This window comes from Camellia sinensis, chromosome 15, assembly GCF_055761805.1.
Source record: "Camellia sinensis isolate YWXY chromosome 15, ASM5576180v1, whole genome shotgun sequence".
Classification (NCBI taxonomy): Eukaryota; Viridiplantae; Streptophyta; class Magnoliopsida; order Ericales; family Theaceae; genus Camellia; species Camellia sinensis.
The window spans coordinates 34,101,427-34,173,265 of NC_138975.1; the positions used below are offsets into that span (position 1 = coordinate 34,101,427).

General features: G+C 36.3%; 2 long non-coding RNA genes and 1 pseudogene across 4 annotated transcripts; all 3 read right to left on the reverse strand.

Moving 5' to 3' along the window:
- Positions 1-46,139: 46,139 nt before the first annotated feature.
- LOC145788728 (glucan endo-1,3-beta-glucosidase-like) lies at positions 46,140-47,955 on the reverse strand (annotated as a pseudogene).
- A 291-nt stretch (positions 47,956-48,246) lies between these two features.
- On the reverse strand, positions 48,247-52,559 carry LOC114298549 (uncharacterized). 2 transcript variants are annotated; one of them, XR_014356435.1, is made up of 4 exons: positions 52,433-52,559; positions 51,702-51,775; positions 49,129-49,180; positions 48,247-49,042 (listed from the first exon to the last, which is right to left on the reverse strand). It is a non-coding gene; the product is annotated as an uncharacterized LOC114298549 (long non-coding RNA). The 2 variants fall into 2 exon arrangements; XR_014356434.1 differs by lacking the exon at positions 52,433-52,559 and having other exon boundaries at positions 51,702-51,839.
- Positions 52,560-53,072: 513 nt separating this feature from the next.
- Positions 53,073-56,477, reverse strand: LOC114298547 (uncharacterized). Of its 2 annotated transcripts, none has more exons than XR_014356432.1 (6): positions 56,404-56,477; positions 55,037-56,271; positions 54,238-54,333; positions 53,976-54,044; positions 53,707-53,820; positions 53,073-53,210 (listed from the first exon to the last, which is right to left on the reverse strand). It is a non-coding gene; the product is annotated as an uncharacterized LOC114298547 (long non-coding RNA). The 2 variants fall into 2 exon arrangements; XR_014356433.1 differs by having other exon boundaries at positions 55,037-56,243; positions 56,404-56,472.
- Positions 56,478-71,839: the final 15,362 nt, after the last annotated feature.

Sequence of the window (71,839 nt, forward strand, 5' to 3'; positions counted from 1 at the left end):
GACAAATCAACACAACGATTTTAACGTGGAAAAAATCACAATTGGACACCTCCAACTATGATTAAAAAAACCACGGACAACAGCCACAAAACAATCCACTAAGAAGATTTAAAGGAATTACACAGGTATACTCTCAATTACCTAGGGAATCCACGCCTAATTGAACCAACCTCTATGTGCCTCTTCCAACCCATCTTCACCTCGGAATTGTCTTTACGATGAGCCACCCCGGAATCCACCAAAGCTTCAGGCTCGAATTCTTCAGAATCCACCGAAGAACAACTCTCTCTTTTGTAGAACAAACAAGACCTTTGATGTATACTCTTTAAAACATGAGTTGAATACTCAATCAAAACATCAAAGAAAACTAACAAAATATCCCCAGATATAAACCGTAAGAACCAAAAAGAAGATCTGGAGGACTTCCATAGTTTTGGGAGAAAACCAACTATTTATAGAAAATCCAAAAGTAATCCTAGTTTTGGAAGAAATCCAATTACTTATAGAAATCCAAAAGTAATCCTAGTTTTGGAAGAAAATCAACTTCTTAAAGAAATTCTTGTCAAACGGGATTGCCAATAATAAAACCTAACAGGATGTGACAACTTTTAGCCTGAAACTAAAAAGTATATATATATATATAAATATATTTTTGTAACTAAAATAGCCCCAATCTCACCCAAACGCATATGCCAAACGGGCACATAATCTATAGGATAGAATTTCATATGTATATATTAGTTCGTAAGAAAGCTTTTAAAATTTTAAAATTGCTTTTCTAATTTGTATCAACTCAATTTACATACATTTAAAATGTTTCATATTTATTACACTTGTTTTTCATTTTCTCGCATTTTGTTTAATGTTTATATATATTTTTGAATCGCCCGTATATATTCAAAACATAACAAATTATTTGGCCAATACTTAGGAAAACTTTTAGAAAAAAAAGTTCTAAAATCACTTTTCTTTCAACTATACATCAATCAATCATTTTTTTTCTCTCTCCTCTCTTTCTCAATCACTTTTTCTCTCACAATTATCTATTCAACTACCAAAAAAATAAATTAAATTAAATCATCCCAAACTCCAAAACGATTTTTAAAATATGCAATCAAACAGATTTTTAAATTTTTTAAACTCTCTCCAAAAAAATTATTTTTGAAATAATATCTCAAAACACAAACCAAACAAGGTCAAATTTAAAATTTGTTTGGTTACGAATTTTGAAAAATGTTTGAAAATTTAAAATTTGTTTGGTTATAAGTTTTGAAAAGAGTTTTCAAAATGGTTGAGTTAAATATAGGTTTGAAAACCCAAAACTAAATAAATATTTGGGTTTTGAGCTGTCAAATTGTGATTTGAAAAGTAAACCAAATGGAGTCAAATTTTAGGTGCATCTAAAAATTTAAATTTTTTGACTATAATATGAAAATTTTTATTAAATATAAAAAATAAAAAAAAATTATTTTTAAAAAACTTTAAAATTGTATTTTAAATTAAAAATCAAACATTTTACTTTAATTTTTATCAAAATTAAGAAAGATTCAAATGTTTACTTATAATTTTTTAAATTAAGGCACTCAGATGAAAATCCAATATTAATTTTTCATTGCCAAAAGGTCTAAGCGCTAGTTTATTATGTCCATAATGATAAGCAATCGCAAAATGACTAAAATGCCCCTTCACCACCTCCGCCTCTCTTAGGTTTTTATTTCTCAAACTCTCTCTCTCTTCTCTTCCATCTCTAGGGTTTTCAAAATGCTAATTACCATCGAGCATATCCGAGGTTTCAAATAACCATCGGAGCATTGCTCAATACTCACTCAGAAGTCCTTGCTAAGGTCCGCCGTGAGGTGGCAGCCATCTGGTCGCTGGAATTAAAACTCTGATCTCCGCCAATCTGTTGAGAGAAATGAAAGTAGTGGCGTGATCAGTCTACGAGTCTTTTTTCTCTTTATTCTATTGTCCCCCACCACCACTACCACTACTACCACAGGTGTCACGCCTCGAAAATTAACACAACAAAGATTCACCAACTTCCATTGTTTAATGTAAACACAAGTAAGTCTCAATATTAACATCATTCTCAAATCTTCAACATTTGTATTCATAACCATCAAGAGATTTACAAAAGAATGTTCCACATGTGATTATGCATTCAACATCCCTAGTATATGAATCTATAACATGTGGCATAACAAGTCAAGTGAAAATAAATGCCCTCAAGGGCTACAATTCTAAGGCTTAAGCCTAGTTACACAAAAGTGGCTTCGAGCCCAAACATATAAAGCCCTTGGCTTGTCAAAAATAATTACAACAAAGAAAATAGCATTATGCTCTCAAAACATATTCCACACCTCTAACTTGACAGGATCACCACATCCTTTCCTGCACAAAATCCCATAGGATGAGCACAAAGCTTAGTAGAAAAAATCTTAACAAAGTATATACATTTTATACAATCTCATAGGATGAATGCATATGGCATGCCATGTTCAAAAGCACATATCTTTATCTTTTGAAACCTTTGTGCACAATGCAATCGTGAAAATTTAACAATTCAATAATTTTAATGTAGTTCAAAGGGGTGGTAAATATAACTCAGGTAATCCCTAAGTTGGTGTTTGCAAGTAGACATAACAAGCACTACAAATCCCCAGTTTACTAGTAGCTAACCGGAAGGCACATGGTACCTCCTCCACGCGTGTTTCCGGTCTTTCACCATGTACACTCAAGCCAACTTAAACAATACCAACTACACCCTCTATCCAAACTTACCAACGTATTTACCAAGAAAAAAAAAATCAATATGATCTTGTTTCACAATATCATTTCCTTTCTCAAAACAATACCTTTTTCCGATGCAATATTCAAAATCCATTACACTAATGACAAAATGGAATGGCGATACAAATGTCCAATGCAATAATAAAGTTTCACTTAAACATCTCAACAATACCAATTCGAAAGGTGATAATAATTAAATCAAGTGCCAATGCAATATATTTATATTTATATTTATATATCAATGCCTTAAAATTTCTCAATTCATTTACACAATCCTCCATTGTAATCAAATCCTACATTTCTTATCAATGTAACATCACAGTATATTTTTCCAAGAGACAATATAACAATATCAATATTCATGTATTCTTCACATGTTAAACATCATTTTTAGCATTTGGTCTTTCCAAAATAACACCAATAAGCTACTATTCAAGCTTTCCAATTCTACAATTTCTCATGAAATCTCTTCATTTGATTCAACTATAGAATATCCTCCATCATTTACTCACATAGTAAATTATCAAGTATCAATTTCATAATATCACAACCTTTTCTCAAAATTCCCAAATTTTAGGGTTTTCATCAAAACAAGGTTTTTGTTCCTTTTTTTTTTTTTTGAAAAGATTTTTCCAAAAACAACACCCACACCTTAGAACATGCTCATATTCTCAAAAGCTTTAGGAAAAGTAGATGAAATCAACCTCTAACATCATCTAGGGTTCAACAATCCAAAATCATATCTCAAAACATGATGAAATACTCAAAACATGTATAAACTTGCATATATATATATATATATATATATATAACTCAAAGATTATCTCTACCTCAAGCTTGAGAGGTGAAGAGAAAGAAAATCCTAGAAATTAACATTGGCGAAAACACGATTCAATCGGTTATAAACGTAGGTCTCGTTGCCCTTTTCGATTTGGTGTGAGAAGCCCTCTCAAACTCTTAAAGATTGGAGCTTAATCTTAGAGAAAAGTTGGATTTTAGTGCGTTTTTAGAGAGAATGAAGAGAATAGATAGATATATATATATATATATATATAGAGAGAGAGAGAGAGAGAGAGAGAGAGAGAGAGAATTTTGTGCAAAAAACACTTTTGGCATTAGTTTTTAGGAAAAGAGCACGAATTTCGAGATGGATGCACCGAAATCTGCCCGAGCGGTTTCAATTCCACACGAGCGGAATTCCCAATCCGCATGAGCGGAAATTTTTGCCTTAAGGGTGGATTGCTCTAGAGAGCTGCCTATAAAATTACTCAAAATCCACTCGAGCAGGACCCAAAATCTGCTCGAGCGATTTTCTGCCCAGAAAACTCTGAAAATTTTGGAAAACTCGGTGAGGATCTACTCGAGTGGTTTTTAATTTTGCACGAGTGGTTTTGCCCAGAACTCAGAGAATGATTTTGCAAACCAAGGCAAGTTCCAATGCCTAAAACTCAAAATTTTCAACCAAGAAATGTTAAGAGAGGTTAAGTAGGAGTAGAAAATGAGTCTCAACGACCTTATACGATAAACAAAACACCGAAAGAAAAGCATACAACTCAAGCCCAAAACCCCGGGACATCATAACCGACCACCCATTGCACTCCTCCAATTTCTCTTTCAAGAAGTCCTCTTTCTCTCTCATTCCTTAGATCTCAAATCTTAGATCTCTCTCTCTCTTCAAATCTTCTCTGATCAAAGATGATGCTGATAATGAACGTAGAATAGTAATGCCTCATATCTAAAAGATCTGGAACCTCTCCAATGCTGGCTCGACACCATCATCTTCGACGAGATTGTCCTCCAAAGCCATAGATAGAGGAAGCTTAGTCAGTCAGATCAAACGCCGGAACACTAATTCAAGGATCAAGGTCGATCAAGCTTTTCTGGCAGATCAACCGATGGTTATGGAAGAGTAAGACTCTACATTCTCCTCTCTGTCTACATTCTCCTTTCTATGTCTGTCTCTGTCTCTGTCTATATATATATATATATATTACAACATAATATTGTATTAGAAAATCTTGCCTGTTGTCAAAATTGTATGTTTCAAAAATTTTCATGAAATTTTCTCTCATTTTCAATAGATAAATAAAATAAAATAAAAAATTGAACAAATAATAAGTTTGGATAGCTATTTGAACAGATAAGAGAAAAAAATTGAACAAATAGTCAAAAATTTAAGTAGATAGTCAAAAAAAAATTAAACAGATAAATTAAGAGGTAAAATTGATAACAAAATGTCATTCAAAACAAACAAAATGATTTTTTACCAAATTATTTTATAAAGAGTGATCTCTCACCAATAAAAAAATATTCACTAAATCTGATGTTTTATACCCTCTCTAAGTTGGATTTTTTTTAATAATTTTCTCTTAAAATTAATTTGCGAATCTCAAGTTAGCCACTAATTTAAATTTATGCCTAAATATGAATTTATCTGATGTTAAATAAAACTTTTACTTAAATTTGAATAAATTTTTTAGCAAGTGCCAGAGATTACCTAATAGCAATTACGATCAATCGACATGGAAACCACCTATTTTGGGTTGTAGTTTGGTTTTGGAAAAATAACAAATCAATATTAATTTAAAAAAATAATTATAAATTTATGATAAATTTTATACACTTTATTGATTAAAGTTGTAAATTCTCCTATAAATATGTAATAATTTTAGATGTACCACTGATATATAAATTTCCCTTTGATTTTTTAACTAAATAAAAAAATAATTACTAGTTGATTGGGTATAATAAAATCTTCTAAACTATTAAGAAATATTATTTTGATCCCGTAAACTATAAAATCGTACAAATAGATCCTTTAAACAATTGAATAGTATCTCACTTTGCCTGCTAAATTATAAAAGTGTATAAATGTTTTTAAATTATAAAAACGTACAAATGTGACCGTTAATGAAAAAAGTCAAAGTAAAATACATCAATAGTCTAGAGGGTTTATGTGTATGTTTTTATAGTTTACGGAAATAATGCAATACTTCTCAATAATTTAGAAGGATCATTTGTACGCTTTTAAAATTTAGAAAGTTAAAGTGATATATCTTAATAATTTAAGAAATCTTTGTATAAATAACCCTAAATAAAAATCAATTCTGAAAAAAAAAACACAATTGTGTTTTCTACTACATTCCTCAAAATTTCTCGTGTCTAGATCCTCTAGAGTGGAGTCAGGGCCGGCTTGAGATTTAGGAGGCCTAAGGTGAATTTCGGAAATGGGGGCCCTCTTATATTGAAAAAAAAAATTATGGATAAAACGATAAGTTGCAACTTTTTTATTTATTTGTAGCCACAAAAAAATTTACTTGCACATATAATCATTAAAATTATAAACAAAACAATTTAATGAAACAAAATTAGGGCAAAAAAATTTGGAAAAAATTATTCAATTAAAATTGATAAAGATTTAGGTAAAAAAATTGGGACAAAATTATTTATTCCAGTAAAATCTAATAGATAAAGAACGTTAAAAAAAATAATTAGGGCCCATATATGTATTGTTCTTCTTGTGCCCAAACACTTTTTTTTTTTAATACATATTTTCATTTCAATAAATATGGGCCAAACTACACTTATAAATAAATATTGGCTAAACCATACATGGACCTAATAAAATATTTTGGGGCTCTTTAAATTGATCCTAAAAAAAAAAAAAAAAAAAAAAAAAAAAAAAAAAAAAAAACACATTGAACCTATAACATTTTATTAAATTTGGGGCCCTATTTTTGGGTCAAAATTTTGGACCCTAAGGCACAGGTCTTACTGGCCTTAAGCTAGGGCCGGCCTTGAGTGGAGTGGGCTTCCATGGAGAGTCTTCTCGCATCGATTTTTTGGTTAAAAAAATTCATTATATATTTAAATAAATAATTATTAATCAATGAGAAATTTTATAAATATAATAATTATTTGGGATGATTTAAATAAATATATTTTTTTAACTTTTTATAAAAGTATGTATTAAAAAAATAAAAAGGTGATGTGAGCTAAATAAATATATTTCTCTAAATAAGTGTACTTATTTAGTTTATGTCAAATTTCAAAATTTATTTAAAGTTAATTTCCTAAAAGTCTTATTTACAAATGTTATGATAGCTTAGGTTCTATTTAAGAATTTTTAAACCAATAAGTACTATTTAGTAAAACTGAGAATATTATCAGTTATTTCCAATTTTTAAAACTAAAAACATTATCAATTTTGCATACTAATGTTTCAAATAATTGTTTCACTAACTGATAAAAAAATAGAACATGAGATTATATGTTTTTGCCATTCTACTTATTAGTTTGATTCAACTATCTAATAAAATCGAGAACATTAATAGTTTTTTTTTTCAGTTTTAAAACTGAGAACATTATCAATTTTTTCATTTTTAATTTTTTTTTTTTAAGTTTTGCACATCAATATTCCATCATCATGTTCCTTTATAAACACAAAATTTTTAATTTTACAAAAAAAAAATTAGTTTTTTTTTTTTTGCACATAATTTTTTTTTTTCAATTTGAAAGTTGATATTTTAAAGTTTTGAAAATCAAAATAAATGTCAAATCATCATGTTCTTTTGTAGATAATCATAAATGATAAACAATCATTGTTTGAAGAATAATTCCAACTATTAAAAATTTAATGGGACTTGAAAATCTAAAAAATCTTAATTAGAATTTAATGGAATATAAGTTCATAAATTAGAACTCGTGTAAATGTCTCATTTTTTTTATTAGCGTTCGACATTGGTGTAGATATTTATTTGAGGTCAACTACCAAAGTGTTGGTTTGGATGTGAGTTGATTTTTTAACAATTTTAACTTGAGGTTAAAAAGCATGGAATAGATTTTTTTTTGATTTTTTTAACTTTTGGTAAAAAAACATAAAATTGTTATAAATTAAATGTGACATTTTATTTTATTAAACTAAAATAATCAATTTTATTTTATATACCTATTTTAATCCAAACTAGTATCCCAAACATAGCAAAAGTCTAGTCTTTGCAGTGTTGTGGAGGCAAGAATAATCCAAATCCTGGGACGGGACCCAACCATAATTATCAACCATAGATCCATAGGATGCTTGCCATCTGTACAATCCAATCCAATTCAATCCAATCCAATCCAATCCAAGTACGTTAGATAAGGATACATAGCAAAAGTCTAGTCTTTGCAGTGTTGCGGAGGTAAGAATAGTCCAAATCCTGGGACAAGACCCAACCATAATTATCAGCCATAGATCAATGGGATGCTTGCCATCTGTACAATCCAATCCAATCCAATCCAAGTACGTTAGATCAGGATACATAGCAAAAGTCTAGACTTTGCAGTGTTGTGGAGGCAAGAATAGTCCAAATCCTGGGACGAGACCCAACCATAACTATCAGCCATAGATCCACGGGATGCTTGCCATCTGTACAATCTAATCCAATCCAAGGGCATTATATCAGGATACATAGCAAAAGTCTAGTCTTTGCAGTGTTGTGGAGGCAAGAATAGTCCAAATTGTAGGATGAGACCCAACCATAATTATCAGCCATAGATCCATGGGATGCTTGCCATCTGTACAATCTAATCCAATCCAATCCAATCCAAGTACGTTATATTAGGATACATAGCAAAAGTCTAGTCTTTGCAGTGTTGTGGAGGCAAGAATAGTCCAAATTCTGGGATGAGACCCAACCATAATTATCAGCCATAGATCCATGGGATGCTTGCCATCTGTACAATCCAATCCAATTCAACCAAGTATGTTAGATCAAGATACATAGCAAAAGTCTAGTCTTTGCAGTGTTGTGGAGGCAAGAGTAGTCCAAGTCCTGGGGACGAGACCCAACCATAATTATCAGCCATAGATCCACGGGATGCTTGCCATCTGTACAATCCAATCCAATTCAACCAAGTATGTTAGATTAGGATTTGGGTGGGTTGTTATGTGGGGTGCGCAGCAGTAACTGTTATACAGTTAAATGGACTCATTTCATGGTCCATTTCGATAATCCGAATCGTTCACATTTTAAAATATATCAAGTAGAATATATCTGTAAAAAATTAAGTTAATTAGATATCATTTACCCTTTCATCTACTGACATTTGTATTCATTTTAATACTTTAAATGACAATTGTTATTTATTTTTGTAAATACAAATGTGAGTGGATGAATGGGTAAACGATATCCGATTAATTTGACTTTTTACAGACATGTTCTACTTGATGTATTCTAAAATATGAACTGTTCAAATTATCAAAATGAGCCCCAAAATTGACTCATTTAATTGCATAATAGTGGCTATTGTGCACCACGCACATCAACCACCTCAAATCTGTTAGGATCAAGCTTTGCTTATGCACTGCATAGATTGTTATTAAAGGTTGTTTGAGAAGTAATTTAAAAAATGATTTTTTGATTTTTTTTAATTTTTTAAAATATATATATATAAATTAAAAAATGATATAACTTAAAAAAATTAAAAATTAAAAACAAAACCAAAATAGTCCAAGTTGCCAAAATGGGCCTATATATACACAAAAGAACTATGTTGGTTACATTCATATAGTTTTTGCATAAATGGGGTGGGTTTCAATAGGTATTATTTCTACTTAAGATTAGCTTTGTTTTTGTAAATTTAGGGTTTATGATATTTAATTTGGACAAAATATAATTTGAGATTATTTTTGTGATTATAAATACTTTTTATGCTCATTATGAAAATTTTGTCATGGTTGTTAATTGGAACATTGATATTATTACAAAAACTTGACAATTGCCCGATAATATTAGTGTGAGTTTCGCTGTGAAAAATTTGTTGAATAACAAGAACATGTATTTTTAATTAACTTTAATGTTCCATTGAACACTCTTTATGTATATAATGTACCTATTTACACGCGCGCGCGCACACACACACACACACATATATATATATATATATAGAAAATGGTATGTTTGACACCATTGAAAATGAGGTTATCCAAAAAATGGCACCTCGTCGAATATAATTGTAGAAGTTTATGTATTTTTCTATTTTGTTAAGACAATAATATTATTGACCCCCCCCCCCCCAAAAAAAAAAAAGAGACTAATATTTTATTAAAAGTTTATTTTACTTAAAGTTTGAGAAGTTTAAATTTTAATTATTTTAATTTTTTTTTTCTCATAAAATTTGTGAAACTTGAGTTTTTGGAGTGATCACATCCTTATAAATTTCTGGAGTTGTCACTGTATATAATACAAATACCTTAAAATTTTGAAATAAAGAGTAAATTTTGGAATAAATAGTAGATTGTATACTTGTAGGACTGTTAAAATTTAAGAAGGTAAAGTGATATATCTTAATGTAGGGCAAATCACAATAACAGTCCCCATAGTTTGGGTTTTGGATCACTTTGGTCTTTGACTTTTCAATTGTGACACATTTGACCCTGAATTTTGAATATTGTTTCCAATAAGGACAATTGAAGATATCATTACTTAATTTCAAGGGTAAAATTGTCAATTTGATAAAATATAAACTAATTTGACAAAAATAAATGTCAAAAAAATATTTTTAAATTTTAAAAAATTATTTCTAATAGCCAAAGATAAAATTATGTAAAATTGATAAATCTTTTAGATATTTATTTAATTATTTATTTATTTATTAAATTAATTTTTATTTTGTGTTTGGATGATGATCATGTAATGAGTGGTTGTTAGGATTTTAATGTGTAATCAATATATTTAATATATGAATTATTTTTAGTTTTGAATGTTTTGATTTAATGGATTGATTTAATAATGATATTAAAGTTGACGTCATATTTGATTTTTGAAAAAATAAAAAACTAATTTAATAAAAATAAAACAACCACCCATTACATGATCATCATCTAAACACATAATAAAAATTAATTTAGTAAAAAAATAAATAAATGTCAATTTTACATAATTTTATCTTTAGTAGGGAGAAATAATTTTTAAAAATTCAAAAATATTTTTTTGACATTTATTTTTGTCAAATTAGTTTATATTTTATCAAATTGACGATTTTGTCCTTGAAATTAAGCAATGATATCTTCAATTGTTTTTATTTGAAACAAGATTTAAAATTCAAGATCAAATATATCACAATTAAAAAATTAGAAACCAAAATGACACAAGCTCCAAACCGTAAGGACCATTTGTGTAATTTGCTCCTTAGTGTAAATAACTCTAAATAAAAATCAATTCTGAAAAGAACAAATAAAACAAATGTGCTTTCTACTACATTCCTCAAAAATTTGTGTCTGGATACTGTGGAGTGGAGTGGGCTTCCATGGAGTCTTCTTGCATTGATTTTTTTTATTAAAAAAAAAAAAGTTTCAATATATATTTTAAAAAATAATTATTAATTGATGAAAAAATTTATAAATATTAATAATTAAATTTTAAATTTAAAATTTTTTTATTAACTTCGTAGAAATATTATTGGATGATAATTTTTTCAAAGTCTAGTCTTTGCAGTGTAAAAACATAAGTAATCAGTTTTATTTTTATTTTTTTTAAATCTTATTATATCTTGATTTACACATTTCAAAAGGAAAGTTAATTAATCTATTTATAAATTTAAATTTAGAAATTTGAAAAAGAAAGTTAAATAAACAGTTTTAAAATTATTAAAATTATCTTTTAACTTTTGTAGAATCATTTAAAAAAAAATCTTATTACACCTTGTTTTACACATTTCAAAAGGAAAGTTAATTAATTTATTTATAATTTAAATTTAGAAAATTGGAAAAAGGAAAGTTAATTAACCAATTTAAAATTTTTTAAAACAATCTTATAGCTTTTATTGAATCATTTACAAAAAAAAACTTATTATGTCTTGATTTACACATTTCAAAAAGAAATTTAATTAATCCATTTAAAATTTTAAATTTAGAAATTAGAAAAGGATTAGTTTCAAAATTTAAATTTTTGTATCACTAAAATATAGGAATCAATTTACATCTTCCATAGTTTATTTTTCTTGATGTTTAATTTTTTAAATATTAAAAAAAAATATTGGCTACCTTTTATTCCCTTATAATGCGATTGATGATCCATTTCAAGAACTTGCGTCTCCCAATAAATATTATATAGTTTTTTTCATATAGTGTATATCAATATAATACAGGATCCAAAACTCCTTTCAAACATTGATGATATGTTTGGCTCATGGCTTTTGGTAGAAATTTTGAAAGGGAAAATGAAAAGGCTTATGAAATTAGGTAAAATGTAATTATATTTCATTCATATTTCACCTATTTTTTTTCCTTTCTCATTTCAAATTTCTACCCAAATCCATGAATCAAACATAACATAAAGTTGGGTACATATTTTTCATATTGAAAATTTTGAATTAATATTACTTTTTAAAATTATATATTACAAACTCTTATCACACATGTATCTCAATATAATAATAATTGAAATTTATTTTAGTTGCTATCTCAAAAATTAGTTATAGAGTCAAACAAAATGTGTAGGTCTTAAAGTTTTAGGGTAAAAATTTTATGTTAGAATTTGTTCGAACTTAATTCTCTTAACATTTATAATTTTTTTTATTGATTGGTAAAAAGTACCGTAAACATTAAGATGTTTTTTACGGTATTGACTTATTAAAATATAATGTATTATAGCGTAAACCAAGAATTATTGAAAGAAAAAAAAATCAACTCGAACTAGATGTTTTAGGCTAATTTTTAATATTTAATCCAATATTAGAACTCCCAAACTAGCTCATACCAGTCATGAACCGATAAAAACAATTTTTAATGATTAGGTAAAGGTCGCATTAGCATAAATATTGAGTCGAGTAGCTTCTATGTCACTCCTAATGTTCAGTCTAACATCACAAGTCAATCATAATCTATTTTCACGTAAGAGTTATAACATACGACAATTTACAATTTTGAGTAAAAAAATTTTAGGCTTTGTGAAATAAGAAAAAATTAATATATTACGAAACTTATAAAACGAAATGTATTTATATTTTATTATAAATATAATTTTTGAAATTTATTCTTTAATTTTTACCAATTAAATTATGACATGCAATTTTTTATTAAGAACTTAGAACACACAATTAATGATTTTTGGGTGGATAACACACAATTAATGATATTAGAATAAAAATGAATAAAATTGAATTGATTATAAATCATTTTTACTACATAATTTAAATGAATTTTATATTATTATTGTAATTTAAAAACTAATTTTTGATTATTTATTTATACCTATACATAGCACAGATAATATATTAGTATTTAATTTATATCAATTGCATGGTAAACTTTACACAATATTTTAATACTAGTATATGACCGTGGCTAAATGCATGGTGCAATTAATGATGAGATCAAAATATAATTGAATATAAAATTATTGAGTTGAAATGTAATTTATTAAATTTGTTGTTAAAAATTTGAAGTCAAAATATAAACACAGGTCCAGTTAGTTTCAACTTTCAAATAAATTTTTTAAAATTACCCGAGCATAAATGCACCCCAATAAAATTAAAGTAAAAACAAAAAAAGGTAATTTATTGTAAGAATTTAAGCATTCCATTTATATTAGTGTTTGAGTTATGTCTCGTGAGCTTTGTCACTAAGGTGGGTAACAAACTTTTGTTAAAAAAAAAAAAAAACTCTTATTTTCAGTCCTTAAACAAATCAAACCACCCCTATTATCTCTCTTTTCTCTCTCTCACTTGCCTTGTGAAAAGATTCCATAGTAGTAAAACATAAACTATTTTTATCACCATTTTTTTTTAAACAGAACCTAATTGAAAAAAAAAAAAAAACATTTTTCACATAAATATTTTTTAACAGAATCACTTTTATTTTTATTTTTTTTATTTTAATGATGTTGCATTTCTTAATAAATGTAAACATAAACATTTCTAATGATGTTACATCTCTTAATAACCAAGCTAATTGATTTTTTTCATTTTTTTATTATTTAAATTTTGAGTTCAACTTTGTTAGCCAAAAAAAAAAACTTTCAAGAACACCATGCTCAAAAGCAGCGAAGGATGGATTCCGGTGGTGAAGCAAAGAGGGAAGCAAGAAGCAAGGAAATCAGTGGGCAGTGCAGTAGTCTTCATGGTGTTTGTGGATAATCTACTTAACTCAATGAATACCAAAGGCTTGTTTAACCTGTTTGGGAAGTTTGGAGTTGTAAAAGATATTTTCATTCCGCAAAAGCGTCGCAGAAATACCAATACTAGATTTGGTTTTGTAAGATATAGCTGTGAGGTAGCTGCAAACGTTGCTGTGCAGAAGGCGGATGGTCTATGGGTGGATGATAAGAAGTTATTCGTGAAACTTGCAGCTTTCGAACGAAGCAGAGAACAGGGGAAGCACCATGCTCAAAAACCACCGCAGTTACATTTCAGAGAGGAATTCCGGAGAGGCTTACATCACTTCACCAACAACAAAACGTTCGCAGACGTGGTAAGAGGTATTCAGATACAGGACAGAGACTTTATTACAGTTCAGGCCGAGGAGTATGGTAATGGGTGGCTTTACGACAGTGTCTTAGTCCGGCTAAAAGTCAGATGTGTAAACATTAGTTTGAAGTTCGAGCTTAATGCTAGAGGAATAGATGGGTTTGAAGCCAGACAAGGAGGTGGTCGTGATGTGGTGTTATCTTTCAAGTCCAAGGAGGAAATGGTAACAAAGATGAAGTATATCAAAAAAATTATCCATGAATGGTGTGATGACATCATCCAATGGAGGCTAGAGCTTGCTCTGGCACAGGAGAGACTTGTATGGCTTACCTACTATGGCATTCCCTTACATTTATGGAATAGGTCGAATCTTGTTAAGATTGGTAGCATATGGGGTGAAGTTATTGATGGTGCCGAAGGCTTGCCTCAGTCCTTCGTATGTGGTAAGCTTAGGATCCTTACCAAGTGCATGGAACCTGTTAATAGTGTTATCAACCTGGTGACTAAACACTCCTCTCATCCAGTGAGAGTCTTGGAAGTTCAGGTCCTTGAAGCAAAAACCATAAATCAGTGCTGCAGCTGTTTGAATCATCTAGATAAGATGAAGGAACTCAGTTCAGAGGAGGAAGGTGAGGATCATGGTTCCAATTGGGTTGGTAAGCCACTACAGAACCTCAGAGATGAGTCAACTCAATCCAGAGAAGGTGGGTCAGCTCAGGGTTCTGAGCAATTCAAAAATGAGGCCACTCGAGTGTTGACACGTGGGGATGGCAGTATAATAGAGGCAAAATGGAAGAGTGATACGAAAGTGGCTGAGTCTAGTAGCATAGTAGGCAAGGAGCTCGAGGTTGAAGCATGCAAGGAAATGGTGGCAGGTAGCAGTGCAATTAATGCCTCAAAACCAGCTGAACAAGGTAATGATGGGCATGTCTTCTCGCCTGGGTGTATGAGAAGATTGAGTGGTTCTAGTCTAAATGTACATGGGTTGAACTTCGAAGTGAAGTTGGGCCAAAAAAATTTAAACCAAGAGGACTTGGGCCATAATATTTTAAACCATGGGTTGTGTGGGCCGACTGATTTGGGAAAGGCAGCTTTTTCTGAAAATGTCTGCCTAGTTGAGGAAGTCAGCAATTCTGATGATGAGATTAGCAGCAGTGAAGATGAAGGTGTAGTGGCCCAACCTGTTGTAGCTGCTTGGGCCAATAATGTTAAGACCCAAGGGAAGGAAATTAGTAGGCCAAGATCAGAGAAGGAGATGTCTATCAATGTTGGTCCTCAAGGTAGATTCTGGAAAAGTAAAGGAAAATCAGGGGCTCTCTTAAGAAAATCTCGACAGTGCTATGATCAGGTGTACACGCCTGGGTATATGAGAAGTTTAAGTGAGTCTAGCATGCTTAAGCCTGGGTTGAATTTGGAAGTGGTGTTGGGCTGTAATATGGGGTCTACTGATCAGGTTATCCAAACAGAAGTAGGCCCATCAACCCTGTTGAACAAGGGACTGAACAAGTCAGTAAACGTGAAGAAGGAAGGTAATAACAATCGGAACTGTAAAGGGAAAGCATCAGCAAAGGATGAACATGGAGAGCAGCAGAGAGATTCTATTAATCATGGAGAAAAAGCCCAACCAAAGGCTACTATTGAAGCTATAGTCGACCCAGGAGTGGAGCAGCTTGTTCGTATTGGATCAGACATAGGGAAGAAGAATCCTCAGAGTCATGTTCCCTCAGTTCCTGCGCAATCACCAGCAAATGGAAGAGACAAAGGAAAGAAAGTGGCTATGGCTTTTGTTAGGTCAACTGGGGATCAATTATTGTTGGAAAATAGAGCAAGAGTGCAGGAGTGTGGTCAAGTTTCGGGTAGTAAAATAAAGGGGCAAAGACAAAGAATAATGAGGAAATTGCGTTCTACTCAGCAATTCTGCCAAGGATTTCATAGAGGAGCTATATTCAGAGCTGCGGCAGCTGTGATGTCTTCATCTCTATCAATGAGTAGTGGTGCTTATAAACAGATTTTAAGCTGAAATGAAGCTCAAGAAACCGTGAAGGTAGGGAAAGTTTTGGGTATTGAATTTGGGGCTAATGAAGAGAGTGTTATCCAGAAAATTTCGGAGATGGACAGGCAAGATGAGGAAAGACTAACCAAAAAAGGGGTGAATGGTGGTGCTTAAGTCTGCACCTGCAGGAGATTTTGCAGTCAAAGTTTGTTCCATAATGAAAGTTCTTTCATGGAATGTTAGAGGCTTGGGTAAGCCTGAGAAAATGAGGAGGATCAGAAATTTCATAAAGTCAAAAGGGGTGGATATGGTGTTGATTCAAGAAACTAAAAAGTCAAGTATTGATGAGAGATTTGTCAGATCTCTATGGGCAGAAGATGAACTGGGGTATATGGAGGTGGGTGTAGAAGGGAGTGCAGGGGCTTTGTTATGTCTATGGAAACCTCATGTGTTGTAGGAAAATGATAGGGATTGGAGTCCCAAACCATTCAAATTCTTAAATGCTTGGGTGCTACATCCCAGCTTTCTTAAAGAAGTTGAAAAGGTTTGGGTTGGTACACAAGTGGAAGGGTGGGCTGGTTTCAGAATTATGGTCAAATTGAGAACACTTAAACAAGCACTGAAGATTTGGAATGTGGAGGTATTCAGTCAAGTGGAGTCCAAGCTCAAAGCTGCTGAGGCTGAGTTATATTCGTAGGATCTAACAGCTGAAGAGAGAGATCTTATAGAAGATGAAGTTAGACAAAAAATTGAGATCAGAAATGAAGTGTGGAAGCTTAGAAAAAGGCTAGAGTGGATATGGTTGCAGAAATCCAGACTGAACTGGACCTTAAAAGGGGACAAAAACACCAGGTATTTCCATATTATGGTATCAAGAAGGCATAGTAAGAACGTCCTTGATTCACTGAAGATTAATCATACTCTATATGAGGATCCTGCGGAGTTGAAACATGTAGTGGCAGCTCACTTTAAAATTTTGTTCCCTGAAGTTTGGAAGATTAGACCAAGGCTAGGGGGCGAGTTTAGAAGAATTGATCAAAATCAGATTCAATCTTGTTTGGTGAAGGAGTTTTCAAGAGCAGAGGTTTGAGCAGCAATCGAGGAATGCGATGGCAATAAGGCCCCGGGGCCTGATGGATTTAATCTCACTTGCTTCCACAAGGGACGGAAATTTATGAAGGATGATATCATGAAATTCATGCAAGAGTTTCATGATAATGGTGTATTGGGTAATGGAATTAATTGTTCTTTTGTGACCCCTGTTCCCAAAATAGTTAGTCCAGAATCAATTACAGACTTTAGACCTATCAGCCTTATTAGTTCAGTCTATAAAGTGGTGGCTAAAGTTCTGGCCAACAGGATGAAATTAGTGTTGCCAAAAATTATTGATAGAGTCCAATCAGCATTCCTAAGTGGTAGGAATATTATGGATGGTGTTCTTGTTGCAAATGAGATTGTGGATTGATGGAAGAAGACTAACAGAAAGGGGCTAATCATTAAGTTGGATTTTGAAAAAGCCTACGACACTGTTAACTGGAATTTCCTCATCCAAATGTTAGAGAATTTTGGTTTTGGAACTACCTGGACCAAATGGATAAAGGAATGCATTTCTTCTTCAAGAGTATCAGTTCTTGTTAATGGGTCACCATCACCAGAGTTTTGCCCTCAAAAAGGTTTAAGGCAAGGTGATCCTTTACCCCCTTTCTTGTTTAATGTTGTAGCTGAGGGTCTGAATATGCTCATATCAAGAGCTAAAGATATGGGTCTGTTTAGAGGTATATTTGTAGGTGCTAATGGGTTGAATATATCTCACTTACAATTTGCCGATGACACAGTGCTGTTTTGTGAGGCTGAAGGGTCACAAATTTTGGCTATAAAAAGAATCCTTAGGTGTTTTGAAGTAATTTCAGGTCTAAGGATCAATTTTTCTAAAAGTGTTGTGTGTGGGGTGGGTGTGGCAGATGTGGAGGTTGATGAGTATGTTGGGAAATTGAATTGCCTAAGCAAGAAATTACCATTGAAGTATCTAGCATTACCACTGGGAGCCAGCCCTAGCAGGAGTTTGACTTGGAGGCCAGTTGTAGAGAATTTCAAGAAAAAGTTATCTGGGTGGAAGAGAAGAGTGTTATCTTTTGCTGGTAGAGTCACACTCATTAAGTCTGTGTTGTCTGCTTTACTTGTGTATTACATGTCTCTTTTTAAAATACCTGAGTGTGTTGCAAAAGAGATGGATAGGATTCAAGCATCATTTTTATGGGGTGATTCTGAACGTAGTAGGAAGTTGCATCTAGTTAGGTGGAATAAAGTGTGCATGAGTTTGAAACAAGGAGGGTTGGGGATCAAAAACATCAGGTTAGCCAATGATAGTTTTCTTTTAAAATGGTGGTGGAGATATGGGCAAGAGGATAAGGCACTGTGGAAGATGGTTATTTGCGAAAAGTATGGTTCAGTTGGGGGTAGATGGTTCCCCGATAAGGATGTTCACGGTCCTATATCTCAGACTTGGAAAGACATCTTATCAGTGGCCCAAAGGAATGGCAGTATTCTCCAATTTTGTAAGGATAATGTGGAAATCTTAATAGGTAATGGGCAAAGAATTAGTTTCTGGAGAGATAATTGGTTGGGTTCAACAAATCTTTTATGCCAATTTCCTAGATTATTCCAATTGGTTAATGATAAAGAGATTTCCTTGAATGTTCAAGTAGCCAGAAGAGATAGTCAATCTGGGTGGTTTTTCAATTTCAAAAGACCACTTCGGGCTTGGGAAGAAAGCGAGTTGGTCAGATTAACCATTGCTCTGGGGTCAGGCCCTCTTTTAAGAAGTGATGTAGCTGATAGTTTGGGTTGGAAGGCTGCTCAGCCAGGTATTTTTAAGGTTAATGTTGTTTATGCTTGGGGTATGCTCAATGATGGTCCCATTCATAGATCAGTTGATCTTATCTGGAATAATTTTTCCCCACCTAAAGCAAATTTTTTTTCTTGGTTAGCTTGGAGAGGAAGACTGAAAACTAAAGATTTGCTACAAAGGTTTGGAATTCTAGAGGGGGAAGATGTCCTTAATTGTATATTTTGTCATGAGGCTAGAGAATCTCTTGACCATGTTATGCTTCATTGTTCTTTTACTTGGAAAATTTGGTCTGCTATTATCGATTGGTGGGGTATTCAGTGGGTTATTCCCAGATCCATAGATGGTCTTTTACTCTGGTGGATGGGTTGGAAGTTTAGGAAGAAAGTTAATCTGGTGTGGAAGGCCCTTCCAGCAGCAGTGTTGTGGTCTGTGTGGAGTTATAGAAATGAGTGTGTGTTTAAGGCAGTCCAGCCCAATTTTTAGGTTCTGTGTGAATGTATCAAGGTGAGGTTAGCAATTTGGATGAGATCTCAGTTCAGGGATGCTTCATTTTCAGTCAATGATGTCGTGTTTAATTTTTCACAAGTCAGGTGTTGTCTAGGATTTCAGTTGGTGAATTCTGTTATGTTATGTTGCTACTAGCCTGGCTCAGCTGTGAGTTTTTTGGGTGTTTCTCGTTACTGTTAGTGGTTATTGTCTACTAGTTAGGCTGCTATTGTGTTGTTGTATTGTGAGTTTTTTGAGTGCTTTTTGTTGCTGCTAGGGATTTCAGTCCATCAGAGCAGCCACCAATTTGAAGTAAGGGCATGATGTGGTTGGGTTGATTAAAGAGTGATTCTGTGATGCATTGCTGGTCTGGTGGTGGATAAATAGTTAGCTGTGGTAGCTGTCTGCCTTTCTTTCTTTGCTCTGGCTGCAGGCTTGGGGAGTTGCTGCTATCTGTGATTTGTGCTAGATGAATGGTTTACTCTAGAGGAATAGCTATCTGCGAGTGTTTTTCCTTTTTTTGTTTCCGTTCTGTACATTGGTTACTCACCAACTTGGAACGTGGAGTTGGTGCTAGCAAATAATTTGGTGTGCATCTAGGTGCCAAACTAGTTGGGATCTTAATGTTTCACTTTGATGCTTTTTGCACCCTCCTATTTATTGATGTACGTTATCATACTTTGTATGTTTTCTTCATCAATAAATTTTCTTTTCACTGATAAAAAAAAAAAAAAAACTTTCCATAAACATTTTTTTAGCATAACCACATTCACAATTCTATTTTTAAGATGCTTTACTTCTCTACACTTTTTTTTCTCCCCCAGACATAAAACATTGGACATTGTCTTACCAAACTATTTAATAGTATTTTTTAAAAAAAATTCTTCTCTCTACTTATTTTTTTGTGTTCAAAAAATATTTTTCTAGCAAGGTAGATAAACTGGAACATCACTGGCATGCTCTCATCAACTTTGTATGATAATGATTTTTTTTATATATCAAAGTGGAACAATTTATGAAACTTTTAACAAAAAAAAAAAAAAAACACTATTTTGTAGGAATAGACAATTTGTGTTCACAAAAGGAAAATGATATACAAGTTGTAAATCAAAGTATAAAAAATGCAGCGGATAAAATATTTAGATCATACCTTTAGATGATAGAACCTCGTGGGTAAATCACGTGCTTCCAAAATCTGATAAACCAACCCAGCAGTGAAGTGATATTACAGAATGAATATCACCCACACAAATCACAGTGCAAATGACTTGATCGTTGTTTTTGGGAGAGAGTCAGTATATGGGTAAAACTCAGATCATACGTTGTTTCTCTCTTAATCACCCATAACCCATATACCAGATATATAATATGTTATTATTATCTATCCATATCAGTTAATGGAGATAATATCTGTATCCTGAGTGGTTATCCTAAATAGGTTTGAATTCAATTTCAAAACCTATTTGGATAAGGTTCAAATTTAAATTCAAATGGTCATGCCACATGGGCGCCCATTACTAACATCTCCCACTCGCACATGAGTTGGCATGACACTGCCACATCTCTATCTCAATCTCCCCAAAAATGAACAATCTCATACTAGCCAATGCACCGTGCGACCGCTGAGAACACCTGCATATGGGAGCTCTATACTAGAAACTCAATATGAGTCAGTATAGAGACCTCAACGCAAAAAGAACAGAGATTGTGTCTCATATACCCCAGACTCATCTAATTACACCAGTCCAACGTGCTTCCAGAATCTGATAAACCAACCCAGCAGTGAAGTGATATTACAGAATGAATATCACCCACACAAATCACAGTGCAAATGACTTGATCGTTGTTTTTGGAAGAGAGTCAGTATATGGGTAAAACTCAGATCATACGTTGTTTCTCTCTTAATCACCCATAACCCATATACCATATATATAATATGTTATTATTATCTATCCATATCAGTTAATGGAGATAATATCTGTATCCTGAGTGGTTATCCTAAATAGGTTTGAATTCAATTTCAAAACCTATTTGGATAAGGTTCAAATTCAAATGGTCATGCCACAAGGGCGCCCATTACTAACATCTCCCACTCGCACATGAGTTGGCATGACACTGCCACATCTCTATCTCAATCTCCCCAAAAATGAACAATCTCATACTAGCCAATGCACCGTGCGACCGCTGAGAACACCTGCATGTGGGAGCTCTATACTAGAAACTCAATATGAGTCAGCATAGAGACATCAACTGTTTCTGTTTATCAGTTTCTGGATTTTTTATTTCTAATTTTATGTATGTTTATTAGTTATTTAAAATTCCAGAAAATTTTAAAAAATTCCAGAAAATTTCAAAAATGATGTACACTTTAATTATGGCATAATCTGAATATTGAATACAACATATTTTTTGGGTTTTCAATATGTTGCAATTAAAGAAGCATGATTATTTATTTATTTATTTATTTGAATTCCATCATTAAATAAATATAGCATGAGTTGTTTGTAAATTTACATTGAGATGCTATTGTATGGAATTTATCATGCTTTGTATATGCCATAAGTAGTGGGAGATTGTTTGATTGTTTTTTGCGCAAGGAATGAAATTAAATTTTGATAATTATCACTAGAGGCGCACCTAGTAGCTTAGTAGAGAATGAGGAAATAATTCCTCAAGCTCCTAGGGACAGTGGGAGCGGTCTACCTACCCATGAATTAGATCCAATGGATGAGGATTCTTAGGATTCTCAACTACGTAGAAGCAAACGTAGAGCTATACCCCGTCGTCATTTTGAGATTGAAGGGGAAGCATTGTAACGCCCTCAAAATAATAACAATAAACCCATCAGATAAGACATACATTTACATTTAAACTAACCACATTCCTTTCATTCATTAGAATTCCAAGACATAAGTATTACATGTTAACCTCATAATAAAATGCCCTACGGGCTTACAGCTTTCCAAGTTAACACTTGGTTACAACAAAGAGTTCTAACTCGTTTACACATTAAGCCCTTGGCTTGAAATTACATGTAATACATCAAAAGTAAAACGACAAAACTATGCCCGCCACTAGCCTCCCAACTATGTCCTTGGAGGTGGCATGCTTCCTGTACCTGAAAATGATATTCCCATATAGGGTGAGCCACAGCCCAGTAGAAATACACTAAACCAACCATGGACAATGACTAAAACATTAGCAATTGATAGTTGGTCACCACAGATACAATCACATAAATTACATATTTATGTCAACGACTTACAAGTCCCAATTACTTTTCATTTTCCCTTTTTCAACAGATAAGCATGCTAGCACTATCATCATTTCCACAGATATGTATAAAAACTATATCTCACATTCAGATAAGCATAAAAGCTATATCCACATTCTCAACAGATATGTATATCAACAATATCCACAGATAAGCATACAAGCTGTATCCACACTTCACTTCACAAAGATAAGCATATGAGCTCTATCTTCACTTCTCTAGACAAGCATATGAGCTCTGTCTACGGAGTACATCCCCTATCTCCTCCAAATACCTATCTGGTTTAGAGGTACATCCCCTATCTTCCCCTAAACCGCGGAGTACATCCCCTATCTCCTCCTCTACACATAACGTATATAAACACATTGGTTCTATATACAATCACACAATACATACAATTAATGTATTCTATCAACCGTCAAGTTCCATGACACATTCCATTGATTAGTTTCCGTTTACCTAATCATTATGCATTGTCTACAACAATCTCGACTATCCTCCACCGATAGCCCAAAGCAGTTATTTCTAAAACAGAAAATAAATGCACAAATGGATATTCGATCAACATTTCATTTCCTCTTTTCTCACCAATTAATTATCCCAATTAATTAAACAATGTAATTAGGTCAATTCCCATAATTAACATTTCAACTCTTAGGTCCCATTTTCATCAATGATTCAACAATCATTCCATTTTTCTATGCCAAACATGCATCTAGGTTTATTATGAATAAAACCCCCAACCTTTGTAAAATTACACAAAAGCCCCAAACTTTCACAAATTTACCAAACCAAGCCCAACATCTCAAAATACCAAAATTTAAAGACAAAACCCATAGAGAGGAGTAGGTTATCCCTACCTCAAATTCGGAGTCCCAAAGGAGATGAAGACCAAAACCAAAATGCTCCAAACCTCAAAATTTTCAGATCAAAAGGAAGCTCTCGACGATCAACACAACTTTTGTGAAGGCAAAAGGTGAGTAAACGATCCTTACTAGATCAAAACTAAGAGAGAAGGTAGAGTCTAGAGTGAGAGGCTCAACAATGGTGATTTTGGAAAAGTAAGAGAGAGAAGAGAAAGTGAAAAAGTGATTTAAAGAGTCACAAATTCGGGACTTTAAACCCAGTCTTCCGCTCGAGCGTAAAACACCCCGCTCGAGCGGCCACTCACAGACTTCCGCTCGAGCGGCCAACCTCCCGCTCGAGCGCAGAATGCACTCGCCCAGCACTTTTGCAGAACCAGGCCTCCGCTCGAGCTCCCAACCCTACGCTCGAGCTCACAACACTGCACAACAAGATACTGGATGGATGTAATCTACGCTCGAGCGCCAACACCTCCGCTCGAGCGTACAGGCCAAAAATCTGGGCAACTAGTTTTGGTTTCTAAACTCAACCAACCTGTAACAAACCCGCTCAACACATCCTATAACTCAAATACAAAGTAAGAAAGGATGTAAACAAGATAATAATCAACTACCAACATCCACGGACACATGTCCGGATCACTATACAACAAGGGTAAACCCGAGATCGCTATAACCTCCCCCCCTTAAAGAATTTCGTCCCCGAAATTAAACACAAGTTTTCAAAAACAAGTTCTCCTCCATTTTAAACAATGTTACATTATAACATTCAACAATTCGACCCATTACCGGTCATCCCATCCCTTAAACAAGAGACATATCACAATATGTAAACAACATATGTACTTTCAACATGCATCAACATTATGCACTATCCTTCCAATTTCAACAATATATTCAACAGATATAATGTTACATTCAACTTCCATATGAGGCAAGTTCCAAAACATACTACCAATAATCAAAACATTCTCAATGTTTCACAACTTAAGACATATATCCAAGCTCTTAAGTTCAACAAAATGTAAAATTTAAATATAAGATTACATAACAACAAACAAGTCCGGATATTTCTCTCGGACTTCCAACTCACGTTCCCAAGTGGCTTCCTCCACTCCGTGATGTTTCCACAAGACTTTCACCAAAGGAATGGTCTTGCCACGCAGGACCTGATCCCGCCTATCCAAGACCCGAACCGGTCTCTCCGCATACGAGGCATCCTCATCTACCTCTAAATCAGTCCAATCCAACACATGTGATGGATCTGGCTCATACTTCCGAAGCATACTCACATGAAACACGTCATGCACTCCGGATAACTGTGGCGGTAAGGCTAACCGATAAGCAACCTCGCCTATCTTCTCAAGGATCTCAAAAGGACCAAGAAACCGAGGGGATAACTTCCCACTCTTCCCAAACCTCATCAGGCCTCGCCTAGGTGATATCTTCAGAAAGACATGATCACCTACCTCAAACGCCAAAGGCCTCCTCCTACGGTCGGCATAACTCTTTTGTCGACTCTGGGCTGTAACAAGCCTCCTACGGATAAGCTCAACTTTCTCCGTCGTCTCCCTAACCAACTCCGGACCCAACAAAGGTGCATCACCCACCTCGGCCCAACAAACTGGAGACCTACACGGTCGGCCATACAAGGCCTCAAACGGTGCCATACCGATGCTAGACTGAAAACTGTTGTTGTAGGCAAACTCTACCAATGGCAAGTGCCTCTCCCACGTCCCACTGAAGTCCAGGACACAACCCCGAAGCATATCCTCGAGGATCTGAATAGTACGCTCGGACTGCCCGTCAGTCTGAGGATGATAGGCCGTACTAAAGGTCAACTTAGTGCCCAAGGCACTCTGCAAACTCTGCCACAACCTGGCAGTAAAACGAGGATCTCTATCTGAGACGATCGTCACTGGGACCCCGTGCAATCTCACTACGTCCCGAATATACAAGTCGGCAAGATGATCTACCGAATCTCTCACGCGCATAGGAATAAAGTGCGCCGACTTGGTCAACCGGTCTACAACCACCCAAATAGCATCACTACCCCGTTGAGTCTTCGGAAGACCTACAACGAAGTCCATAGTGACATGTTCCCACTTCCACTCGGCAATAGGCAAGGGTTGCAACAAACCCGCTGGCCTCTGATGCTCGGCCTTCACCTGCTGGCAAGTAAGGCACTTCGATACGAAAACAGCCACATCTCTTTTCATACCCCGCCACCAAAACTGGCGACCTAAATCCTGATACATCTTAGTACCTCCCGGATGCACCGCAAGGCGCGAATGATGAAACTCTCGGAGTACTTCCTCTCGGCAAGACTCCGGTACAAGCAAACGGTCTCGGTATCTCACACTCAGGTCGGGATATACCGTCAAACCTTTCTCAACTTTCCCACTGGAAATCTTCTCTCGGAGGGATTCTACCTCAAGGTCACCTCTCTGTGCCTCTAACACTCTAATCACAAGTGTAGGCTGCGCAACAACAGAAAACAAGGCCGCAGCCTTGACAGATTCGCCCAGTAGCAAATCAAACTCGCCAAGTGCTCCCAACATCACCCATTCCCGGATGGCTATACAAGCTACATCACTAATGGTTTTCCTACTAAGGGCATCGGCCACAACATTGGCCCTTCCCGGATGATAATGCAACTCAAAATCATAATCCTCGATGAACTCCATCCATCTCCTCTGCCTCAGATTCAAGTCTCTCTGTGTAAACAGATACTTCAAACTCTTGTGATCTGAGAATACCTCGAACCTCTCACCATAAAGGTAGTGTCTCCAGATTTTCAAGGCAAAGATCACAGCTGCTAACTCTAGGTCGTGTGTGGGGTAATTCTTCTCGTGTATTTTCAACTGACGTGAGCCATAAGCTACCACTTTTCCCTCTTGCATCAACACACAACCCAAACCCTCTCGTGAAGCATCACAATAAACCGCATAACCCAACCCTCTCTCCGGAATAATCAATACCGGAGCGGTGGTCATTCTAACTTTCAACTCTTGGAACGACTTTTCACAAGCCTCGCTCCACACAAACTTGACTCCCTTCCGAGTCAGTCTAGTTAACGGTGACGCTAACCTGGAGAAATCTTTCACAAACCGACGGTAATACCCAGCTAATCCCAGAAAACTGCGGATCTCAAACACACTCTTAGGCTGTGCCCAATCTTGCACTGCCTCAACCTTGGATGTATCAACAGACACCCCTTCCCCGGATACCACGTGGCCTAAGAATTTGACTTCCCTCAGCCAGAACTCACACTTCCCAAACTTGGCATACAGCCTATGGGCTCTAAGTAACTCAAGCACCACTCTCAAGTGTGCCTCGTGCTCCTCCTCAGAAGACGAATAGATAAGGATATCGTCCACAAAAACAACCACAAAGCGGTCTAAGAACTCCCGGAAAATCCGGTTCATCAAGTCCATAAAGACTGCCGGTGCATTGGTAAGCCCGAATGGCATCACTAGAAACTCGTAATGGCCATACCGCGTACGGAATGCCGTCTTAGGAATATCTTCCTCCCTGACCCTCAACTGATGGTAACCCGATCTCAAGTCTATCTTAGAGAAACAACGGGAACCCTTCAATTGGTCAAACAAATCATCTATACGGGGCATAGGATACTTATTCTTAACCGTAGCCCGATTCAACTTCCGATAGTCAATACACAATCTTAAGGCACCATCTTTCTTTTTAACAAAGAGTGCCGGTGCTCCCCACGGTGAAACACTAGGGCGAACAAAGCCCTTATCTAGCAATTCCTGGAGCTGAACTTTCAACTCAACCAACTCTGCTGGAGCAAAACGGTAAGGTGCCATAGAAATCGGCGCCGTACCAGGCACTAAATCAATAGAGAACTCTATCTCTCGGTGAGGTGGCAAACTAACAAGATCTTCGGGAAAGACATCCGAATACTCACAAACCACCCTCGGTAACACAACCTGGGTCTCAACACTCTCACCACCCTCAAAGCTAGCAAGTAAACCACTAAGCTCACTTCGCCCTCGCGAATCATACCCCGGTGGCAAAACACTACCAACCCGGTCTCCCAAGAAATGGAACCACTCCCCGCTCAAGGTACATAACGTGACCCTCTGGCGGTAGCAATCAATAACAGCCCGGTATGACGATAACCAGTCCATACCCAAAATAACATCAAAACCCTTCATGGGCATGACAACAAACGGAAAAGGAAGCCTATAGTCGGCGACCTCAATATCACATCCTCTAACACCCTGTTTCAGGATCAACTCACCGCCCAAAGGCGATACCACACAAATAGGAGATGCTAACTGTGCTAACTCCAATTCCAAAACAGATGCAAATGCAGCAGATACAAAAGAATGAGATGCACCCGTGTCTATCAACACATTAGCAACCGAGTTGCAAAATAGAAAAGTACCTCTCACTACTGATGGAGCCGGTACTAAATCCTGCGCGGTAACAGCATACACGCGCCCCGTAGGCCCCTGGTCTACCTGCTCACCTCTCGGAGCAAAAGACTGCTGCACAGACTGGGATGACGAAGCTCCCGGATTGGCCCTCGAGGCCTGCACAGACTGAGCTGGCTGGAAACCCTGCGTCTGCCTAGAACCAGACGCTCCCGAAGTGGCACTCAACTGTGGGCAAAACCTCTTCATGTGCCCAGGTTGTCCACACTGATAACAAGTCAAGAGCTGCCCCCTGCCCAAACTCTGACTCTGCGGTCTAGCTGAAGAAGAAGCAGCTTTCTGACCCCCACCCTTCTGCGGGCAAACAGATACCTTGTGACCCAGCTGGCCACACTTGTAACAGGTGAAATCCCCCTGACCACCTCTCCCGGAGCCTGCACTCGGCACTGGGAAGGTCGATCTAGCAACACCACCCTGCGACTGCTGAGGGTTAGAACCCCTCTGCCTCCTGCCATCACTCTGACTATCCTGGCTCCTCTTGGAACCTCTCTGACTCTCATCCTCCTCCTGCATCATAAGCTCCATATGAGCTGCAGCGTCCACTAGGTGTCTATACTCTCGAATATAAGACCCACCAATTCTCAACTTGAGGCCCCGCCTCAACTTCCGCTCAAACTCATAGCAACGGCGTTCCTCAGACGCCACCAGTTCAGGTGCAAACCTAGACAGACTGGTAAAAGTAGCCTCAAACTCGGCCACTGACAAGCCCTGCTGATTAAGCCGGCTAAACTGATCCCTCAGCTTCTCCCTAGCTGCTGCTGATAAAAACCTCTCCTGAAAAGCATTCACAAACGCCTCCCAAGTACCACCGACACGAGCTTTCTCGTACTTCCACCATTGACCCGCATCTCCCTTCAGTTGAAGGATGCCAAGGTCACTTTCAGTGCTCCGTCCTCGATGCCAAGCATCTCAAACGTCTTCGTTGTCTGTTCGAGCCATTCATCTGCCTTAAGCGGCTCTTTAGGATCCCCGATAAACTCGTCCGGATTACACCGAAAGAACTCCCTCTTCAAGAAGGAAGGCCCTGTCTCAACTGCCTGATTCCCAGCTCTAAGAATACCTAAAGCTCCTGCTATCTCTCTGGCCAAGGCACCCATAGCCTGCTGACCTACTGGCTCGGCCACATTGGCCTGCCCAACTCCCTCCTGCACTGCCGGAATCTCACCCTGTAACGGTACTTCCTGCCTCGCAGGTCTACCACGCCTAGCACCTCTTCCTCGTCCTGACATCCTAATAAAGGCAACACAGAACATTAGCACATTCACGAATGTGCCGAAACTAAACACTCACGTCCTAATGCATGGACAACTGTAATTCACTCCACATAAGCACATAAACACATAAGCACTTACGAATTTCATTTCCGGATAATGATAGTCCCGAGACGTTACTAGAGTTCCGGTTAGAAACAGCATTGATCAAGTGCTTTTCCAACAAGACTCCCAGAAACTCAAGGATCCAATCAACATCCTAGAAATTAAATCCCATACCCACATAGTCACATAAGCATATTATCAAATAAACACATAGCATATTGTACTACATTTACGTCTCTATCAAGCGAGACAAACCCATTGTGATCCTAATCACTTCCCACGTACCCAAAGTATTCGAACCCGGTACGCTCTGATACCAAGTTGTAACGCCCTCAAAATAATAACAATAAACCCATCAGATAAGACATACATTTACATTTAAACTAACCACATTCCTTTCATTCATTAGAATTCCAAGACATAAGTATTACATGTTAACCTCATAATAAAATGCCCTACGGGCTTACAGCTTTCCAAGTTAACACTTGGTTACAACAAAGAGTTCTAACTCGTTTACACATTAAGCCCTTGGCTTGAAATTACATGTAATACATCAAAAGTAAAACGACAAAACTATGCCCGCCACTAGCCTCCCAACTATGTCCTTGGAGGTGGCATGCTTCCTGTACCTGAAAATGATATTCCCATATAGGGTGAGCCACAGCCCAGTAGAAATACACTAAACCAACCATGGACAATGACTAAAACATTAGCAATTGATAGTTGGTCACCACAGATACAATCACATAAATTACATATTTATGTCAACGACTTACAAGTCCCAATTACTTTTCATTTTCCCTTTTTCAACAGATAAGCATGCTAGCACTATCATCATTTCCACAGATATGTATAAAAACTATATCTCACATTCAGATAAGCATAAAAGCTATATCCACATTCTCAACAGATATGTATATCAACAATATCCACAGATAAGCATACAAGCTGTATCCACACTTCACTTCACAAAGATAAGCATATGAGCTCTATCTTCACTTCTCTAGACAAGCATATGAGCTCTGTCTACGGAGTACATCCCCTATCTCCTCCAAATACCTATCCGGTTTAGAGGTACATCCCCTATCTTCCCCTAAACCGCGGAGTACATCCCCTATCTCCTCCTCTACACATAACGTATATAAACACATTGGTTCTATATACAATCACACAATACATACAATTAATGTATTCTATCAACCGTCAAGTTCCATGACACATTCCATTGATTAGTTTCCGTTTACCTAATCATTATGCATTGTCTACAACAATCTCGACTATCCTCCACCGATAGCCCAAAGCAGTTATTTCTAAAACAGAAAATAAATGCACAAATGGATATTCGATCAACATTTCATTTCCTCTTTTCTCACCAATTAATTATCCCAATTAATTAAACAATGTAATTAGGTCAATTCCCATAATTAACATTTCAACTCTTAGGTCCCATTTTCATCAATGATTCAACAATCATTCCATTTTTCTATGCCAAACATGCATCTAGGTTTATTATGAATAAAACCCCCAACCTTTGTAAAATTACACAAAAGCCCCAAACTTTCACAAATTTACCAAACCAAGCCCAACATCTCAAAATACCAAAATTTAAAGACAAAACCCATAGAGAGGAGTAGGTTATCCCTACCTCAAATTCGGAGTCCCAAAGGAGATGAAGACCAAAACCAAAATGCTCCAAACCTCAAAATTTTCAGATCAAAAGGAAGCTCTCGACGATCAACACAACTTTTGTGAAGGCAAAAGGTGAGTAAACGATCCTTACTAGATCAAAACTAAGAGAGAAGGTAGAGTCTAGAGTGAGAGGCTCAACAATGGTGATTTTGGAAAAGTAAGAGAGAGAAGAGAAAGTGAAAAAGTGATTTAAAGAGTCACAAATTCGGGACTTTAAACCCAGTCTTCCGCTCGAGCGTAAAACACCCCGCTCGAGCGGCCACTCACAGACTTCCGCTCGAGCGGCCAACCTCCCGCTCGAGCGCAGAATGCACTCGCCCAGCACTTTTGCAGAACCAGGCCTCCGCTCGAGCTCCCAACCCTACGCTCGAGCTCACAACACTGCACAACAAGATACTGGATGGATGTAATCTACGCTCGAGCGCCAACACCTCCGCTCGAGCGTACAGGCCAAAAATCTGGGCAACTAGTTTTGGTTTCTAAACTCAACCAACCTGTAACAAACCCGCTCAACACATCCTATAACTCAAATACAAAGTAAGAAAGGATGTAAACAAGATAATAATCAACTACCAACATCCACGGACACATGTCCGGATCACTATACAACAAGGGTAAACCCGAGATCGCTATAAGCATTCATGATTGCTCCGAGTGATGAGATGGAGCCTAAGAATCTCAAAGAGGCTCTCCCATCCCCTGCTAGTAAAGAATGGAGTACTGCAATGGATGAAGAAATAGAGTCTATGAGGAAAAATCATGTCTGGGACTTGGTTGATTTGCCACTAGGGTGCAAGACTATTGGGAACAAATGGGTTCTCAAAATCAAGCGCAAGGCGGATGGTTCCATAGAAAGGTATAAGGCTCGCCTAGTGGTGAAAGGTTACACCCAACGAGAGGGTGTGGACTATGAGGAAACTTTTTCACCAGTTGTAAGGTTTGCCTCTATTCGCCTAATCCTGGCCATAGTAGCTCAGTTGGACTTAGAGCTATATCAGATGGACATTAAAACTGTATTTCTCAATGGAGAATTGGATGAAGAGACCTATATGGATCAACCAGAAGGCTTTGTGGCAGTAGGTCAGGAGCGCAAAGTTTGCAAGCTTCAACGATCTATTTATGGCTTAAAGCAATCATCCAGACAGTGGAATCTGAGATTTCATCGAGCCATTGTTTCTAATGGGTTTACGATGATTGATGAAGATCACTGTGTGTACGTTAAGCGGTCCAAGGACATTTTTCTGATATTGTCATTATATGTAGATGACATATTATTGGCTGGAAATGACAAGGAGATGATTGTCGCCACTTAAATGTGGTTGTTCTCTACATTTGAAATGAAGGACATGGGTGAGGCGAGCTATGTGCTCGGTGTTAAGATCCTTAGGGATCGCTCTAGGAGACTTCTTGGTTTGTCTCAAGAGACTTACATTAAGACTATTCTAGAGCGGTTCCAGATGCAGAGCTGCAAACCCATTGACACTCCTATTGCAAAAGGCGAGAGCCTAAGCCTTGATATGGGTCCTAAGACTCAAGAAGAAAATGAAAAGATGGCCCGTGTTCCTTATGCAAATGCTGTTGGAAGCTTGATGTATGCTATGATGTGTACACGTCCTGACATTTGTTATGCAGTCGGATTGGTGAGTCATTACCAATCCAACCCAGGACCAGCTCATTGGAAAGCAGTTAAGAGGATATTACGATATCTTAGAGGGACTGCAGATTACACACTTTACTACCAGAGTTCAGATCTACATCTAGTTGGCTATTGTGATGCTGACTGGGGAAGAGACCTAGATGAGCGTAAGTCTACTTCAGGATATGCTTTCATGCTTAGCGATGGTGCTATTTCTTGGAGCAGTAAGAAGCAATCTTGTATCGCCTTATCGACTATGGAGGCTGAGTTTGTGGCTTGTTCATCTGCCGTTCAGGAAGCCGTGTGGTTGAGGAGATTCCTTCAGTATTTGGATGTTGTCACACACACTTCAGACCCTGTGACTATCCATTATGACAGCATGGCTGCACTTGCTTACGCTAAGGATCCTAAATACCATGGCAGAACCAAACACATTGATGTGAGGTTCAACTTTATCAGAGACATTTTGGCGCAGAAAGAAGTGATCCTGGTACAAGTCGCATGGTTGTGGACCCTTTGACTAAGCCAATTGCTAGAGATGTTTATCTTACTCATGTTAGGGCTTTAGAACTACGTAGGTGGTGATATTTTTTATGTGTATTCAGTTGGACTCATTTTTTGGGGATATTTATGCCATTAGTATTCATACTTGTTTCTATTACACATTTATGTTTACTACTTTTAGTAATGGTCTGCAAATTAGCATACACAAAATAATTAAATTGATGTTAACAGGCAAGATTGGCTCACTCACACGAGCAATCGCCCTTGGCGCTTGGGAGCGAGCAAGGATGAGACTGGTGGTTTATTTTTATTTGGAGCCAAGAGAGGCTTAAATCATCCACTATGTATGTCGCCTTGGTTATAACCAAGATGAGGTCGTGTTAAGGACCAAACATGGATGTTAGTACCCACTTTCCATGTTGTGCCTGTTATGATTAGCCAGATGCAAGATCTCATTTGGTGCCTAGAAGGCGAGCAAATAGAGAATTCGGGTTAAGCGCTAGAAAGCAACTAGACTAATATCTGTACGGTGTATCGAGTATGACGTCACTCTTTATGGAAGAGTTACTCCACCGTAGCATGTATTCATACTATATGTGCTTAGCGACCGAGTAATGAGGTGAGAGAATGGATCCCTGCTTCCTTACCGTGTGAGTCTTAATGTAAACAATGTATAACGCAGCGGAATAAACAATTATGGTCATACCTTACAAATAGAGTCTGAATTGAAGGATCTCGTGGGTAAATCACGTGCTTCCTGAATCTGGTCAATCAACCCAGCAATTGGGTGATATTACAATAGTGAATATCACCCACACAAACCACAGTGCAAATGGCTTTGATCGTTATTTTTAGGAGAGAGTCAGTATATAGGAAAAAACTCAAACATACGTTATTTTTCCACTTAATCACTCATATCCCACATATCAAATATATAATCTATTTATCTCATTTATCCATATTTGTTAAATGAGATAATAACTGATATCTATATCATCTATTCATATCATGATATGATAGATATATATCCTGAGTGGCTATCCAAATAGGTTTGAATTCAAATTCAAAATCCATTTGGATAAGGTTCAAAAGGTTCTAAGGGTCATGCCACATGGGCGCCCAATTTCTAACATCTCCCACTCGGACATGAGTTGGCATGACACTGCCACGTCTCTATCTCAATCTCCCCAAAAAATAAACAATCTCATACTAGCCACTGCACCGTGCGACTGTTGAGAACACCTGCATGTGGGAGCTCTATACTAGAAACTCAAAATGAGCCAGCATAGAGACATCAACCCAAAAAGAAAAGAAATAGTGTCTCATATACCCCAGACCCATCTAATTACACCGGTCCAAAAAATATCTCTAATCCCTCAAAAAGAGCATGTTTGACCCTCTCAATTCTTGCAATATATTCACACTCAATTCGCCTCTCATACAGAGCGATGTGAGTTGCTGACAGTGAATATACAACAGTGGTATAATACTAGATGATCTTCCCTTTGCACTCATGCCATTTAGTTTAGGATTGACCGCTTTCCCAGTGATGTCCCTTAAGGCCGAATCATGCATGACCGCAGGCAACATACCAAAGTAGCAAAACATCAACCCCTTACCTTATGACATAGTCAAAAGTCACAAAAGGGTACATAAATGAAAGTCATATCAATAATGACACGTAAGACTCACACGGTGAGGAAGCAGGGATCCATTCTCTCACCTCATTACTCGGTCGCCAAGCACATATAGTATGAATACATGCTACAGTGGAGTAACTCTTCCATAAAGAGTGACGTCATACTCGTTACACCGTACAGATATTAGTCTAGTCGCTTTCTAGCGCCTAACCCGAATTCTCTATTTGCTCGCCTTCTAGGCGCCAAATGAGATCTCGCATCTGGCTAATCATAACAGGCATAACACGGAAAGTGGGTACTAACATCCATGTTTGGGTACTAACATTCATGATTAATTGTTATTTGTTTGAATTCCATTATATTCATTTAATAATGGAATTCAAACAAATAACAATTAATCATGCTATTCTCATTACAACATATTAGAAAATCTAGGCAAAAAAAAATAATATGCTGTATTTAATATTCAAATTATGCCATAACAGAAACTATATCACTTCTGAAATTTTCTGGAATTTTTCTGAAATTTTCTGGAATTTTAAATAACTAATAAACACACATAAAATTAGAAATAAAAAATCCAAAAACTGATAAACTGAAAAAATTATTCCAGTAAATAGAAAAACATTTCAGAAGTCTACAAAAACAATTTCAACCCTAGAAAATTATTTATGCAACACCAGATGCATTTTAAACTAGAAAAAATGAATTATTATTTCAGGAAAAATATTTTTTATTTTCATAAAATTTTCAAAATTTTACAGAAGATAAAAAATTTAATTCTGAGTCTAACGGTACCAACCATGTTTAAAACAAAGCTATAACGAATTAATTATGGCAATTTAACGCGATTTAGAATTAAAAAACAAAACAAACAGTGCCTAATACATTAGTAGCCAAGCCAGCCGAGCCGGCGGAGGAAAACGGCGCGGTTCAGCGAGCCCGGCTCAACGAGTGGCTCGGCGCGGCTCAGCTTGCAGCTCGGTACGCGGCTCAACCCGCGGCTCAAAGCACGGCGCGCGTGGATGGCACGGAGGGCGCGCGTGATGGCGCGTGCAGGCGCGTCAGTAGGGCATCTGGCGCGTGGGAGCGCGTGGAAAATGGCTCACGGTGTCAGGTGGCGCGTGGTCTGCACGCGTCGCCTTCCAGGGTGTTTTCTGGTCCGATTTTTGTACTGCCGGACTCCTTTTTTCAAAATAAAACCATTTATGGTATGAAAAAAAAACATTAATGAACATAAAAAATATATTTATGCTCATAATCTGATAAAAGTAGATTTTTTTGTGCGACCGCTGAGAACACCTGCATGTGGGAGCTCTATACTAGAAACTGAATATGAGTCAGTATAGAGACATCAACCCAAAAAGAACAGAGATTGTGTCTCATATACCCCAGACTCATCTAATTACACCGGCCCAAAAAACATCTCTAATCCCTCAAAAGAGCATGTTTGACCCTCTCAATTCTTGCAATATATTCACACTCAATTCGCTTTTCATACAGAGTGATGTGAGTTGCCAGCAGTGAATATACAACGGTGGTGTAATACTAGATGATCTTCCCTTTGCCCTCATGCCATTTAGTTTAGGATTGACCGCTTTCCCAGTGATGTCTCTTAAGGCCGAATCATACATGACCGCAGGCAACATACCAAAGTAGCAGAACATCAACCCCTTACCTTATGACATAGTCAAAAGTCACAAAAGGGTACATAGTGAAGTCATATCAATAATGACACGTAAGACTCACACGGTGAGGAAGCAGGGATCCATTCTCTCATCTCATTACTCGGTCGCTAAGCACATATAGTATGAATACATGCTACGGTGGAGTAACTCTTCCATAAAGAGTGATGTCATACTCGATACACCGTACAGATATTAATCTAGTCGCTTTCTAGCGCCTAACCCGAATTCTCTATTTGCTCGCCTTCTAGGCACCAAATGAGATCTCGCATCTGGCTAATCATAACAGGCACAACATGGAAAGTGGGTACCAACATCCATGTTTGGTCCTTAACACGACCCCATCTTGGTTATAACCAAGGCGACATACATAGTAGATGATTTAAGCCTCTCTTGGCTCCAAATAAAAATAAACCACCAGTCTCATCCTTGCTCGCTCCCAAGTGCCAAGGGCGATTGCTTATGTGAGTGAGCCAATCTTGCCTGCTGACATCATCATCTGCTAATCATTATGACACAAACCATAATAGTGTCAACATCCCATCATCTCAAAATAAGTGATCGATTTTAAAAAAAATTGACCACAGCTTGCGCAATTATAGATTCCAAACATAAGCCTTATCAGCACCTCTTGCGATAAGTATATACAACGGAATCCACCATGTGCACCTCATAAGAAGTAATTTAAGATCACTACCTCTTGCGCAATAACCTCTCTAAAGATATTTTGGTGACCAATTTGCGTTCATTCTTAGTGTGCCCAACTAGCACAGATGCGCCCAACTAGCGCATTGAATCTTACAATGAGCAAATTAATATACTACTAGTAAAGCATTTTATCCACAGTCTAATGAGCAAGGTCAATGTCTAAACAACTCAGTTGACCATTTACCAAAGATAACACTTATCATGCCGAATACGCCCACATAGCATACTTTAGGCTCCCACAACAAAGAAAAGATCAAGGAATATAGGTCATCTGTTTCTTCCAAAGACAATCCGAGGATTCACTCAATAGCTAAGGCTCTGGCTTTTACCGATAGGTAAGTTAATGGATTTGCAATTTTTCATCTAGAATTGTTCTAGGATATTCCTTATGTAAGTCATCGAAGACAAACCGGGAATTTTCCTAAAACAATCCCTAAGGATCGTACATCCGAGCATATAAATTACATCACCCATTTCCATCATATCTAAAATAGAGGACTGCCCACCCTAGGTGGCGACAACCTTATAAATTCCTGGCTCATAATGACTAAGTAAGGAAAAACTTCTTTTGGACCATTGATCATGCCTCAGTGGTCTTCATCGATCATCGTTGGCGTATCATGGCTTGACGAAATCTAAGAACCACTGTTTGGATAACTGCTTTAGGCTGTAAAAGATTTATTGGAACTAGCAACCTTTTTGCGCTCCTAACTTTTCACCATAAAAGCAGAAGGTAAATCCCTACGGATATACTTATCCAATTCTCTAACGAGAAATCGGGTCACAATGTCCACAAATCAATGTTCCGAACTCATGTCAATCATAGCCTAAGTCAAAATAACCTCACTCCCCAGGAGGAAGTCTTCTCATGGTCTACACTTTCCTCAATGGTGCAACTTTTCGGTATCTAGCGAGCCTTATGCCTCAACAATGACTATCCAAATTACGCATAAATTTAGAACAGTTTTGCGTCATAATGGAAAGTCGACCAAATTATAAAAAGGTTAATCCTCAAAGACTTTGTCTTAAACTACGCAACATTGATCCACTTTCTAAAAATAGGGGACTAGAGCCTTAGGCATTATCCTAGGCCCTTTATCATCTTGCGGAGCAATCATGAATGTTTCCCTCTCAATCACCCAGTGATGACGTGGAAAATTTTCACATTTGCTACCACGCAACTAAGAATGTAGAGTATTCTTCTCTAATGGAGTAATCCATTAGTAGGCACATCGCTCCCACTGTCCCTAGGATATTGGAAATTTCTTTCCATTCTCAACTAGGCTACATAGAGCGCTATGCTTAGAATTCTCTATCTTATAGAGTTCCAAAAACTCTATTCACGTCACCTTTACTAATAAAACTTTATGTGACTTAGTTACACTACCACAAAGCTGCTTACCTATATGCACATGACCTGGAGGGTTTGCATGACCGCACACAATAATGCGCCACACGACCCTTTGTGTTTACAAGACAGCATACAATAATGTGATATAGAACCCTAGGTCTTAACTTCGCAATCTTATGAGAAGTAAAATAAAGATAAGCTGCTTAACGGTTACAGATCGCCCATAGATGGCTCTCCACTAACCTATTACTCAAAATGGAGTGTAAAATCTGATATGGAGGGCACTTAGTTAGGGATATAGGCAACAAACTAGTGCAATTTCCAATTGGGAAACATTTTGCGCCATTATCCACCTAACATTAACAATATTTAATTCCTTATCCCTACTACACCATTGTGTTGTTGAGTACTAGGAATAATCAATTTTCTAAGCATCCATCTCTCTTCACAGAGTTTTCTAAAAATAACTCAAATAGATATTTGTCACCTTGGTCAAAACTAAAAGCACAAAAGCTGTTATCTAATTGATCTCAACCTCATATGTGCAATGTCAAAAATCATCTCAAAACTTTTGACTTATGGGAGATCAAATAGTCTTGACTCAGATGTATATCATAATCTATAAATATGCCGAGATTGAGGCTTAGCTATCATACCCTTACACATATCTAGTCACAAATATCATAGTGGACTAAATGCGCCAAAACAAATGACCTTCTACGGCTTTCCTACTTACTTGTGCGCACCCATTGCGAACAAAGTTATACATTCACATGAGAGCAGGATGTCATAAGCGAGTGGGCCCGAGAAGGCCTACTCAAACCATCGTGTCATCATCTCATTAATGTGATTAAGTATAATAAGCCACTGGTTCATGACCAATGTCATAAACTAATTCCAATCATCTTAATGTGTGAGTTCTCGAAGACAAGTTTTAAAGGTTTAGGCCCAACTAGGTAATGACTCACGACTAAGTCATATTCACTAGATCATAAAAAAGATGTCATGGAGATATCAAGTGCGCCTAAGTCGCAAATTTAACTAGTAAGTGCTAATCCCCTGCACCTTCAAGTCAATTTTATTCTCCATACACTTTACTGCATCTAGTTGAAAGATGACGACACTCCTCTTGCCATCTCTGTTTCTCGCTTCATAGTTACTTGCAATTAATTCTACTATCCACAAGAAGGAAAGAATAAGCTATCAACTATGACAGCCCCTGAAGTAACTTAAGCACGAATTAGGCCAAAGAGTCTAATTCAACACAATGCTCTTACAAGCGATGCGTCAAATTCTTAGAGTCATAACAACCTTGTCAGCCTTGACCTTTTCATTACTATGCTGCAACGTTTGCGCTTAGTGGTAAACGTTATTCAAAACGTTAGCCTAGCTAAGGAATCATACAAAGAAGCCCCTCCTCATGTCTCACACTCAAGTGTGGAAACAGTAAGTGTCCAGACTAAGACAAGTCGGTAATGCTAATAGATTTTGCAGCCACTAAGCGTTAATCTTTTCACTTAGTGTTAATAGATTTTGCAGCTTCTAAGCGCTAATCTTTTAACTTCACGTGATATTTCAACGCAAACTATTATAGTGCATGAAATTTTGCTCCATCCATTCCCAATAATTGGGTAGAGAGCAAAATACTGCTCAAACTGGCTACTTGTCTTACACTTAATGACTAATTTATTTAAGCTCGCATTTCTTGGATGACGTGACTCATGAATGTTACTTCATCCAATGATGTAACATTATTTACAAGTCAAATTACAAAGTCAATCCGCGTAGCTCAATAGTCAAGATCATATACAGATCTATTGAGGGCTTACTAATTTCATAACTCCAAAACTCGCCAACCAAAACTACGTAGCGTGCCGCTAACCATAGCGCACACATTAGTTTTTATTATGCCAAACAAGGCAACAAAACCAGGCGACTTTGAGTCATGTTTCCTTGCTTTGGCTCAATTAAGACTTGACCTAAAGTCTCCAAGACTTTTGCTCATCTAAAGAATGGGATTACATTGTTCACATTTGAACATCTTTACTAAGTCTAGGTCAACCAATTAACTTCCATAAGCTAAGTCAATTTAGAGAGAAATTCGCATTGGGATTAATTTGATTAGCATAATATAATTTTGCCACAAAAATCTAAATTAAATAGTGACAATATTACACAAGTCGCAAGATCGAAAATCTGCTATGCTCGTAATCATCTCTTGCGCCACAGGTAACAATTATCCAAAATTTAATTTAATTTATGCGCAAAATATTGGTTTTCGGGAGTAAACCTACAAAGATTTCTCTCAACCGAACAATCTCCCACTGACTATGGCATGTCAAAGCATGATAAATTCCAAACAATAACATCTTAATGTAAATTTACAAATAACTCATGCTATATTCATTTAATAATGGAATTCAAACAAATAACAATTAATCATGCTATTCTCATTACAACATATTAGAAAATCTAGGCAAAAAAAAAATAATATGCTGTATTTAATATTCAAATTATGCCATAACAGAAACTATATCACTTCTGAAATTTTCTGGAATTTTTCTGAAATTTTCTAGAATTTTAAATAACTAATAAACACACATAAAATTAGAAATAGAAAATCCAGAAACTGATAAACTGAAAAAATTATTCCAGTAAATAGAAAAACATTTCAGAAGTCTACAAAAAAAATTTCAACCCCAGAAAATTATTTATGCAACACCAGATGCATTTTAAACCAGAAAAAATGAATTATTATTTCAGGAAAAATATTTTTTATTTTCATAAAATTTTCAAAATTTTACAGAAGATAAAAAATTTAATTCTGAGTCTAACGGTACCAACCATGCTTAAAACAAAGCTATAACGAATTAATTATGGAAATTTAACGCGATTCAGAATTAAAAACAAAACAAACAGCGCCTAATACATCAATAGCCAAGCCAGCCGAGCCGGCGGAGGAAAACGGCGCGGCTCAGCGAGCCTGGCTCAGCACGCGGCTCGGAGCACGGCTCAGAGCGCGGCTCGGCGCGCGGCTCAGCCCCCGGCTCAAAGTGTGGCTCGGTGCGCGGCTCAGCCCGCGGCTCGGAGCACGGCGCGCGTGCGTAGCGTGGAGGGCGCGCGCGCGGACAGCGCCGCTGACGCGCGCGTGAGGGCACGTGCAGGCGCGTCGGCAGGGCAGCTGGCGCGTGTGAGCGCGTGGAAGCGTGTGGCAGCGTGTGGGAGCAGCTCACGGCGTCAGGTGGGGCGTGCAGACCACGCGCCGCCTTCCAGGGTGTTTTCTGGTCCGATTTTTGTACTGCCGGACTCCTTTTTTCAAAATAAAACCATTTATGGCATTAAAAATGACATTTAAACAACATAAAAATGAGGTATATCACTCTCTCAATCTAATGGAGTTAAAATGCAAAAAATCGTGCACTTCATCTTCCTCCTCCATTAATATTCATGCATATATCATGTATATATATTTATATAAAAAATATACACATATTTTAATGCATAAAAATAAGCACGAAAATACCCATATTTATGGCTCTGATACCAATGTAAATCAAAGTATAAAAAATGCAGCGGATAAAATATTTAGATCATACCTTTAGATGATAGAACCTCGTGGGTAAATCACGTGCTTCCAGAATCTGATAAACTAACCCAGCAGTGAAGTGATATTACAGAATGAATATCACCCACACAAATCACAGTGCAAATGACTTGATCGTTGTTTTTGGGAGAGAGCCAGTATATGGGTAAAACTCAGATCATACGTTATTTCTCTCTTAATCACCCATAACCCATATACCAGATATATAATGTGTTATTATTATCTATCCATATCAGTTAATGGAGATAATATCTGTATCCTGAATGGTTATCCTATATAGGTTTGAATTCAATTTCAAAACCTATTTGGATAAGGTTCAAATTTAAATTCAAATGGTCATGCCACATGGGCGCCCATTACTAACACAAGTACACTTTTTAGATCCATTTTCTAGACTCAATGATGTGTCAAGAAGATGATTGGTTGATAATTAGAAAATATTTAATTATTAACCAATCATCTTCTTGACATATAACTAGATCTAGAAATTAAGTCTAATTTTTGGACTTGAATAGCAATGCTTTTTCACAAATGAAGTGGAATGCAAAGGTAAAAGGTCAAAAAACACTATTTTTTTAAACATTAACCTGCGCAATTGAAAAGCTCTAAGTTTTCAATTTAAAACCTAACATCTCATCTCAATTTGTAAGTTTGGAGGACAAACCAAGTTCACTCTTGTGTCTTCATCGAGGATGATTGACAATTGAGAACTTCAGCGATGCGTTCTTTTCATCTTTAACTTCATTTGTCTTGCATCTTCGCCGACAACGGTGGAGGACTCCTACGTACTCTAGGTTCTTCGTTCGTCTTGCTTCTTCGTTCGTTCATTCTGTTCTAGATCTAGGTTGCGACGGTGAGAGGCGAACAACACCATGGTCGGGTCGTGAGAGAGTTGTCAGAAAGAGACGACCCGAAACCCGCTCGCAGCCCGGGGTGGGCGCGGTCCGGTTAGGCCCGGGCTTGAGCCCAACCTGGGCCTTGGCCTGGGCTGTCACTTTGATGACCGGCCCTGCCTGTGGGCCCAGCCTATCAGTCCACTCAAGGCCCACTCAAAGCCTAGTCCGAGGCCCACCCCGCTTGAGACCTAATGTCATTTTTAGTGAAAAATAATAAAATTTTGGTAGGAAAAAAAAAAACGTTCAAGCCTAGGCCCACCAGCCCACCCAAAGCCCGAATACCCCCTAGGCCTAATTTTCTGGCAGGAGCTCGTGCGGCCTGGCATAGGTCGGCTCAAGCACGGGCCCAAGTGGATCGGGACAAGTTTACACAAGTGAGAGAGTGTTTTGAAATTTGAAATCTAGGAAAGTAAGGTGAGTTGTGAGAGAGAAAAGAAAGAGGGAGGGAAGGTGGGTGGGTTGGTGAAAAGACTCAAAAAGAAGAGAAAGACATTTTATTTTATTTTTTTGGGAGGGGGGGAGAGGGAACAAAAACAAAAAATCATCTTGACCCTTAGATATTTGGTAAGTATAATTTGAACCGTTAAAACAAAGTATATCTTTGATACATTTTGAACATTTTCAAAATCCTTTCTGCCTTATTATGTACATAGTCTCCCTTATCCTATTGTCTTACCTTACTCCTTTCACTCCATTTTGATTGATCGTATTTTGCATGAAGATGGAGGGTTGTATTCTCTCATGTTAGATTTGCACTTGAGGTAAGACTCACTATTAATCTCATTTCAATAATTCAAACTATTCATTATACATCTCAGTATATGTCATCCATAAAATAAGTTACGTCTATCAGATAATCATAACTTTTTTCATTTTCATTTTATATTGGTTATCTCTGAAAAAATAGACAATAAGTAGGTTTTTAAAAATAGACTATCCATTTTTTTGAGAAACGTGGCAAATGAAAAGATTACGATTATTGAATCAATATAATTTTTTTTTCCCGTATATAATATACATGGGTTTCATTCATTTTACAATTCAGATCATTAAAACATGACCTATAGTGTGCCTCAACGATCTCTCAAGTTTTCTTAATTTCAAATTGAATTTGAGAGAATCACAACCTTATAAGGTGTTTATGTATGTGTTTTGTACATGAACATATATCTATATAATAAGGCAGAAGAGATTTTGAAAATGTCCAAAATGCATTAAAGATATATTTTGTTTTAACGGTTCAGATTATACTTAAGTATGATTTTTTGTTTTTTTACTTTTCCCTCCATAATATGTCTTTCTTTCTCTTTATCTCATTTTTGAGTCTTTTCACCAACCCATCCACCCACTCTCCTTCTTTTCTCTCACGTCTCACCTCACTTGCCCAAATTTCAAATTTCAAAACACTAGCCTCATTTGAAAAGTTTGCTATTTTAGTAGGCTAAGGGCCTGTTTGGTAACCATTTCGTTTTTAGTTTTCAGTTTATATTTACAAAAATTAAAAAAGCTGTTATAAAAACTGGTTTGATATTTTTTTTGGTTTATAAATGGTTGTCTCAGTTTATAAATTTGAGGAAAAAACGTAAACTCAAAAAATGAGTTTACGTTTTCAGTTTTCAGTTTTTTTGTTTTTCAATTAATTTTTTCTCTCAAATAAAATTTTTTTCAATTATTTTTTTTTCTCAAATAATTTTTTTTCCAATTAATCTTTTTTCAATTAAATTTTTTTCAAATATTTTTTTTCCAATTATTTTTTAATTAATTTTTTTTTCATTTTTTTCAATTAATTTTTTTTTCAAATAATTGTTTTTCAAATATTTTTTTCCCAATTAAATTTTTTTTTTCAATTTTTTTAATTAATTTTTTTTCAAATATTTTTTTTAATTAATTTTTTTTCCAATTAAATTTTTTTAATTAATTGTTTTTCAATTATAATGTGTGTGATCCCATTGTCATAAATAATAAAAATAATTATAAATATTTTGGGCCTGAACAAACATATTTTTTAGTTATGTTTTTAAATTTTTTTAAACATTTTGTTCAAACCAAACGCGTTTGTAATTTATGTTTTTCTAAAAATAAACAAAAATCAGTTTATAAAATTTTTGTAAACATAAACAAAAAACGTAAACGTTACCTAAATTTTTGTGTTTAGGAAAATTGTTGATTTTTTTTGTAGTTGGACGTGATATTTGTGAAAGAAAAAGTAAAATGATTATGGGTTTGATATGATATTTTGTCTTATTAGCTATTTTAGTCTATTTTATCTTTTTGTAAATTTTAGCGAAAAAACCAAAAAGTCATTTGCCAAACCAGGCAATTAGGCCTCGTTTGGGAATCGACTATTTTGGTAACTTTTTGATTTTTTGACTAAAATATGAGGTAAAAAAAACTAATATGTTTGAAATGACTTTTTAATTTTTTCGAAAAGATGTGCAAAAAATAAAAAGAAAAGAGAATCTTTGACTTTTTGGTATAGGTTATAGACTTTTAGACTAAAACTCTCGCATGCCAAACGAGGCGTAAGAGTAAAGAGATGCACTAAAATATTTCTTTCCATGCATGATGAGGTTGATTTGAGTTTTTTTTTTTTTTTTTTCGGTCTATTAGGTAAAGACAATTAGGAGAAGGGATTACATTAAAAATTAATCCGTAAATTTGAAGGATGGGATTGATATAAAAAAAAATAAAAAATTATACAAGTCTTATGTTAGAGAAGGTGTGAGATTGTGTACCAAAAATTAAGGTGGGGATGGGTAGATATTTTGGCATAGGTGATACATCTCATTAAAAATAAGTGAACAACTAATGAGTTGTAGTAAGGGGAGAAAATTGTCAAAAAGTTAGAATCATATGTATTTTACACATCCTGAAATAATTTCACATATTTTTATATAAATTTTTGGAAAAATTACTCATAAATTCCATTTTAGTAAATGTTGCTCTAGTTAGTCCTAAGTGTTTTTTCTTAAACCATTTAGTCCTTTTTATTTATGGTGTGATATATGTTTTTGATATATGATGTTTGATGATGTTGGAATCCCCTCAAACCCTTCTCTCTCCATCGCATAAACAAACGCATCAATCTGTTGGAATCGGGAATCCCGCCCAAGACCTTATAGAAATCATACCAAGCAGAAAAACACACCCACACAGAAGGTGCCCAGATGGGTGAATTCAACACAATCGTCGCATTGAATAAATTATCATAAACCAAGTTCTGATCAATCTCTATGTTCCTTCTCCGAAACAGAGCATAGTCTAGCGATACGAATTGTGGGTTGTTTGTGAAGCTGAAAAATGGGTACACATTGACCATCAATGGCGACCCAGTATCCTTAAAAAATTGCAGCAATGGACCCATTATTGATTGGTGATTTAGGTTGAAAGATGAGGCTGAGGGAGGGTATGAATTCATCAAAATCGAGGCTGCGTGAGATGTTGAGAGCTTGATTGTGTCTGATAAACCCAAAGTTTGAAGAGCTATGTATAGATTGTTCATGGCAGGGACTAAATAGGTTGTGTAAAATGGGTCTTTGAGGAGGATTTCGTTGCCTACGGCAATGTACTTGATTTGGGTGGGGAAAGATGCGGGAGAAGATGTTGGATTGGAGCCATTGGAGAGAGGGGTCTGTGGTGGTGGTGGCGAGAGAAGGGAGGAGTTCGTTGGGGACTCCGATCATGAGGGAGGTGCTGGTACCGGAGAATGATGTGAGTGTATCGGGATCGGTGTTGAAGAGGCGGACAGTGGTGATGATGTTTGATGATGTAGCTGATGTTTGATGATGTTGATGATGTTGTTAGTATAGTTAATGTTGGTGATGTTGATGATGTTTTATGATGTTGGTGATGTTGATGATGTTTGATGATGTAGTTGATGTTTGATGATGTTGATGATGTTTGATGAGGTTGAAGGTGTAGTTGATGTTTGATAATATTCACAATGTTGGTGATGTTGATGATGTTTTGATGATGTAGTTGATGTTTGATGATGTTGATAATGTTTTATGATGTTGGTGATGTTGATGATGTTTAATGATGTAGTTGAAGTTTGATGATGTTGATAATGTTGTTGGTGTAGTTAATGTTGCTGATGTTTGAAAATGAGGGAAATCTAAAAAAGGTCTATAGTAAGCTTTTAACATTCAAATAGGACTTATTAGTCTACAAAATAAAAGGCAGGATCAAATGGTTTAACAAATTAAAATTTGGGATTTATTGGTATTTTTCCCTAATTTCTTTTACACATTTTAATGTATATTTTATTTGTCAACCTAGACAAATAATAACTCTATCACTACAAGAAATTGCATTTTTCGCAACACAACAAAATATGTTGCTAAAAGGAAAAATTCGTTGGCAAAGAGTTTTGCCGACACACAAAGCTACGTTGGCAACCCGTAGGCAAAAGTGAGTTGGCAAAAGTTTTTGCCGACGAAATTATCATTGCATTGGTAAAAGTAATGCATTTAGCGACGAACATAGTCGTCGATAAAAGCCTTCATCCATCGTTGGCAATTTACCTTGCGTTGGTAAAAGTCATTCAAATATGATGATTGTGTGGCACTTTTCGCGACACAAATTTGCATGGGCAAAAAATATACTTTTACCAACAACATATGCGTCGACAAAAGTAAACTTTTTGCGACACATTTACGTCGGTAAATATTGAGGGATTCATCCAATACATTTTGAATCTAATCTGTGCCTTTTGGCAACTAGGATGTAACCTTTCAACCTTGAATCTCCAGTTTTTGTCATCTTCACACCACCCCTAAAATAGCACCTCAGATGAACATCATCTAGAACATTGATTTCAGTTTTTATAAATATGTCCAGGCTTTATGTATGCCACACTCTCTTTTCATAATTATGATATTTTTGTTGTTTCAGGTCACTTTGGTCAAGTTCCAATTTTGTCAATTCCATCCCTGAAGTTTCCAATTTCAGTCAACATGATCCGTTTGAAATGGGCCATCTAAATCATCTATGTAACTGTTCCATTCAATGTCATTTTAGTTCCCAAAAACCAAGCCACCATCACGATAAATCTACCATATCAAAATCTACCCGTAATTTTATTCCTTAAGAACTAAATCCAAACCCTCAAGACGCTTCTCCAACATTCCCTCATTTGCCTGAACAAAGTCTAAAAAGCCAAATCTTAAGTTGAACAATCAATCAGATATCATTCTGGGCAACTAGGAGTTGAGGTAAACATAGAGTTAAAGAAACAATCCTCTACTGTCCTATCAATGTACTGCACACACAAATAAAATAATTACCCGATTATGTATTGAATTCATAGGGCTAACAACAACCCAAATTTGCAGCAGACCAGCATCTAGCAGCAGCCCGCTTCACAACAACATTGCAGCAGCAGCAGCAGCCCAGAAAAATTCTGCAGCAGCACACCGGCAGTAGCAGCAGCAGACCAGCAGTAGATCCTGAAATAAGAGAGTACTTAAGAGTGTCCCACATAATTACCGAGTGGCTTACCCTTGCAGATCCTGAAATCCTATATCCTGTTTGCCTGGAAAATACATTCCAGATAGTACACGAAACATGGATTCAGGATTTGGTCTTATCCTTCCAGTTCGATGCATTGGAAAAGCTTTTAGGATTTCACTCCTCCCAGCAACATCAGCAGCACTATGTAAAAGAGACCAGGCTTCCCGAAAGCGAAGGAAATCAGTTTCCCTGTTTGCAGAGGATAATTGGCCTGTAGCATATGGCCAACTGACAGTTGAAACCATTGCTGGTCTAGAAACCTTTTGAGAATCTCCAGGTAATGCAGGCAATGCTGAATTTGCAAGTCCATGGTTCCCACAGGGCAGAGAAACTCCCCCTGAGATAAAAAGTTCATTATTCAAGATAACAAAATAAACAATTGCTATCAACTGCAGAAAATGAGAGACTAAAGCAGACTGCTACCTGATCTGGATCTACGATGAGTCCTCCTTCAAAAACAATTCGTCTAACATACCTGTATTAGCAGCGTAAAAACATTACATATGCCTTTTCAATACATGCACATGTCCAGCAACATGTTTAAAGAAACCCTACTTTATCAATATTATCGCAACTGTGAAAAGACAGACAGAAAACTTTAGTTACAAGTGTATGCCTATGTAGCAATGTTCAATTAAGTATGCATGTTGAAGGAACCTTGAAATAAAGGCAAGTTTAAAGCTTGGCTGCAGAATCAGTTAATTCGTTTTGGTTGTTGGGATATCATGAAAGAATTCTGGAAAAAGGGAAGTTAAGAAAGCTTGCTTTTTCACGACTAAAATCTCCTGAGAGGCATTTTCTTATTAAAGTTTAAAAATACATTTAAGAAAATAATCTATTGGAGGCATAGCCACAAACAGACACTCAAAATTGAAATAGTTAAATTCACATTTTCATTCACTGTTCCTATTACGGAGCATCACATCAATTGATGCTTTAGTTCATGGTTCCTTAGTATAAGCTTTAAAGTCCTGGGATTCTCAAGTGATTGAGACATAATTATATTTGAAACAATAGTAAGGAACAGTTTTGAGCAATCACTCTCAAAAAAATAAACTTCCTTCACACATAGAAGATCATAAGTTCATTACCCTTGGGTCATAATCTAGGAACAAGAGAAATAGCTTCAAAAAATTATAACCCCAAAACTTACTATAAAAATTTTTTGGTGTTGCATCTCAAGACATTCAAAAGACTCATCTTTCAAGGGATAAAATCCAGCTCCAAATAAAATATATGCAGATTATGTTGAAAGTGTAACATAATAGTGCCTAGGATTTTGGGATGGAGGACTTAAAAAATAAATATCCTCAAGGGGGTGTAAGTGTAATTTACCCAAATGGTTGGTGAGTGAGGAGCTGCTATCATGTTGAAGAAAGACCTAGTTTGATTTCAGACATGAAATTAAAGCTTTTGAATGAAAAATTGAAGAAATGGAATCAGGATTCAAAAGCCAACAGCTCTTAAGGATTCAAAAGCCAACAGCTCTTAAGGACACAAAGGCCTTTAATGAGATTGAGAGTGTTCGTAATCTCATTATCGCAAAGGGGCATAGAGAGTACTTGAAAGAAGAATTTGGTAGCATTGCAAAGATGGAGAAAACGAGATAAAACCAGAAGGCTAAGGCTTTATGGCTTAAAGAGGGTGCTGGAAATACCCATTTTTCTTAGAGAATGGCTAATGCTCGTACTAGGCAAAATTCCTGTTGGGGCTAGGGTGTGGACGGTTGAGAAGATTAGAACTAGTACAGAGGATTCCTATGAGGAGCTTTACTCAGATCCAGGAGGATGGGCTGGACTTTGGTGGCATCGTGACTACTGATAAGGATTGGTTAGAAAGACATTTTCAGAAGAGGAAGTGGTTGTGGCATTGAAGTCTCAAAAAGGAGATAAGCTCATGGGTAGGTTGGTGTATAAGTATGACTATTGCCTTTTTCCAATAGTGTTAGGAAGGCGTTAAATAAGCCTACATAGTTGTGTTGGGCATGATATCCTTATTTTTCGAGCATGGTGTTTCTTAGAAAAGTTTCAATGTTTTTGTGTCATTGATTCCTAAGAAAGGAGGGTAGAGTATACAAAGGATGTTAGGCCCATCTCCTTATTGGAAGGAATATAAGATCCTAGCTGAAGTATTAGCTAGACCATTGAAGAAGGTACTTCTAAAGGTAGTGTCAGAGGAGTAGACAGATTTTGAATGTTGCTTTTGTAGCTAATGAGAGTGTGGATTTGAGGTTGTGGTAACCCAAGGGTGGTTTGCAAAGTGGATATTGAAAAAGCGTATTATCATGTAAACTAAGAATTTTTGTTATATGTGATGAAGAAGATGGGTTTTGGAGAAAGGTAACATAATTATATGCCAGTGCAAGTTTTATTGTTGGTTAATGGATCTACCGCATGTTTTTTCTAGACGTCTTGTGTCAAGGAGATCAATTGTCATCTTTTTTGTTCACTTTGGTTATAGAGGCACAATATGCGACTTTCCCAAGGCAAGAGCTTATTATACATAGTATCTCATTAGACAACCACTATTTCTATATTGCTTCTCATAGAAAGTCTGTATACACTTAACAGAACGACTTCTTCTTTGAACAGTAAGGAGGGAAACAAAGAAAAAAGAAAGGGGTCTGGTCTCTCTCATTGTCCATCTATAATTCTTGATAAGAACAATTCAAGGTGGTTTTCTTGACAATTTCCTTGTGGGGCGAATGAGTGGTTCGCCTAAAATATTATCTCATTTATTATAAGCAGATGACACCATTATATTTTAGATTTCATATAGTCTATTAAGTAAAGAATGAGGTATAAGCTATTTTGAGATCCCCTTTTGATGCTCATTCTCATATTTAGCTCTGTTTATCAAATATATATATATATATATATAAAGAAAGAGAAAAGAAAAAGATATGAAACTTTTACGTGTGGCCAAACATTTAAAAAAGTAATAAACAAGACCAACTAAAATAGTGTCTATGAGAAATAAGTCAATGAAAGGCCTACCTTGAAATAGCATCTTTTGCCACTGTACATGTCAAGTCCAGTTTGAAGAATTTTCATGTCACACCCCAAGCAACCTACTGGCCAAACAAATTGGACAGAGTGGGTATACCAAGTTACCAACATGGCCCAAAAGCTTAAGCCCAAGTAATATACCAAATTAAGGTTTCATATTATAAAGAGGAGGAAGAAGAAGAAGAAGCGATAGAGAAAAACTGAAAAGAAAGAAAACGGTATGCCGATGTATCTTTCCAAAAAGATAGTTGGGCAACAATCCCCCACTCGTTAATCTTGAAAACGACAATGACTGAAGGCGTATTAAAAAATTCAACAGAAGATGAGGCTCTGTGAAACACATCCAGTGCAACAAAAACAATCGGGTTAAGGTTTGAGATTATGTTTGGAAGCAAAGATCAACACTGAACAGCTACATTTTAAAAGTTAAAAGTAAAAAACTTACCACCTTCAATAACAGTAGATCCACTATTTTTTACGAGTTCAGAATTTTATGAACCTTCAACCACTTGAAAAGTAGAAAAAATATTTTATCACGGTACAAAGAGTTCAATAGGCTTTGCTTATGTATTTTTGTCATAATTTACTTCTTTGCCATAATTTTTGTGTGATATTCTAGAAGCATACAACTCAACATCTTATTATAAAATTTGAAAAGAAACAAAGGTCCTAGTAATGCCAAACAAGCTGATAATTCATAATTCAAAATCAATGACTACCTCCTGGAAGCAAATGTAAGAATCTGTTGCCGAGACTGACCCTCCTCATCAGTGCCAGTCACACTATTGATCAATTTCATGGAAGCATTGTTCTGGTCTACATGTTGCTGTTGTTGTGTACTCTCTCGACCGGAACAATTCAAATGCATGAAAATGAAATGATAAGCATTCGTTTATGAGATAACCACATTGACTAAAAAGCACGGGCACGAACACAAACACTGATAACACTACTTTAACATGAAAAAAACACCCAGATTTTACGTCCCAAGAACTAAGTATGAACAAGCATATATGAGGGGGAAAAATAAGTATGAACTAAACAGGGGTCAGATTAAAGACACAAGAAGTGAACGGGATGAAATGCCCAGCCTTATGATCATTCTCTTCTTTTCTTTTTCTTTTTTCATATCCCACCTATTTGTTTTCGAATTACTACATCACTCTACCAAACCACCTTTCCAGAATTATAATAAATCCCAAAACATGTCCTGTGGTGTGTCCAGAAATAGGACGTGTCCTCGACGTGTATCACTATTACTTATCATAACTACCTAACCAAAAATTATAGTATAATCTCCTACACAACCCGTAGGAGTAGGTACTAAACTACTAGATATAGTAGCAGCAACATCAAAGGGGAATGTAAACAAAAAGTATTGAAAATTATAGAATGATCCACTTCACTGACACATCATGGCGAAAAAGGTTCCAGCCACCACCAAACTTCAAAGCCAAACCATTGAACATCAAAATGACCAAAGAGCATCAAGTAACCCTGTCCATTATGAAGTAGCAGCTAAGTATTACCAAGATGATACAGGTAAAACCAATCATAAAGCAACAAGAAGAGCATATTTTTTCTTTTTTTTTTTTGGGTAAGTAAGGAATATCAATCCAATATAGATACAATGATAATGACAACAATGATGGAGATAAAGCATTCACCAAGTCAGGTCTCAATTTCCCAACCTATGTATTTCTTACATGTAGTAAGAAAGTAGCACATTCATGTGATTTATAAGTTCTAGACAGAAGAAAAAAAAAAGAAAAAAAAGAAAAAAAGAGAGTGGTCATCATCAAGGAAATATGTAAAAGTTTGTAATAGACAGCATCTTAATACCCTATCAACTAAAAAATCAGCAAATGAAATAGAGCAAAATGAATATCACAAAGAAATAAATAAGTCAGTTGCATCCAAACACAATGATCCAAAGGGACATAGTAAATTATAGAAAATGTGACTGAATTTTAAGTGGGGGGCGGCGAATGACCTTCTTAAGTGTTCAATAGATTTCTGTAAAATCACCGGGAGCTATCCTTTTTGTGGATGCTAGCTTAGTTAGCTCATCGACAGCCTCCTTTCACTCTGACCACCTGGCAGCTTTCTAATACATAAAAAGTGGCAAAATAATTCTAAAAAACACTAATAAATTGGATTTTCCTCACATTAATCAGAAAGCACAATTACAAACTAGAAGTACAGCAAATATAAAATTTAAAAGCCAGTGAATAACATGAAAAAAAGATTGAGAGGACTTACCACTCCATCCCAAAATCGTGTCTTCTCTAAAGGAGTCAATATATCAACAAGTTCATACTCACCAATTTCCTGAGGAGTAGACAAACAACACGGATATCAAGTCCAAGCATTCAATGGGAAAAAACTAATACAAAAATACTTCTAAAAAAAAATTAAAACAAGCATTCAATGTCGAAATTCAGTACTATTTCTTTCAACTTCATTTCATCCATCAAACTATTGTGGATGTTAATCGATGTAAAAAAGTAAGCAATCGACATACCAGCTTGATTGGAAGATCAAGATCTGAAATGGAAAGTGTTAAATCTTTATTCCATTCTGGATTGATATACTTCCTTATAACATGAGTCTTTAGTTTCTGCAACAAATTGAATGTATCAACATCCATGTAATATTTGAAAATTAGGTAACAAAAAGTATACACATTACAAAGAAAAAATATCACATAAAAACAATTTAAACTTCCATATCAAAAACAATGCTATAACGACTTCCATAATGAATGCAACTTCAATAACGGAAATAAAACACACACACACACACCCAAAAAAAAAAAAACCATATCGTCAAACAATTTTAGCCATATGATCTTGTACATAACGATTTCACAGTCAAAATACATTCAAGAAGTTTCAAAAACCTGTTTGATGAAAAAAATAAAAAAACAAATTGAAATTCTTCAGATCAAACTGAGTTTTTAAGATTAACCGCATTTGGGAAAAATCTATACAATACTTGGTCCTGATTTTTAAAAATAAATAAATAAATGAATAATGACATAAATTAGAATGTCTGTAAATGACACATTTACTTACAGCAGCAAAACTCAACCCCATAAAAAAAAAAAAAAAAAAAAAAAAAAAAAAAAAAAAAACTTTAGTAATCAATTTTTCCCAAAATATAAAAAGAATCTAATTAAGCAAACTCCAAACCAACAAACCTACCAAAAAAGAAAAAGAAAACAATCCAAACCCACACAACCCTTCATCTCTTGTACTTGTTAGTTATAATTCACCCCTTACCATTGCCATAAATAAACCCTAAAGTTTCAAACGCTATACCTCTCTAAAATGAATTGTCTTCATAGCACATGTTCCCAATTTGCACTATATGCTGCTTTCCATTGAAATTTGCAAAACTGTCTAGCATTGATGGATTAATACCAATTCTGGCTCCTCCCTCAGCTTCTCTTTTGTCCAGTCTCTTATATATGTCACACACCAAGGACTAGTTAGATTAGTCATAAGATTCAACTTTCAAGCAAGTTTTGAATACCTTGATGCATAAATAACAGAACCGTTGAATTCATTTCAACCACGTAACTATATATATGTTTTCATGATTTTTCTTGCATGATCGTATAAATATAAGTCTGAAATGGAAATCATACAAAATTATTTGAACCATTCATTTATATAACACCCAATTCTGATACATCAAGAAACAGGGGTAAGAGTTAGATATTTTGTAATGACACCAGGTTCAAAGCATGAGGAGAAAGTGTCTTCGAATGAAGTGTATTCATAAGCATTTTAAGTCAACGGAAAAATTCAATTTTATTGTAAAAAAAAAAAACCCAAGAAGAGCTTGAAGTGAAGAGTTTCTCAGCAAACATCATAGGAATAAATAGTCTAGCCCAAGGATATACATTTGGTCATCATAAACAAAAGAAATGGAATTAATTGACAAATAATTGTTCTCTAAAAAAAAATCCTTTCAACTATGAAGGAACAAAATGAATTTCTGCCAATTTGGGAGACACCCTAATTTTAGAAATTTCTCTATATTTTGTGGCGCCGTTGTGTCATATTGATGAACCCAGAGAAAGACTGAAGAACCAGATGGAACATTAAAATTCTACTTTCCAGTCATCCTAATAAACCATTTCATAAGTCTTTGAAGTTGAAGAAACCCATCTACTTGAAATACTAAAAACTGAATAAAGAAAGTGTACTAACTGAAAACATATTTTATTGCTATCTGCCATAGAGCTTGTGGGCAGAAGTTACATGGGGTTTCCTTGCTACTTCAAACCCCATCTCTAAAAGCCGAAGTGTGACAGAAACAAAAAATTTAGAGTTTAGCGAAAACAACATCATAAAGAACCAGACATGGAAGATTGAGCAAATCTGGCCAAATAATCTGGTTGAGGAGATGTGGTGGTGAGATTTGACACCGGTAGACAGAGATCTGAAATCCTGAGATTTTTGGTGTTTCTACAACTCCGATTGCCGAGAAATAGGTGAGATCTTTCATCATTCGCGTAATCTGAATGGCAATCGCCATGAACGGAGATCTGAGGAGTAGTTTGCGCACCCAAAAATAAAAAAATAAAAAAAAGGGTTTGTGCCGAAAACGATATGAGAATGAGGGAGAGAGAGAGAGAGAGAGAGAGAGAGAGGGAGAGGGAGAGGGATAGAAGACATACCTCTGCCGTGAGAATGAGAGAGAGGCGAGAGAATGAGATGGAGCTTCAATTTGAGAGACTGAGATGGAGCTTCAATTTGCACTTTATAAAATATAATCACAAGTTAATTAAAAAATGTGATTAAAAAAATATAATCATATTTAATTAAAAAGTTATTTAAAAAACAAATGCTATCACACTTAATTAAATTAGTTGTGACTAAAATACAAATTTGATTTTTTTAATCATATTTTTATTAAAAGTGTCATTTTTTTTTTTTCAAGTGTAATCTTTAAGAATTTTTTGTAGTAGTGAATTTTTAGAGGAAGATCACCAAAATAAAAAATAAAAACAATTTTTAGCTTTTTTTTTTTTGAAAAAAATTAAAACTAATTTAAGAAGTATAAAAATCAAAAATATATTTTAAAAATTATTTATAACCTCCTAAAATATAAAATTATACAAAAATAATAAGTATTTTTTTATTTTTTTGCCAATTTTTTTTTTAGTTTGTTAGAAAAAAAATTTTGAAACAAGTTTTTGAAAATAAAACCAAACATATTGAAATTGATAATCTAACCACATTCTTTGGAAAAGTTTAGATTATTTCAAATTAGCCATCTAAATTTAAGAGTGTGTTTGAGCTTGATGAGTTCATTTTGTGATCTAATTCGATAATCAATTTAATTTTACAATTCAATAATTAGAATATTTAAAAGTCCTTGAAAAGTTATAATAAAAACATAAATTACTAAATCACCTCATTTCACTAGCAAAATGTTTACCGACTAATAGTGTTATCGTCGCTAAATGTTTAATTCTTTACCCACCCCAACTTGTCGTCGCCAAAAGTAAGCATACTAATAGCGGCGCTTATTGTGTTGCTAAAAAATAAGCCTCGTGACTAAAACTTTTGAAATTTTGGCGCCAACCAATAATTTTGGCGCCTAATGAATGTTATGCTTTTTTAGCGACGATTGTAAATTGCGTCGGTAAAGGTCTACTTTTACCAACGAAATTGATCACTGCGTCGCCAAAAATATAGTTTTGGCTATGAAAAATTGACATCGTTGCCAAAAGTAGTCGCCAAAAGTGCAATTTCTTGTAGTGTATAGACCGTCATTGGCATTTTTTAAAATGAAATATGTGATGGTGACATTTTTTAAGTTACAAATCATTTCATATAAGGCAGTCCCTAATCTTTACTCTTTGGTTCTTTTTTCATGAATTTTGAGTAAAAATTCAATTAAAAGCTTGATCTAATATGAAGGTTACCAATGCTATAATCAAAATTTTAATTTCTCAGCCCATCCCAAAAGCCTCTTTTAACCATTTTTTCTTATGAAAGAAATGAGTGTTTCAACCATTCTCAATCCTTAGTTCAAAAATTAAATAAATAAATAAATAAAAAACCATCCTCAATCCTTACTCCTATCCATAGTTGAATAAAAACGTGACCGTGGAGCATTTGATGAAAGAATTAAGTGAGGCTAGAGTTGATGAGAAAATTGGTTATCCCTTTATTTGATATTGATACAGGTTGGAACTCATTTTTAAGTATTTTTCCATTAAATTTGAGTTTGACGAATGATTATAGATGCTGTAAGATTCTATTTTTTCTACAGATGATCTGAAATTAAGAAAATAAAAAAGTAATTGTTTCCTATTTACTTTCCTATTTTTGTTTTTTCAATCTGCCTAGATAACAAACAAAGAAAATTTTTTATTTTACATTTACCTTCACGTAGAGGGATTTGAAATGGATGCTTTTAAATACATCCATATAACTCTTCTCCACATCGACTTTGCGATGAAACCCAATTCGCAATAGTCTCAACTCATGACTCGAGGCGTGGCTAGTCGACCAATGTGAGTTGTCAAAACTGGGGAGGGGGGGGGGAAGGAACGAAAAGAGAAAAAAGGGTTATATTTGTAAAACTGAAACCAAGGATCTTTCTGCCCAAAAATTCATCAGTTTTTAAGGATCACAGCCTTTCCTATAACCTGCAAAAATTTATGTTTGAACTGTGATGACTGTACTCCTCTTTGCAGGATTTGAAAGATTGTTAAATTTGAGGAAACTGGAGATCTTGGATCTGGGTTCCAATGACTTTGATGACAATAATATCCTCCACTCTTTGGGTGCTCTCACTTCAATTAAGACTTTGATTATCAGTGACAATGCCTTGGGAGGATACTTCCTTGCACATGGCATGTTTCCCTCCTGTTAGGTTTTATTTTTGGCAACCCTATTTGACAAAACTTCTTTCAGTTGTATTTGTTTTCGCACTTTTATTTCAAGATTGCCACTTCACTAATTATGACGGGGATCGAGCTGCTCGGTCAGCTCGCGGGGGTCGAGGGAGCAGCGCCCCTTGGCGGGTCCGGGGCAGCGCCCCCGAAGCAAAATGCAAAAATGCATTCCAAGTTGCCTATCCGCTCGAGCGGACATTCCCCCGCTCGAGCGGAGAATGCTGGGTTTCAAAAGCTTGTCAGGTCTGTAAAAATACTGGAAGATGTGATTTCGAGCTCGAGTGGACTTCTGTTTTGTCACACGCATATTTTGCTGAAGACGCTCGAGCGGGATGTTGGGCGCTCGAGCGGACCGCGCGAACACAGTTTTTCGGATTTCAATAAGGATTGGGTTTTCTTCCAAATCTAGGATTACTTTTGGTTTTCTATAAGGAGTTGGTTTTCTCCCCAAAACTAGACTACTCCTGAATTCCTCCAGATCTTCTTTTTGGTTCTTAAGGTTTATATCTGGGGATATTTTGTTAGTTTTCTTTGATGTTTTATTGAGTATTCAACTCATGGTTTAAAGAGAGTACATCAAAGGTTTTGTTTGCTATACACAAGAGAGAGAGAGAGAGTTGTTCTTCGGTGGATTTTGAAGAATTCGAGCCTGAAGCTTCGATGGATTCTGGAGTGGCTCATCGTAAAGACATTTCCGAGGTGAAGACGGGGTTGGAAGAGGCACATAGAGGTTGGTTCAATTAGGCGTGAATTCGCTAGGTAATTGAGAGTATACTTGTGTAATTCCTTTAAATCTTCTTAGTAGATTGTTTTGTGGCTGTTGCTTGTGGTTTTTTAATCACAGTTGGAGGTGTCCAATTGTGGTTTTTCCACGTTAAAATCATTGTGTTGATTTGTCTTGATTGTTTGATTGTGATTGTTATATACCGCTTAAAATTGTTACATAATCACAAATCAATATCTAGGGGATTTCTAGATTTTTCACCTCCATTCATTTTCATAGGGCGTACATAATTCTGTGCTTCTCTTTCTATGCAGTTTCTTTTTAATTATATATATGGTTACTCATACATATATATTCTTGGCGTAGAATTAGTAGCATTGAGAAACTTGGAAACATTGGATATAAGCACCAATGGTTATCATGGCTGTCTCCCAATGCAAGGTAACACAATAGCCATCTCTGCATCTCTCTTTTATTGTCTATTTGATTTCATAGGATCAACTCATTCAGAACTCAAGTCATTGTAGTTTATAATAGTATAAGGAAAGAGGAGAATAAAAACTTGACTGGTGACCAAGGTGTGATGTTTGCAATCAGATTGCAATGACATTCTTTTTTACTCCCTCTCAAATTTTGTGACATAATGTTTTGGCGGTAAACCTCTAAAATTTGATTGTTAGTAACTTTTAATCACCAAGATGTCTGAAATTCATTGCTAGAAATTTTTTTTTGACCAAACCACCATGCAAGATTCACCTTTGGAAGAACAATTGAAGGGTTCCTAGAAATCCATATTGAATAAGGAATGCAAATCCAGCTACACTCTAGTGATGATGTCTTCATGTAACTACACCTGATGAAAGTGACTTTACATGCTCTTTTTATCAATAATGTCTTTTCATTGGATATGAAAATATTTTACTTATCAAAAAAAAAAAAAAAAATGACATTATCATTGTTTCTTATCAAAGGAGGATCTTAATATAGACTCTGAAATGTTGACTAGAAACCTATGATGTACCATATCTCTAATTTAATATAACTATATATGTGTCGAGCTTGACACAAAATTTGATATATATATATATATATATATATATATTAAGGGTAAATTACACTTACACCTCTTGAGATTTAGATTTAATATATATTATCCCTTGACATTTGTGAAATTATACTAATCCCCTATCATTGTAATTATTTAGACGGAATAAACACATTAAACTCATACACTCTCTCTTTTCTTATTTTGTTTTACTTCCTACATTTTTTTTTTCTTTTCGTTTATTTTACTTTTTTTTTTAATGTAATTTCTTTTGTTTTTCTACTAAGAGTTGTTGTCTTTTATATAAGTGGGGGGATTTGTGAAATGAGACTATTAATTACATGGATGAGAGTATAATTTTTAAAATATCAAAAAATAAATTGTAATTAAACCAAACCTTAAAGGTGTCAGTGTAATTTAACCCTTTATTACAACTCTGCTGGGGACCCCAGTGGGGTGACCCCAGTACCACGTGTCGGCCTAGGGTTGGCTGAAAAAAAAAAAAAAAAAAAACTTGTTTTTTGGGCCAATCACAGGATACCCCTAGCACCCCCACTGGGGGTCTCAAGCTTTATTCCTTTTATTAATAACACACGAATACATCCCAACAAATCCACAATCCACTTGCACACAATAGTACACTATATTACTAGCACATATGTGCTGACTTGATCAAGACTTTACGAAGCACCACTTACACAAGACATTACTACGCTCTCATGACAACCGACACAGCTCACTCATGCTATTTCACTCATACGTTTTGTATATATATCTCACACACTTTCTTTGCATTCACTCTCGCACACGCCAAGACTTATCCTTTCTCTCACTACGTAGGGCTGCGTTAGAAATTCGTAAAATTCATAATTTGATTTGATCCAATCTAATTTGATAGGTTTGAAGTAATTTTAAATTTGTGATTTAGTTTCGGATTGAAAAATTAAAAATTCGTAATCCACGGATCGGTTTCGGATTGAACCCCACGGTTTCTGATTGGAACTGATCTGGACCATATATAAATAGCTATATATTCTCCCGCATAGAATCTTCTCTTATTCCATATAAAATCTAAATCCAAACCTAAACCTGCATAGTATATTTTTTTATTACTTTTGTTGTTGGTTTTTAGTTTTAATTTGTAATGGTCTTAATATTTATGGTAGAACCCGTTTTCTTATGATTGTTTAAATTTTAGAACAGTATGCCGCTATTGTGGAAAGACATGTTATTATTGTAGAACTGATGCTATGTTTATATTTTTATAAAATTAAAATGTTTTATAAATTTTTTTATTATTTAATTATGTGAATCTATGGTTTTAAATCAATTCAATCCGTGTTTAAATGGATTGGTGCGGATTGGTTCCATGATTTAAACGAATTGGTTCCACAATTTAAACGAATTGGATTAGTTCTATTTTTTTAGGAATCGTTCATAATAAATTGATCAATTTTTTACTCCAATCCAGACCAATCCGAATCATGTTTCCCCCAATCACTGCAAGTACACACATAGAAGACCAATTTCGTATTTATAGCTGCAAGAGTCGGCTATATCCACCGACTTTGAAATTCCAGAATTATTCATAAAGGTGGCAGCCCAAGCTTTTCACACCCACACATTCCTTTAACCAAAATCTAACAAGAAATATCTAAAGAGAAAGTTAGAGAAGATTCCAGAGAGAAGATTCTAGAGAGAGAGAGAGAGACTTAGTGTTGAATATAATAATATAACTATACTCCTATAGATAACAATATAACTTTATTCCTCCTGGCCCTGTTTGGTAGAGTTGTGGGAAAGTGCTTATAGTTTATGCTTCAACAGTTTATAGCTTATAACTTTCAGCTTAAGCTGATTTCCAGCTTATTCTTAAAGCATCTCCTGCCCCACTCAAAGAATAAGCTGATTTCTGACTTTCAAAAAGCTATAAGCTATAAGCTAAACTAAACACATCAAAATAGCTTAAATTAAGCTGAAAGCTGAAATAAGCTGTAATTAAGCTCTGCCAAAGAGATTTTCCATATTTCCGGTCCAATATAACCAGTGGCGGAGCCACGCAAGGACCGGGGGTCACGTGCTCCCCTAGATTTTGTGTTTTTTTTTTTTGTAAATATGAAGAAAATATTTTAAATAAAAAGAATTACAAAAATATTATTAGAGTGAAATGCCAATGACATTTTAAAAATTATGAAAATAATTGTAACGCCCTCAAAATAATAACTTTAAACCCATTAAATAAGACATGCATTGATATTCAAAAGCTTCACATTCTTTCATTTATCAGAGTTTCATTACAAAAAGTATTACATGTTAACAACAAAAGCAAATGCCCTATGGGCTTACAGCTTTCCAAGTTAACACTTGGTTACAACAAAAGAGTACTAACTCAAACACGTTAAGCCCTTGGCATGAATTTACAAATAATACATCAAAAGTAAAACAACAAAAAGGTCCGCCTCTGGCCTCCCAAGCTACGTCCTTGGAGGTGGCATGCTACCTGTACCTGAAAATGATATTCCCATATAGGGTGAGCCACAGCCCAGTAGAAATACACTAAACCAACCATGAACAATGACTAAAAGATTAGCAACTGATAGATGGTCAACACTGACACTTCCATTTACATCTCCCTACGTTACCATGACAGCCAAGTCTATGTTACAATTCACTTTTCATTTTTGTTCAACTTTGAGTTTGGAAACAAGGCTCAGTACTCTGGCCAGAACGTTTGATGAGATTATAGTTCATCACTAGAACACTTTCAAAATCCAAGGTGGATACACATTATGGTGTTGTACCAATAACACATAAACTACTCCCATACTTCGCAAACAATGATGATATACATTTTAGTGCTATATCAAATCAAACAAACTTTTCAATAGATAAGCATATGAGCTATATCACTACTACAACAGATAAGCATATGAGCTGTATCAACACTTCAATAGATAAGCATATGAGCTGTATCAACACTTCAACCGATAAGCATATGAGCTATATCAACATTCCAACAACCGGTTTAGAGGTACATCCCCCATCTTCCCCTAAACCATTAACCGGTTTAGAGGTACATCCCCCATCTTCCCCTAAACCGTGGAGTACATCCCCTATCTCCTCCCATACACAAGTAATGCATATAAACACAGAATCACATATGCAATCAATCAATACATAAAATTAATGTATTCTATCAACCGACATGCTCTATGACACATCCAATTGATTAGTTTTAGTTTGCCTAATCATCAAGCATTGTCTACAACAATCAACACTACCCTTCACCGGTAGCCCAAAGCAATTATTTCTAAACAGGAAATAAATGCACAATAGATATTCAATCGACATTTCAATTCGGTGAGTGATAAATAATTCAACTACACCCTTTAACCCCATGCACTCCCAATCTCAACAATTCCAATTCATTTCCTCATTTCCCACAATTAATTATCTCAATTAATTAAACAATGTAATTAGGTCATTTTCCATAATTACCATCACCACCCTTAGGTCCCATTTTCATCAATGATTCAACATTTATTCCATTTCTCTATACCAAACATGCATCTAGGTTTATTACAAATAAAACCCCAACTTTTGTAACATAACACAAAAGGCCCAAACTTTCACAAAAATTACCAAACCAACCCCAACATCTCAAATTACCAAAATTTAAAGACAAAATCCATAGAGAGGAGTAGGATATCCCTACCTCAAATTCAGAGCTCCAAGGGAGAAGATGAGTAAAACTCAGAAGTGCTCCAAATCCCAAATTTCTCAGATCTCAACAAAGCCCTCGACGATCAACACACTTCTTACAAAGGCCCAAGGTGAGGAAAACACTCTAGGTAGATCAATCCTAAGAGAGAAGTTCGGTTTTAGAGTGAGGTGCTCTCCAATGGAGGTTTTGAAAAAGTAAGAGAGAGAAAGGAAATCAAAAAGTGATCAAAAAGGTGGTTTCACGAACTGATATAAAAGCAGGTCCGCTCGAGCGTACAACACCCCGCTCGAGCGTACAGACACAGGTTCACGCTCGAGCGTCCAAAGATCCGCTCGAGCGCCGGGTGCACTCTCCCAGAATTTTCTGCAGACGACCACAATGCTGAGAGAAGGAAATTCACGCTCGAGCGTCCACACTGCCGCTCGAGCGGAGAGGCAACAACAAAATCCCACTCGAGCGTCAAATCGCCGCTCGAGCGGAGAGACCAAAACCTGGGCAAAATTTCTAAGTCTTAAAACACGACCCACTTATTCCCAACCTGCCCAACACAACCCAAAATTCTAATTAAAAGAGTAAGGGATAGAAATGAGGATAAGATAACAACGAATCTACGGAACCGAGTCCGGATTATAGTTAAACAACAACAGGAAATATCGGGACCGCTATAACCTCCCCCCCTTAAAGAATTTCGTCCCCGAAATTAAGGGTACGCCAAAACACAAGGCCAACTGATAACAGAGCATTCAACAATCGAGCCCCAAGGAAAGAAATTACTTTCACAACAAACCTCCGACTTACTCTTAGCAAGGAAGATACTAACCAAGGAAACACATTCTAAACAACCACACCTTAGGTACGCAAGTCTCAACAAACCAAACCTCCCCCGAAACAATTCACCAACAACCGACTAGCATTCCAAGCTAAGTCACTACTCAACAACACGACCAAAGCAAATCTTTAGAGTAGATAATAAGAAAACATTTTCTTGTTCAAGAGGCATTTCCCAAAGATGTTTAAATTTTCAACGTTAACGTTCCGGAATATATCTTGCATGTTCCGTACGAAAACTCAAAAGCTTTGCAAACATTTTTCACAAATACGGTGTTACCCAAAACGCAGAGTCATCCACAGTTTATTTGCCAAAAGATTAATCTGGAATTCTTTAAAATTCTTGAATTAAATCAACTTTTCAACAACGCATTTATATGGTCCAAACACTGGAAAAATTTTGTTTTCCATTTCTTTCCAAAACAGCACTATCCACAACCATCACTCATACAGTGATGCCACAACCGACACAGAACATAACATTTCTATAATGATAGTTAATAGAAATAACAACAGTACTATCAACACATAAGGTATAAGAAATTCATGGTTTTGCAATTTTATCCCGCCTCCCTTTACTTAACCACTTTATAATCATAAACACGGCTCAGAAATACACAAATGATACACATTAGTGCTGTATCAACATCAAACCAAACACCATACATTCATAATGTATAAAAAGCCAATCATTCACAATGATCAATCAATACATATATTAGATGTATTATTCCAACCGTCAGACTCAACGACAAAACATGTTCGATTAATTTCAGTTTTCCTTAATCAACATACGTAGTCTACAACGAACGAGACTAAACTCAAGGTGACCAATGCCACCCCAACACCCGATACCGACAAGCTGACTAGTCAACTCAATAAACTCTACACTCAGTAATCCACACACTGATGTGCTACTCAAACCACTAACCCCAACCACGGAGTTCTCTACACGAACCACAAATTTTGGAATCTCACTGGATTTCCTAAAATTTAACCGCCTCAACATCGCGTCTAAGGGAATCACCATCCCCCGTCATGGTTATCTGGCAAGCCTGCTCACTTCCTTGACCGAAGACCGACATGGTCAACCTCAATCACAACATCCCGAATACGAAGGACTACTTTGACCCACGCTATACTCATTACTTTAGAACACGAATTGCTCTTCCTTCAAAGAATGTTGGCAGCATCCACTCATAACCCACACCCAACAATGGATAACCAATCACAATATGAACACTACCCCTATACAACCAAGGGGGGTCACCACGGACTCACTATCTAGCAAGGCCCAACACACGAACCAGCATACAGGTACCATTCCCACTAACTCGAGATACAAATCTCACGTTCCTTCGAACATTCTCATATAGTCCTGCCAACACCGCGCAACTCTCGAAACCATCCCATCTAACACATTCAACCGTACTAGGCAAAACCTCCTTATTTTGCAAGCCCTCTTACTCCTACACCGAATCCTCCAATAACTCATAGGGTCCACTCGTTACTCTATATCTTACTTGTCACTCATCTCGAGAGTACCATCAAGAGGCCCGGCCTCCGTGCTAAACCACTAGTCCACACTACCGCTAGGCAACCATCATGAACCAAACCCCGACACTGTCACAAGTCGCCGATAGGGCTTCCAAAGATTCACTCATCTAACTTTCCAGAGGGGTAAAAGTCCTCGCCTCCCTCGTCATTAACCCACATCTTCATCCGCAAACACCATACCACTGTGACTCCACCCACGGGTCACACTCTAACCATGGGCTATATACCCAATTAACGCTTCTGATAATATCCTCTGACTTGACCAGTGCTAAGGTACGAACTTATCACATTCAATCCAAATAAAGAAATTTGAAAACTTAGGGAGACATCCATTATACTACAGCCCGAGGTATAGTACCAGCTTCTCACAACACATCGCTCCCGATACAACAATCACAACCTTATATAGGGACTGACATCCCTTCACTTGAAACGGCCAATCAGTACACCTGCAATCTTGACAACGTTACTTACCACGAAGGTACGAGTCCAACCTTGACAAAATTATGTGCCATGCCCCCGTAGGACACCATATTAAATACGTGTTACATCTAGTATTAATCGTACACTTCACATCCTCTCAAGTTCACCCGACAGTAGATCAAAAGCTATACCACGCACAAAACTTTAAATGGGTAGTACTCATGTAATTCCACACACTCGACAAGTAAAACAGTTCTCGCTCCAATATTACCTTGGCTAGGACACGTACCCCTCGGTGGTTCTTCCAAATTTTGAAAACATGGCTCTCTAGCCCTCATCCTCCCCAAATCAAGTCACCAGCATAAATTTTTTTTTTATATAGGAACTTTATACATTAATAAAATTTTAAAGCTACGACATGCTCCAATTCACCCACTCTAGGGAAATTAACAAACAAAGCATATATGTATATATATATATATAGATAAACAAACAGTTTAGATGTTTCAACCTTCCCAAAACACATTGGTTACACAACGGAACCCAATGATCACAAAACAATAATCCACTGATTACAAAACGGATTAGTCAAAACAAAACCATCCCATCAGTATTACTACTACTACCGTCCCTTGTTGGACCGCCGAAGTTGGTCATCCCCGAACATAAGGCAACCTACGAGCTTACAAGTCACGGACAAGAACCACTGGTATGCCCCCTCTGCCCACACCTGGAACAACTACAAACTTCCCTAGCTGGGGCTTGGGAACTCGACTCTACTGAGGCCCTCGCAATCTGGCCTGCTAGTCCCCCAAAACGATACTGTTCCTGCCCAGTCGAAAGAAACTGAGCCTGGTTAGGTTGCAAAACCCCTAAAGAAGCTCCCGGCTGAGTACAAGAACGCCGAATATGACCCGGCTGATTACACACCCAACAGGTAGGCGGTGTCTGAGCACGAGATTGGTTCAGAATCTGGGCTGATGAAGACCCCAACAACTGCCTCCCCACTGAGCATTTAATCGGTCCAAAACCCGGCTGGTTGGATGATCCTGGTGGTACAACTACTGGTTGAACTGCTAACCCCACCCCTTTCTTCTGTGGGCAAACCGAAACCCTGTGGCCCAGCAGACCGCATCTGAAACAAATGATGCCCCTCTGCTTACTTTCCCCCGAACCCAAATCTGACACTGGAAGGGCAGTTCTAGCCCGTCCTCCCTGTTGCGAGTTTAAAACCCTCTGCCTCTTAAAAGGCCTACCAACACCCTGAGTCACAGGAGTCGCCGAGATGGCTTCCTCCCCACTCTGCCCCATTGCTAGCACTGCAGCCTCTACATGGGCGGCCGCCTCAACAAGCGCCCTATATCTTTTATGCCAAGACCCCGCTATCCTTACACGGATGTCGTCACGCAGCTTACTCTCAAACTCAAAACAACGTAAGTCCTCCGTCTCCACCAATTCTGGAGCAAACCTCGACAGATTAGCAAACCATCTTTCGAACCGCACCAAAGGTGTAGTACCTTGGCGTAATTCCACAAATTGTTTCCGCAGCTCTTCCTGAGCGGAAGGAGGGAAATCGCAACTTCCTCGCCTAGGCATCCTAGTAAAAGTAACGGAGACACGTTAGCACACTCATACATGTGCCGAAGTTAAACACTTACATCCTAACACATGGACAACTGTAATTCACTCCACATAAGCACATAAACATGTTAGCACTTACGAATTTCATTTCCAGATAATGATAGTCCCGAGGCGTTACTAGAGTTCCGATTAGAAACAGCATTGATCAAGTGCCTTTCCAACAGGACTCCCAGAAACCCAAGGATTCCAATCAACATCCAAGAAACTACATTCCATACCCAAATAGTCACATAAACATGTTATCACAAAAGTACATAACATTACGTCTAAGTCTCTAACAAGCGAGAGAAACCCATTGTGATACTAATCACTTCCTACGTACCCAAAGTATTCGAACCCGGTACGCTCTGATACCAAGTTGTAACGCCCTCAAAATAATAACTTTAAACCCATTAAATAAGACATGCATTGATATTCAAAAGCTTCACATTCTTTCATTTATCAGAGTTTCATTACAAAAAGTATTACATGTTAACAACAAAAGCAAATGCCCTATGGGCTTACAGCTTTCCAAGTTAACACTTGGTTACAACAAAAGAGTACTAACTCAAACACGTTAAGCCCTTGGCATGAATTTACAAATAATACATCAAAAGTAAAACAACAAAAAGGTCCGCCTCTGGCCTCCCAAGCTACGTCCTTGGAGGTGGCATGCTACCTGTACCTGAAAATGATATTCCCATATAGGGTGAGCCACAGCCCAGTAGAAATACACTAAACCAACCATGAACAATGACTAAAAGATTAGCAACTGATAGATGGTCAACACTGACACTTCCATTTACATCTCCCTACGTTACCATGACAGCCAAGTCTATGTTACAATTCACTTTTCATTTTTGTTCAACTTTGAGTTTGGAAACAAGGCTCAGTACTCTGGCCAGAACGTTTGATGAGATTATAGTTCATCACTAGAACACTTTCAAAATCCAAGGTGGATACACATTATGGTGTTGTACCAATAACACATAAACTACTCCCATACTTCGCAAACAATGATGATATACATTTTAGTGCTATATCAAATCAAACAAACTTTTCAATAGATAAGCATATGAGCTATATCACTACTACAACAGATAAGCATATGAGCTGTATCAACACTTCAATAGATAAGCATATGAGCTGTATCAACACTTCAACCGATAAGCATATGAGCTATATCAACATTCCAACAACCGGTTTAGAGGTACATCCCCCATCTTCCCCTAAACCATTAACCGGTTTAGAGGTACATCCCCCATCTTCCCCTAAACCGTGGAGTACATCCCCTATCTCCTCCCATACACAAGTAATGCATATAAACACAGAATCACATATGCAATCAATCAATACATAAAATTAATGTATTCTATCAACCGACATGCTCTATGACACATCCAATTGATTAGTTTTAGTTTGCCTAATCATCAAGCATTGTCTACAACAATCAACACTACCCTTCACCGGTAGCCCAAAGCAATTATTTCTAAACAGGAAATAAATGCACAATAGATATTCAATCGACATTTCAATTCGGTGAGTGATAAATAATTCAACTACACCCTTTAACCCCATGCACTCCCAATCTCAACAATTCCAATTCATTTCCTCATTTCCCACAATTAATTATCTCAATTAATTAAACAATGTAATTAGGTCATTTTCCATAATTACCATCACCACCCTTAGGTCCCATTTTCATCAATGATTCAACATTTATTCCATTTCTCTATACCAAACATGCATCTAGGTTTATTACAAATAAAACCCCAACTTTTGTAACATAACACAAAAGGCCCAAACTTTCACAAAAATTACCAAACCAACCCCAACATCTCAAATTACCAAAATTTAAAGACAAAATCCATAGAGAGGAGTAGGATATCCCTACCTCAAATTCAGAGCTCCAAGGGAGAAGATGAGTAAAACTCAGAAGTGCTCCAAATCCCAAATTTCTCAGATCTCAACAAAGCCCTCGACGATCAACACACTTCTTACAAAGGCCCAAGGTGAGGAAAACACTCTAGGTAGATCAATCCTAAGAGAGAAGTTCGGTTTTAGAGTGAGGTGCTCTCCAATGGAGGTTTTGAAAAAGTAAGAGAGAGAAAGGAAATCAAAAAGTGATCAAAAAGGTGGTTTCACGAACTGATATAAAAGCAGGTCCGCTCGAGCGTACAACACCCCGCTCGAGCGTACAGACACAGGTTCACGCTCGAGCGTCCAAAGATCCGCTCGAGCGCCGGGTGCACTCTCCCAGAATTTTCTGCAGACGACCACAATGCTGAGAGAAGGAAATTCACGCTCGAGCGTCCACACTGCCACTCGAGCGGAGAGGCAACAACAAAATCCCACTCGAGCGTCAAATCGCCGCTCGAGCGGAGAGACCAAAACCTGGGCAAAATTTCTAAGTCTTAAAACACGACCCACTTATTCCCAACCTGCCCAACACAACCCAAAATTCTAATTAAAAGAGTAAGGGATAGAAATGAGGATAAGATAACAACGAATCTACGGAACCGAGTCCGGATTATAGTTAAACAACAACAGGAAATATCGGGACCGCTATAATAATAATGGTTGTTTTGATTGAAAATGAAGAGATTACTATAAATTATATCATCTATGAAAATTTTAAATGTAACGGTAATGTCATTATTATTGACATGCAAGTATAAATAATCTCATTATAAAGATATGAAATTTATTAGATTGTTAGTTACATTTGACATGTGAGGTTCACTCTCTATGTGTTTATTTACTATTAGTTGGTGATATCACATACTAATGATGACGTGATATTGCCATTATATTGAGTTTTTAATCAAATTTTGTATAAAAAAATAATTTATCATTATATAATTTATTTTAAGACTTATATGCATATTTTTTTATATTGTTCATGATACACTAATTATAAACAACATTATTTTTTTGATGTTTCTTGAAATCAATTGTAAAAATTTGCGTGAAATATTTTTGTAAAAATTTTCGATATTGTAATTAATAAGTACCCCTAATTTAACTTTCTGGCTCCGCCACTGAATATAACTATGTACCGCAAACAATTTTGGAAAGAAAAATATGAATGCAAGATAAGAACTAGTTGTACAACTTACATTTTTTTATCAACCTGTTGCATTAGTGCATTTGTAAGTTTGTTCCTTGGGAAAGAACATAGAGAAAAAAAAAGAACTGAATCTCTTGATGGCATATGCACTTATAGTGGCACAAACTTTCAAGATTGTATTTGTTCAAATGGAGGGAGTGGGTCATTATTTGT